This window comes from Hevea brasiliensis, chromosome 4 (assembly GCF_030052815.1).
Source record: "Hevea brasiliensis isolate MT/VB/25A 57/8 chromosome 4, ASM3005281v1, whole genome shotgun sequence".
Classification (NCBI taxonomy): domain Eukaryota; kingdom Viridiplantae; phylum Streptophyta; class Magnoliopsida; order Malpighiales; family Euphorbiaceae; genus Hevea; species Hevea brasiliensis.
The window spans coordinates 23,072,568-23,144,656 of record NC_079496.1 but is presented as its reverse complement, the minus strand read 5'-3'; the positions used below and the strand labels follow the sequence as shown (position 1 = coordinate 23,144,656).

Below are 72,089 nucleotides of genomic sequence, written 5' to 3'. Positions count from 1 at the left end.
GTGATTAATTAATTAATTAATTATGTCCTATAATAACGTAGAAGTAGTATGGTGTACAGGCTTTGAAAGATTAGAAGAGTTAGATATTAGTTATAATTGATTCAATAATAGCATCTTATTGTCATTGAATGCTCTTACATCACTTAAAACTTTGAATCTTAGTGGTATGCCTGGTATCATGGCAAGTTCTTTCCCTATGGAAGATATGTTTGATTCTTGGCATTGTTTTCTTCACATTCATTCTATCAGAACATTCAGCTAACACCACTCAACCATGCACTCCATTCATTGAGTTTCCATTATTTTGATTTTCCTTTTATTATTTTTTTGCTTTTGATTCAGAATTAAGTAATTTGAAGAAATTGGAATTCTTGGATGTAAGTTTCAACGGATTTAATAGCATCCTACCATTTCAAGGTAAAATTCAAATTCCATTCGTAGTTCAAGGTTGGAATGAGCTTCTCTCCACTCAAATCACAACAAATTGCATCAATCAGCTTTTTTTTATTTATTTATTTTTTTATTCAATGAAGGTAAAATAGATTGAATAACAACTGATGAACTACGTAAGCCATCCCCTTTCTCAGCATAAAGCTTAATATTAGAACAAGTGGATGAAAAAACTTCAACTCGAGACTTTCTGAATTAGGCTACCCCCTGATTGGCACAATTAATCAGTTTAAAAATGATTTTGTAATTAATTTGTTGTGAAAAATTACACCCACAAAATAAAGAACTCAAAATTTAACGTGGTTCAGTGTAAACCTACTTCATCAAACAAATCTACTATTAACGAAAATAATTATAATCACTAATTATTTTTCTCACCCTCAAAATCACTCAAACAAAGCTCACGGAATTCAACACTCCTCTTCACTTTGTGGGCTCTCTGCAATATATTCCATATAATAGCCAACTAACTATTTATATATGGGACACTAAAACCTAGTCCTTTTAGGACTCTAATTATTAAACTTCATAATTTAAATTCTACTAAATTTCCTAAATTAATTATACTTTCTAATTCCAATTGGACTTGGACTCTAACAATCTCCACCTCTAAGTCAAATGGAATTACTCTTCACAATTTCTGCAAAAGTCAATTTTTTCTTGGGTACTTCCTTACACTCTTGATTGTTGATGTTGCCTCTTGCTTCCACTTGCATTCTTCCAATCAATGTGCTTCCTTCCAAATTGTAGTTCTTTGTACTAATCTTCTCACCCTTCATAATCATAAGAGCACCTCAGCTAACTCTCATGACTCTGCCATGAATCGAATACCCATAACCCAAAGAATCCAATTTACCCAAGGAAATTAAGTTCCTTTCAAATTTAGGAACATATCTCACTTTATCAAACACTTTTACTTAATCATCATGCAGCTTAATCTTCACTCTTCCAATACCTTCAACTTCCATCTTGTTCCCATTGGCTAGCTTCACTTTTTCTCCTTTCTTTTCTTCAATCACATCAAACCACTCCTCCTTTGAGCAAATATGGAATGGGCAAGCAGAATCCATGAACCACTCATCCTGTAATGGATCTTTTGCCTTTTCCTTATCATCATCCACATTCAAACATTCACTATCAATACCATCATTCATTGCAATTGTAGCAGTTCCTTCTTTTTCTTATCTGTGACTCCTTTTAAATTGTTTAAACTCTATAAGATCTTCCTTTATCTTTATACAATGTTATTGAATGTGGCCCTTCTCATGACAATAGTAGCTTTATCTATCTTTATGGTCTACTTGTGGTCTCAAACTCGATCTACAATTCCGTCTACAATTATTTGCACGTGAATTGCTTCTACCATGATTAAAACCAACAACAAAAGCTTCACCTTCATTGCTACTACCTGTCTTCTTGAACTTCTCATCATCTAAGATAACTGCAGTAACCTCCTCCACCTTCAAAGTCTCCTTCCCAACTATTAGAGCTGTCACCAAACTTTTATAAGAGTGTGGGAGAGAGGTTAAAAGCAAGAGGGCTTTATCTTCTTCATCAACTTTCACACCAACACTAGCCAATTAGGTAATTAATTTATTAAAAATATTAATATGATCCCTCACATCAGTACCTTCATCCATTCTGAGTTGGTATAACTCCTTCTTCAAGTACAAGCGATTTGTGAGTGATTTTAATATGTATAGGCTATCTAATTTCTTCCACAAAACAACAGGAGAGGTCTCCTCCAAGACATTATACTTCACATCTGGGGTTAACGTCAATCTAATCGTACTCACAACCCTTTATTGAAGCTCCTCCCAATCATTATCTTTCATGGTCACTGGTTTCTTCTCGTTTAATGCTTTAATTAATCCTTGTTGCACAAGGACATCCTTCATGGTGCTTTGCCATAAATTGAAATTATTTTTCCCATCGAATGGCTCCACCTCAAATTTTGTGCTCGCTATCTTTGACATCTCAAACCAGGCTCTTATACCACTTTGTTGTACACCACGGAAGCGTGTAAACTGCAAAGAAACAAAGCAAATACACAAAACACTAATATTTACGTGGTTCACCCTCTCAACATAGGGCTTCATCCATTGGCATACCATCTTCCAATATCATTAATAATAAATCATCAATTACAAGCTCATAGCTATATTACCCATCAACCCAATTACACCAAAGACAACCCACATTACATTAAACTACTTATAGTAAATATATTAGTTAGTCTCTCTTAGTCTCTTCTAGACATAACTCAATATATTTATGTTATAACAAACACGCAAATCTAAGGCACACACACAAACTGTACAATCACACAGTATTGAAAAGAGAAGAAGAATACAGGATTTAACGTGGTTCAATTGTAAGGTCTATGTCCACAGGCAAAATAAGAGAAAAAGTTTCACTATGATGAAAAAGAGCAAGATACAATCAATCAGAACTCTCAAACCCTAACCCCAGCGTATTTCTGGAATATCTCACAACTCTACCGCAAAGGGTAAAATATTACAATATTTATACTGGTCCATACCGCGGAGGCGTTGTCCCCGCACTCCCAAGAAGATCAATGATGGGCTTCAAGCCCGAGCCTATCGGCACGTGCCCTCCGCCACCACCACAGATCTCACTTTTTATCCCAATCAGGTCGTAGCGCCAAAACTTTCGGGTCTGATCACAATTCGAGTCCATGAAAAATATATCCAAAATTCAAAGTCACAAATATAACAATTCTTTCCCTTAGCTTGAATTTCCTCTATCATAAAAAAAATAACCACAAAACACTTTGTCTTGCCATATGCCTTCGCAAGGGCATTACTGAGCACTAAAAATACCAACCAAGTTTAGACAATGCCTAAACTTACTGACTGGTACTCCCTTGGTCATCATATCTACAGGATTATCATGTGTAAAGACTTTATGCACAACTATAGTCCCTTGAAATATAATGTCCCGAATGAAGTGATATCTGACATTAATGTGCTTAGTTCGCTCATGGTACATCTGATTCCTTGTGAGATGTATTGCACTCTGGCTATCACAAAACACTGTTGCCTTGTTCTGTATCAACCTAAGATCACCCACCAAACCTTGTAACCATAAAACTTACTTTACTGCCTCTACTAAGGCCATATATTCAGCCTCTGTGGTAGACAAAGTAACTGTAGCTTGCAATGTTGCCTTCCAACTGATAGCACTTCTAAAAAGAGTAAACAAATAACCTGTCAAAGATCTCCTCTTGTCTAAGTCCCCTGCAAAATTTGAATCCACATAGCCAATAACTGAATCACTCATCTTGGCCCTGTCAAATGTCAGACCAACATTTGTAGTACCCTTCAAATACCTCAAATCCATTTCACTGCCTACCAATGCTCTTTCCCAAGACACGCCATGTATCTACTTACAATACTAACTGGATGTGAAATGTCAAATTGGGTGCATATCATAGCATACATGATGCTACCAATAGCAATTGAATAGGAAACACTAGACTTGTGCTCCATCTCCTCATCTGTTTTTGGTGACATATCTGCAGATAACTTGAAATGGGTAGCAAACGGAACAGTCACAGGTGTCGACACCATATTTTGGCTAATCCCCAAAATCAATAAAGTTCAAACTGATCCCCAGCACTAAGTCTCCCTTTGCCAGCCAATCACATTTCCGATCTCTCTTTACCAAACAATCACATTTCCGACCTCTCCTCAAAAGGAATCAAACCAATACTAAGTCCTCATGTCACTTAAAGCCTTACCGATCTCTCAAACCAATTGTCAAATATCTTGAATGGTCAATTACATTCCCGATCTCTCTCGTCAGACGAGACTGAACCAGCACTAGATCTTCATTTTAAAAGTTTAGGAATAATCAAGTCAAGGTTCCAATCCGGTTTAATGGCGATCCTGATCTTAAGTACTCGAGCCAAATTTCAAATTTTAAATTAAGTCCTGTTCAGCGTTGGTTCCCTGCCGATCTCATGCTTATGGTGTTTTCCGACCTCATACACTTAGATTAATAATCAATGTTAGTTGTTTTAATATGCTCAGACAATCAAGTGCTTAAGTAATTTAGAGATTTTTCGATCACATCCATTCACTGAACAAAAGCAAGTTTCATTTCATATTAAAGTTTGTACAAGTCATTCGGCTGGAGGATCACCCCCAGCCTGATCTACATTTTGTTCATCTCCTCTCTCACCCTCAGCCTCCTCCTCGCTATCCTCACCCTCGTCCTGGGGAGCCAAATCTACCATCCAAGTGAAGTCCTCCTCCGGATATCGCTTCCTGAGCTCGGCCAAGAGATCCCTGTGGGCATTCACATAGGCGTCGGCCTCTCTTGTCACTATCTCTTCTTCCTTCGCTTTAAGTTACTCAGTGAGGTGGGCAACTTCATCGGCCCGGAGCGCTTGAACTTCTTCAAGGACACGAGTTCGCTCGACCAGAACATGAGCTTGCTCGGTCAGCTTATCCTCGTAAAACTTCATCTGCCCCTCAATTTCAGATATGTAGTTCTGAGCGGATGAGAGTTGGGATCGGAGGGAAGCCACTTCATAACCCATCTTCTTGACCTCCATACCCAGGAGGTGAGCCTTCTCCCGGACAATATGTTGGTTCACCAAGCACTCCACGTTCAAGCTCATAGATCGGGTCAGGATGTCATCAAGCTCATAGATCGGGTCAGGATGTCACCAAGCACTCCACGTTCAAGCTCGAGGCCCTCGGATCGAAGAAGAAAATGACAAGATCAGCGCCTTTCACTCCTAGCCCTCAGATCGCTCTTGACAAGAAATTTTGGGCCGTCAGATTAGAAGAGAGAAAAGGACAAATACTCCGGAAGGGATCTCAGTCGTCCGTTCTGATTCTCTTTAATCCCCGAGCCCTTAGATCATGTCCTTCAAAATCTTAACCCTCCATCTCCCTCAAAACAGATCCTGACCCTCCATGGGGAGCACCCGGTTCCTATAAATACCTACATGAAAAATTGTTCAAGGGAGGACAAATACTGAAATATAGCGGAAGGACTCTGAAACTTAATTCAGCTCGTCACTCTGTTATTTTGAGCTTTCATAAGAAAAACTTTGAAACCGGTTTTACAAGTATTTTCTTGAAAAGGGATTTTGAATACTGAAACTCTCCATTTTCAGTTCGTTCATTATTCTGTGACACTCCTACTTTCTGTCTTTATTTTCACTCCCGTTGTTAAAACTTAAATTCATTCAAACTCGGGTATTTCGGCAAAAGTGCCCTTCATTTCAAAGCGAACCTTGGTCCTCCGGCTATCAACCTGCAGTCCTATCACGTTTTTTGATTCCGTAGTTAGTTTAGTAGATTTGGCTCCTTACAGGTGAGTGTTTATATTGCTGCTCTATCAAGTGCTCATTTTATTTCCTTTATTTCTGTGTTTATAATTTTCACTAAGTTAAAAAATGCGAAGAAGGTCATTCTCGAGTTTATTTCTTTGTTAATCAGTTCATCCTTTTGTTAATCTTTATTACTTCTTAATACAGGAGTTCCAATCCCGAATAGCGTAGAAGTAGCTAGACAAAATGTAGGTAACTGTATTTTAAGCGTTTCTTTGAAATAATAGAAGGTCTGGATAACAAGTCAGGAAAATAGTAAAGTATTAGGCCAACATAGAAAACGATTGGGAAAACGTCACAAAGCGAAATAAAACTAAATCTTAGCTAAATGAATAGAACAGATCGGGCATCAAAAAGGTATTGGCTAGGCGACCACTCAGAAGGTCGGTAAAATTCAGTTCGGTATCCCCTGTCTAGTTACAAGGTACCAATGAGTTAAAAGAAACTTTATTCCGAGCCCCCTGCATCTTTAAATACCAAAACCCTTAGTTCTAGGATTTCGTGACAGGTAGCTGTAATCAAGTTTCGAGAGATCGGAAAAGTCCTTATCCGACTCCTATTAAAAAAAAGAGATCGGAGGAGAGTTCTTATCTGATTCTCAATCTAAAAATTTTAATAAATATTTAAAAAGAGATCGGAGGAGAGTTCTTATCCGGTTCTCACTTAAAAATTTTAATAAATATTTAAAAAGAGATCGAAGGAGAGTTCTTATCCGGTTCTCACTTAAAAATTTTAACAAATATTTAAAAAGAGATCGGAGGAGAGTTCTTATCCGGTTCTCACTTAAAAATTTTAATAAATATTTAAAAAGAGATCGGAGGAGAGTTCTTATCCGGTTCTCACTTAAAAATTTTTAACAAACATTTAAAAGGAGATCGGAGGAGAGTTCTTATCCAGTTCTCACTTAAAAATTTTAACAAATATTTAAAAAGAGATCAGAGGAGAGTTCTTATCCGGTTCTCACTTAAAAATTTTAACAAATATTTTAAAGAGATCGGAGGAGAGTTCTTATCCAATTTCCAAATTAAATTTTAACAAATACGTAAGATGATCCCCCCCTAAAATAAAACAAATACGCAATTTACTAAGGATGTCTCATTTACTTATGTATCTGAGTAAATCAGATTAGTGAAAAATTAAATATTCCTTTTATCAAAAGGATTAACATTTCCAGTCAAACCCTCCTAACTATAAAGAACGTGAAGTTAAATCTGCTTACCCTCGTTGAGGGACGAGGTGGGGTGCCTAACACCTTCCCCGCCCGTTTACGGACCCCGAACCTAGAATCTCTGCTTTTGAAGTGGTTTCATTTTAATTTACTTTCACAAATGGTTTTCTTTAATTTCCCTCAAAATTAAAGTGGCGACTCCTCACTTTTCCCACTTCGGTGAGTGTTCGTCCAGGCGATCGCAAAACACCTTGCGACAGCTTGGCGACTCCACTGGGGATATTGAAAACTTAACCCCGGTCTAGAGGTCCAAAAGTAGATTTAATTTTGCGATCAAATCATAGTTAGGTGGGCTCACTCCTCAAAATTCTGTATGTCAATTATTGTTATTCCTGCTAACCATTTTGCTTATCTTGCTTGTTTTTCTTTCCACAACGCTCTTCATTTAAAAGAAAAAAAAAAAAAGGAAAAATGAAAATCCCCCTGAATTGGGAAGAGGTGAAGGTGTCCCTTCACACACTGAACACTCACACGACGTCCTCACACACTTCAGCCCTATACCCGGGCTTTCTTACCCTTTTAGGAAAATAGGAGGGAGTCATGTAAGCAGTGCAGTGGGTTTTACCCGTTAGTATCCGTGAAGGCTTCGCTCAAATTGAAACTCGTTCTATTCAGTGATACGTGGAATTTTCCGACAGATGTCGTGGGGATAGAATGGGGCTCACTTCTGATGGGGGCAATTTGGGAACCTGTGACTTTTAGAAAGTAGACCTTGAGCTAAACTATCACGATAGCTGGAAGCCGTAGCAAGCTACCTTGTAAGATAGAACTGTCCGATTAGGTAGCACCCAGCCGGTATTAGGACTTTCTTTTACTTTAGGACAAAAGGGGCATACTTACTCTTACCCTATTCTATTTATTTTATTTTGTTCTTATTTTTAAGGGTAATCTTGAATCATACTGTTAAGAGAACCTACACATTTTCCTACTTTGATAAATGTGCAGGTGTCACTCTACCAATAGTATAATTCAAGATTACCTGAATTTATCCTGCTAATAAGTTTTTCCTGCAGGCATCACCGAAGTAAGGTCTGTAAAAGGATAAGCATCATTTTTAACATGGCATCCTCGAGTCAGTCGGCAGAAGAAGTTCTTTAATCAGAATAAAATGCTAAACCATGGCCCGAATCGTCTCATAGTTCAGTGCCTCTACAAAGGGATATTAGCTCATTACCCCCATTGGACCTGAGCAAGATTGAAGTCAGGATGAACAATCTCGAGGGTCTGGCCAATGGTTGGAAGTCGTTTCCCAATCAGGTCAAAGCACAATTTGAGAAGAAATACGGGAGGATTGTAACCTTGATGCGAGTTAGGGTCTAAGTCCCGGCACTAAAAGCCATGTTGCCAGTTTGGAACCCTAAGTTTAGAGTGTTCTCTTTCAACGACATCGATACTGCACCCACTATGGAAGAATATCAAGCATTGCTAGAAATCCCTTATGTGGCGCAGAATCGGATTTACCTACACCTCGAACATAGGCAGACCTGGAAACGGCTCGCACATATGCTAGGGATCCCACCAGAAGAAGCAAAGGCGAGAGAAACCGTCAAAGGAAACACGCATGGATGGTATTGGACTTACCTCAAGAAAGGGTTGGATCAATGCATCCAAGATCAACAATGGGATCAAGCTTCATTGGTGCTCGCTTTAGCAATTTACGGCTTGATCTTATTTCCTGGACCTTCCGGAATCATAACCTGTGGTGTTGTGGAAATGTTCTGGGCAGTAGAGAAATAGAAAGTCAATCCATTAAGTGTTTCTAGACTTTCTTAACCCTCACTTACTGCAGACAGCAAGGCAAGGGGTCCATTAAGTGTTGTTCTCAGTTATTGCACCTCTGGATCATTAGTCATATGTGTCCTGTGGAGACGAAGGGATTAACTTGGTATCTTGACCAGCCTCTCATCAAGAAAATGACCCGATTGGTAATCAGCTCGAAGGATGAGCCGCAGTGGCAAGAACGGATTTTGAGTTTCAATAGCCATAACTATTATTGGAAGAAATTGTGGACGTCAAGTCAATCCATTCTGATCAGCACGGGGAACAATCAATCAGTATCCCTAATCAGAGTGACTGGATACACAAGTTACACTCCGGCCTTAGTAGTAAGACAATTCGGCTCAACACAGTTCAGAATCAATGCGGAAGAATACCACCAAGGTCATTTCTACCATGAGCTCAAGGAAGAGGAGGGGTTGAAAATAGCTCACAAATCTTGGGAAAACATCACTCTGATGGACAGGTCGCCTAAAGGTCCGAGTGCCATAGGCGATTATCTTAAATGGAGGGCTGACAGGGACCAAGAACACTCATCTGTAGAACTCGAAGACAGCAACCCTCGCCGAAACATCCTATCAGAAGAAGCTAATAATCATTTGGCTAACTCACTACAGAGAGCAAACACTGAAAATTCGCAACTGCAAGAACAAATAAAGCAGTTAGAGGACCAACAGCGGAACCTTAAAAGAAAAGTGAGAAGACTCAGGGAAGAGGCAAGGGCCGAAAAGATGAGCTTCGAAGAGCAGGAGGCACGGTGGGAAGAGAAAAAAGGCTCTTTCCAAGCTGTGGTAAGGGAAGTAGAAGAGCAGAATAGTAAGCTTCAGGAAAAAATGAAATACCAAGAGATACTCGTAGAAGAGTATAAATAAGAGAACAAAAAGAAGAAGCTCGAATTGAAGGAACAGGCATTACTCATCAACGATATTCTGAAAGAATGTGCTAAGGAAAGGAAGGAGAAAGAAAGACAAGCGGCTCTCTATCAAGAGCTAAAAGAGAATGTTGACCAGCTGGAGAGAACGATAGCACAGGGAAAACAAGAACTCCTTCCTGAATCCGAGTATGCTCTGAAAGCATTCGACCCTACCAAACAAGAAGAAAGGTTATACGAGTATCTCAGAAAATGTCATCTCATTATAAAGAGCCTCCTTGAGCCTAGGCCGATGTAAAGAATGCTGTGTATAAATATTCAGTTAATGGAAAACTTTTTGGGCCATTGTTTAGCAAAATTGTGAATGAATAGTATAACTCCCGTAGGAACCCCCTCGCTAGGGTTATGCGAAAAATTGGATATGCCATATGAACAGGTATCATAAACGCGCATTCAATCCGGTCATTCACAGTCAGACTATCGAATGATGCCATGATAAAATTGATGCAACCATCCTTCTGCAGATTTCTTTTTGGCTCCCAAATGCCACTGTATCCTTCGTCCGAACCAAGACCTTTAGTTGTTTTTACGAAATTCAAAATTCACTAAAAGCTTTTATTTATATCCTTACAGAAAATCAACATTGCTTCAAACAAGGCAAGTCTGACCAAGCACACGGTTCAACCCAAGCGAGTGTACTTAACAAGATCTCGAACAAAGAAGATAATGGAAGATCAGGAACAAGTACAGAACTTACAAGGGCAAGTATCCGAGCTGAAAGACCAGGTCTCAGAACTCATGAGACTAATGAGGGAAATGTCCCAAAATAAACCCACTTCAGAACCTAACCTACCACTACCTCCTCCACCACCTACGACAATGGATCCTCATCAGGCTTCAACCTCCTTCACTTTTCAGTCACCTATCCCGGATCCAATCCATCACAACCCTGCCATAAATAATGACCTACCTTTCTCCCATTACCCGATCGTCTCAAATCTTGACCCATACCCTTCAATAGTAATCCCTCCGATTCCTCCACCCCTCATCTCCCAAGCTGGAGGAGCATTTTATGCGATAGGAGGAGAAAGTAAGGCCGTGGAAAGCGAGAAGCTGTCTGCTCTAGAGGAAAGATTGAGAGCAATAGAGGGGCTGAACATGTATGGTTCAGTCGATGTGGCGTCACTGAGATTGGTGCCAGATGTGGTGGTGCCACCCAAATTCAAAGTCCCGGATTTTGACAAGTACACCGGGAACTCAGACCCCCGCATTCACCTGGCAACCTACATCACCAAAATGTCTGCCTTGACAGAAGATGACAGACTTCTCGTCCACTTCTTTCACGAGAGCCTCTCTGGAGCAGCCCTGAGGTGGTGTATTCAGTTGGATAGGAGCAGACTGCGCTCCTGGAAGGATTTAGCAGACGCATTCTTGAAGCAGTACAAATTTAACTATGATGTAGCCCCCACAAGGAGGGACCTACAAAACCTGGTGCAAAGAGACAGGGAAAGCTTCAAGGAATATGCCCAAAGATGGAGGGAAAAGGCTGCAGAAGTATATCCTCCAGTAACTGATAACGAACTACGCTCCCTGTTCATCGAAACATTGAAGGCTCCCTACTTCAATCTGATGATTGGGAATACTTCCAATAGCTTCTTTGACATTATCCAAGCCAGTGAGAGAATAGAGGCTAATTTAAGGATGGGACGGCTGCAGGAATTGATTGAGAATCCTGCAAAGAAGACTGCCAGTTTTGGCAAGAAGAAGGAGGGTGATGTGCATTCCATCACCCGTCAGAATAATTATTCCCCACTTCCCCAAAATAACTACCGGCCATATCCTCCCCCTCATGGCCAAACAGTTGCAAACATTCCACCTCCTTTCCCAAATTATTCACACACACGCCCACAATACCCACCACCTACAAACTACCAGCCTAGACCTCCTCCTCCACCTACTCAACCCAGACCACCGCAGAATAACCCCAGACCACCAAGAAATCCTGATCCACCCCTTCCCCTCCCACTCAGTGAAATATACCGATACCTCATCGATATAAACCAAATAGTACCAGTGCCCCTAGACCCAATTCAGCCACCATACCCCAGGTGGTATGATGCCACTGCCCGTTGTGAATATCATGGAGGGGCACAAGGGCATTCAACTGACAACTGCAGAGCACTCAGAGGGAGAGTGCACGCTTTAATCTGAAACGGGTGGTTGAAGATTGAGGGAAACGGTCCCCTCCCCAATGTTACCTCAAACCCGCTACCTAATCATAATACAGGCAATGGTGTAAACATGATAGAATCAGACGGGGAGAGGTCGACACCAGAGGTAGATGAGCTGATTCCCCACTTTGAGGAGATTTTTGCCATGGCGATGAGGGAAGGTTACCTTTGCCCTCAGGTATCAGGATCAGGAAAGGGTACGGGATGTCCTTACCATGGAGGGGCAGCTGATCATGAGCTGCAAGACTGTGAGGGATTCCGGCAAGAGGTCCAGAACTTGCTGTCCCTCAAAATTTTAAGATGTCAAAGGAGATCAAAAGTGGATACCGCCAGGTTTAGCCAGAATACCTCTACCCCCAATCCTAGATTAACCTTCTCTGTGCCCAATGCCCCAATGCCCTCACCACCAATAACGATTATCCGAGCCCCGCCCCAGCTTCCCGTCACCAATACTCATGCCATACCTTGGAATTATAACTTCTAAGTTTTCACCCAAGGGGCATCAAGCAGTACGTCGGCTCCTAATCTTGCCACACCTCCGGCACCTCCAAAACCGTGCTTCACTCCCCATGACCACTTCAGAATGACTTACGCCGGACCTACCAGCAATACTACTCCCCAACCTAATCCTCAGCCCGTCGCTGCTACAAAATCCTCCCCACCTGAGCAAGAAGTCGAGTTTATAACTCGAAGTGGGAGATGTTATGGGAACGAAGAGAAAGAAAAGAAGAAGGGGAAAGTAAAAGTGGGAGAATTACAGAAGAGTGCAGAAGAGGAGATTGAGACAACGGGGGAAGTAGAGCTCGCCGGGCCTAAAGAAGAGGAGGAGCTGTTGCTCCAAATAATGAAGCAGAGTGAATATGATGTGGTGGAGCAGTTAAGAAAGACACCCGCCATAATTTCACTGTTATCACTGATTTTGAGCTCCGAGGTGCACCGTCAGGCCTTGCAGAAAATCCTGGATCAGGCCTTTGTGAACCCCGACATCACACCGGGGCAGTTCAAGAAGATAGTGGGACAAATCCAGGCATCCAGTTTTGTTACCTTTTCTGAAGAAGAGATAGATCCTGCAGGCTTGACACACACTAAAGCCCTCCATGTGACAGTGAAATGTAAAGGTTGTATAGTGGCCAAGGTCCTTATTGATAATGGATCAGCACTCAACGTACTGCCTAGTGCTACCTTGACTAAACTGCCAGTTGACCAATCAAATATACGTCAGAGTGCTATGGTGGTAAGAGCCTTTGACGGTACAAGAAGAGAAGTATTGGGAGACATTGACCTGCCACTCCAAATTGGCGCATGCACCTTCAACGTCACATTCCAAGTGATGAACATTGAACCGGCCTACACTATGTTGCTGGGGAGGCTGTGGATCCATTCCGCGAATGTCGTTCCTTCAACTTTGCATCAGAAGATAAAGTACATCATGGACGGCAAAATCATCACCGTGAGAGGGGAAAAAGCCATATTGGTCACTAAGCCACAATCACTTCCTTATGTGGAAGCTGCTGAGGAGTCATTGGAAAGCTCTTTCCAGGCCCTTGAATTACAAGAAACCAGAAATGAAGGGGCTATGGCTATGGTTAGGGGTGTGCAGTTTTCGGTTTAAACCGAAAAACCGAACCGAACCGATTAATTCGGTTCAATCGGTTCGGTTTTAAATTTTAATCGGTTCGGTTCGGTTTATAATTTTGATAATTTCGGTTAAATCGGTTCGGTTCGGTTATTTTCATAAAAAAATCAAAAAAACCGAACCGAACCAAAATTATTAATATATATAGGAAATCAAAAAAATCGAATCAAATTGAATCGAATCGAATCGAACCGAATCGAAATCAAAGGAAACCTAACCGAACCTAAAGATTTTTTAGTTTTGATTTCTAATTTTTTTTGTTTTTATGTTTTTATTATTTAGATTTAATGTTAAAAATATGAAATTTTATAAATTTCGGTTTGATCGGTTCGATTCGGTTCGGTTTTCTCCTATCAATCGGTTCGGTTCGGTTTTTAAAATTTTCAATTTTCGGTTTTCGGTTTTATCGGTTCGGTTCGGTTCGGAACCGAACCGACCGTTTGCACACCCCTAGCTATGGTAGCCAAGATAATGTCAAGGAATGGATATGAAGAAGGGAAAGGCCTAGGCGCCACATTACAAGGAATTGTTGAACCTATAATGGCTATCCAGAAGGTGGGCCGTTGCGGTTTGGGATATGAGGAAGATGCCCTCATAGATGGATGATTCTGGATGAGGAACAGACTTCGGGATCAGAGATTTGACCAGAAAGTCGGGAGAATGAAAGTAGTCCCGAGAATCACAGAGGTATTCACTAAACCGGTCATCGAAAATCTGGCAGAGGTCGAAGAATCACCTGATGAACCATCTATTGATGTCATCCACTTGGATTCCTTGTATGAGGCTCTGGTCTCGCCAATAGCTGAGAGGCAAGAGTTGGACAACTGGACGGTAGAGGACCTCCCTGTACTTAATTTCGAGTAAAGCACCTTTGGTTATCTACACTTGATCATTTTGTCCATGATGGCAAGTGTAACATTGTAAATGGACCCTTTTCTTATGTCATAAATTTTTAATGAATTAATAGCGCATTTATTTCCAATTCTCTTTTTCTTTCCACTTGAATTCCATCCTTATAATATATTCTATTTTCGTTCATTCAGGACCATTCATCAATTAACACATAATAATTCAATAGACTCAGAAATTCCTCTGGTTAATTTTGAAATCCCCATAACTGCCATTACTTCAAGTGATTTTGAGGTGGAACTCACAGAGGAAAGGGATGAAAGGGATGAACCTTCCCTAGTGCCTTGTGAAGACGAAACGCGCACCATAAACTTAGGCACGGAAGAAGTAAAAAGGGAACTTAAGGTTGTGGAGAGTGAGGAATTGGGAGATATGATCAGTTTGCTCAAAGAATTCCTGGATGTGTTTTCCTAGAGCTATGATGATATGGCTGGTTTGGACCCCCAGATAGTGACGCACAGAATTCTCCTAATTCCGGGGATAATCCCGGTGAAGCAAAAGCTAAGAAGAATGAATCCGGACACGCTGCTCAAAGTTAGGGATGAGGTCAAGAAATAGTATGATGCTGGGTTCCTAGAAGTAGTCAAATATCCCCAATGGATAGCTAACGTTGTCCCGGTAATGAAGAAGGATGGGAGAGTTAGGGTGTGCGTTGACTACAGGGATCTTAATAAGGCGAGCTTAAAAGATGATTTCCCTCTCCCTCACATTGATGTGTTAGTAGACAATGCTACGAGATTGGGCAGGTGTTCATGTATCGATAGGGCATCGGGATACAATCAAATCCCAATGGACGAGGAAGACAAGGAGAAAACTGCCTTTATCACTCAATGGGGGGTATTTTGCTATCGAGTCATGCCTTTCGGGTTAAAGAATGCTGGAACCACCTACCAACGCGCCATGGTCACATTATTCCACGATATGATGCATAATGAAGTGGAGGTGTACGTGGATGATATGATTATCAAATCTAGGGGAGAAGAGAGTCATGTGCAGGTGATGAGGAAAGTATTCGAGAGACTCAGGAAATATCAGCTGAAACTGAACCCTGCCAAGTGCATATTCGGAGCTAGATCTGGGAAATTGTTGGGATTCATAGTGAGCTAGAAGGGAATAGAAGTTGATCCGGACAAAGTCCGAGCCATTCAAGAGATGCCATCCCCAAAAACAGAAAGGGAGGTACGCAGTTTCTTGGGGAAGTTAAACTACATATCAAGGTTTATCTCCAATCTCACCGCCAAAGCTGAGCCTATGTTTAGAGTACTCCGAAAGAACAACACCACTCAATGGGATTTGGTTTGTCAAGAGGCTTTCGAGAAAATCAAGCAGTACTTGTCAAACCCGCCAGTGTTGGTTCCACCAGTGGCCGAAAGGCCTCTGATTCTGTATATGGCAGTCCAACAAAGCTCAATGGGATGTGTTTTGGGGCAACATGATGATACCGGCCGGAAGGAAAGAGCTATTTATTACCTAAGCAAAAAGTTCAATGATTGTGAGTCAAGGTATTCTTTCCTAGAGAAAACTTGTTGCCCACTAGCTTGGACAGCGAATCGCCTTAAGCACTACATGTTGAATCACAAGACATGGCTCATTTCCAGAATGGATCCTATCAAGTATGTATTCGAAAGCCCATTCGTGTCGGGAAGAATAGCCAAATGGCAGGTCATACTATCTCAATATGACATTATCTATATGACCCGGAAAGCGGTGAAGGGTAGCGTGATCGCTGATCTCTTAGCAGAAAACCCTATCCAGGATTATGGAGCTCTGGATTTTGAGTTCCCCGATGAGCATATTAACGAAGTAGACTGCGGAGAAGAAGAGCCAGCTGATGTATGGGAAATGTATTTCGACGGAGCTGTCAATTTGTCCGGTAATGGAATCGGAGCTGTATTGATATCTCCGGATGGGAGACACTTCCCAATAGCTATCAAGCTGAGATTTGACTGCACCAACAACATTGCAGAATATGAAGCTTGTGTAATGGGTCTACAAGCTGCTATCGAAATGAAAATCAGAAAGTTGGAGGTGTATGGAGACTCAGCTCTGATCATTTATCAAGTCAAGGGAGAATGGCAAACTAAGGATCCGAAGCTAATCCCATATCAGAAGTACTTACTGGAGCTGATTAAGAAATTTGAAGAAATCTCTTTCACTCACCTTAGTCGAGGCAAAAATCAATTTGCAGATGCCTTAGCCACCTTGGCTGTTATGGCTCAAATGGAAGAAGGGCAAACGACTCAGGTGTTAAAGATTAAAGCAAGGAGTGAGCCGGCTTACTGCTTCATGATCGAAGAAGAACCTGATGGTAAACCTTGGTACCATGACATCTTACTCTACATTAGAACCAGAGAATTCCCTCCGGGGGCGAGCAAAAACGAAAAGAGGATGATTCGGAGATTAGCATTGGGATACTTCCCCAGTGGAGAAACCTTATACAAAAGGAGCTCTAACGGTGAATTGTTGAGATGTGTGGATGCAAAAGAGGCAAAGAGAATCCTTTTTGAGACCCATGAGGGAAATTGTGCAACCCATGCCAATGGACACATGATGGCTAAACAAATCATGAGACGAGGATATTTTTGGACTACCATGGAAAAGGATTGTGTCGAGTATTTCCGGAAGTGCCGTAAGTGTCAAATATATGCGGATCCGATAAATGTTCCGCCTCACCAATTGTTCAACCTCGTTTCACCATGGCCTTTCGCAATGTGGGGCATCGATGTGATTGATCCCATCAACCCTAAGGCATCCAATGGGCACAGGTTTATCCTAGTAGCAATCGACTATTTTTCTAAATGGGTCGAAGCGACATCATATGCTCACATTACACAGAACACATTTCTCAAATTCCTCAGAATAATATCATCTGCCGGCACGGCCTCCCCAATGAAATCGTCACTGACAATGCCAAGAACTTGAATGGCCCAAAGATCCAGAAGTTATGTGATCAATACAAGATTCGACATCTCAATTCCTCCCCATACCGTCCCCAGATGAATGGAGCAGTGGAAGCCGCAAATAAAAATCTCAAAAGAATAATTCGAAAAATGACGATCACTTATAGGGATTGGCATAATATGCTCCCTTACGGTCTTCATGCATACCGGACCTCCATAAGAACATCAACTAGAGCAACTCCGTACTCACTGGTCTACGGGATGGAAGCTGTATTGCCTATCGAAGTTGAAATTCCTTCCCTGAGGATTCTGAAGGAATCAGGGATTGATGAGTTGGAATGGATCCAATCAAGGTTGGATCAATTAAACTTGCTGGATGAGAAAAGGCTAGCAGCAGCATGTCATGGGCAGTTGTACCAGAGAAGAATGGCCAGGGGATTTGACAAAAGTGTTCACCCTCGCGAATTTCAACTCGGGGACCTAGTTTTGAAGAAAGTTCTCCCAAATCAAAATGATCCCCGGGGTAAATGGTCGCCAACCTACGAGGGACCCTATGTGGTTAAAAGGGCATTTTCTGGTGAGGCCCTGATCTTAACCCACATGGACGGCGAAGAATTTCCAAGACCTGTGAATACTGACGCCGTCAAGAGATACTTTGCCTAAAAAAAAATAAAATAAAAATAAAAATAAAAATAAAAAAAGAAAAAAGGGGGTTAGGGGTGAAAACCCGAAAGGGTGCTCCTAGCAAAATGTGTGAAAGAAGGCGAAAACCCTCAAAGGGCGCTTTCTGTAAAATAAGTGAAGGATGAAAACCCGAAAGGGCATCCTGAAAGAGCGAGCCAAAAAAAAGAAAAAAAAAATCTAGGGGTAAAAACCCGAAAGGGCATCCCAAGAACCAAAAGGGGAGAAATAAGGAGCAAGGCATGAAATCGAGAAGGGAAATAAACCGTCATGGCACGAGGCTTCAGAGTACTTGAAATAATGGCAGTTAAGGGACTTCAAAGCTGACTACAAGAAACATGTGAGATCTATCCTTGTAACCTTTTCCTTTAAAACTGTATCTTTGTTTCTTAAAGCCTTAATAAAGTCATTCTTCTTCTCCAACCTATCTTCTTCCCATTTCAATTCGTCTTTTTGCTTTATCTTTATACTCACACTATTTTCTCTGCGCTATTAATCATTTAAAATTTTTCCATAAGGTTAGGATTTGAAAATTGACAACCTCACGTACTTTATTATGAGATTTGCAGGAAATGGCCTAAAAAAAAAAAAAAACTAGAGATGAAAACCTGGAAGGGTGCTTCTAGTCAAATGGACAAAAGGAAAGTGAAAACCCACAAGGGCGCTTTTCGCAAAATAAGAAGAAAGCCAAGGGGCATCCGAAGAAATGAGGTCGTAGGCCAAGTCTTGTGACTCGTCCTCCATTAATCATCGGCTTTCGGGATCCTGTTAAGTACACTTCATCGGGGAAGAACTTCTTGTGTCGAGATTAGACTTGCTTTGTAAGTTAATTTTAATTTTCCAGCATTTTAAATTTCCTGTCAATCAACCTCTGGTTCCTTGATCTAAGTTGATTTTAATTTTCCTGCATTCTAAATTTCCTATCAATCAACCTCTGGTTCCTTGATCTAAGTTGATTTTAATTTTCCAGTATTTTAAATTTCCTGTCAATCAACCTCTGGTTCCTTGATCTAAGTTGATTTTAATTTCCTGCGTTTAAATTTCCTGTCAATCAACCTCTGGTTCCTTGATCTAAGTTGATTTTAATTTTCCAGCATTTTAAATTTCCTATCATCAACCTCTGGTTCCTTAATCTAAGTTGATTTTAATTTTCTAGCATTTTAAATTTCCTGTCAATCAACCTCTGGTTCCTTGATCTAAGTTGATTTTAATTTTTCAGCATTTTTAATTTCCTGTCATCAACCTCTGGTTCCTTGATCTAAGTTGATTTTAATTTCCTGCGTTTAAATTTCCTGTCAATCAACCTCTGGTTCCTTGATCTAAGTTGATTTTAATTTTTCAGCATTTTAAATTTCCTATCATCAACCTCTGGTTCCTTGATCTAAGTTGATTTTAATTTTCCAGCATTTCAAATTTCCTGTCAATCAACCTCTGGCTCCTTGATCTAAGTTGATTTTAATTTTCCAGCATTTTAAATTTCCTGTCATCAACCTCTGGTTCCTTGATCTAAGTTGATTTTAATTTCCTGCGTTTAAATTTCCTGTCAATCAACCTCTGGTTCCTTGATCTAAGTTGATTTTAATTTTCCAACATTTTAAATTTCCTGTCAATCAACCTCTGGTTCCTTGATCTAAGTTGATTTTAATTTTCCAGCATTTTAAATTTTCTGTTATCAACCTCTGGTTCCTTGATCTAAGTTGATTTTAATTTTCAGCATTCTTAATTTCCTGTTATCAACCTCTGGTTCCTTGATCTAAGTTGATTTTAACTTTCAGCATTCTAAATTTCTTGTTAATCGACCTCTGGTTCCTTGATCCAAGTTGATTTCAAATCTTTAGCATTTTAACTCCTATTACCAATCTCTAGGTCACTAACTTAAGTAGGCTTTAGCTTCCTAACCTTGAACTCCTAACCGCCCAAAATATGGGTCTGAATCTTTACATAATTCCTACACGGGAAAATTTTTTCCCTTTAATAGAAATTATGTAAAGAGGGGCAGCTGTCGACACCATATTTTGGCCGATCCCCAAAATCAATAAAGTTCGAAACTAATCCCCAGCACTAAGTCTCCCTTTGCCAGCCAATCACATTTCCGATCTCTCTTTACCAAACAATCACATTTCCGACCTCTCCTCAAAAGGAATCAAACCAATACTAAGTCCCCATGTCACTTAAAGCCTTGCCGATCTCTCAAACCAATTGTCAAATATCCTGAATGGTCAATTACATTCCCGATCTCTCTCGTCAGACGAGACTGAACCAGCACTAGATCTTCATTTTAAAAGTTTAGGAATAATCAAGTCAAGGTTCCAATCCAGTTTAATGGCGATCCTGATCTTAAGTACTCGAGCCAAATTTCCAATTTTAAATTAAGTCTTGTTCAGCGTTGGTTCCCTGCCGATCTCATGCTTATGGTGTTTTCCGACCTCATACACTTAGATTAATAATCAACGTTAGTTGTTTTAATATGCTCAGACAATCAAGTGCTTAAGTAATTTAGAGATTTTCCGATCATATCCATTCACTGAATAAAAGCGAGTTTCATTTCATATTAAAGTTTGTACAAGTCATTCGGCTGGAGGATCACCCCCAGCCTGATCTACATTTTGTTCATCTCCTCTCTCACCCTCAGCCTCCTCCTCGCTATCCTCACCCTCGTCCTAGGGAGCCAGATCTACCATCCAAGTGAAGTCCTCCTCGGGATATCGCTTCCTGGGCTCGGCCAAGAGATCCCTGTGGGCATTCACATAGGCGCCGGCCTCTCTTGTCACTATCTCTTCTTCCTTCACTTTAAGTTCCTCAGTGAGGTGGGCAACTTTATCGGCCCGGAGCGCTTGAACTTCTTCAAGGACACGAGTTCGCTCGGCTAGAACATGAGCTTGCTCGGCCAGCTTATCCTCGTAAAACTTCATCCGCCCCTCAATTTCAGATATGTAGTTCTGAGTGGATGAGAGTTGGGATCGGAGGGAAGCCACTTCATGACCCATCTTCTCGACCTCCATACCCAGGCGGTGAGCCTTCTCCGGACAATATGCTGGTTCACCAAGCACTCCACGTTCAAGCTCATAGATCGGGTCAGGATGTCATCAAGTTTGTCTGGGGACAGCTTGTCCCGATCCTCCCGAAGGCAGATAGAAGCCCCCGGGACCTTAGCCAAACTCGGATTCTCCCGAACAGTCCGGTTCTTCTCCACAGAATGGATCAGCACTTGGGCACCGCGGGAGAGAGTCCTAGGGGTAGGCTAGGAAGGACCCCCTTCCGCACTCGAAGCGACTGGAGGAGGCGGAGGTGGCTTTTCTTGGCGAGGAGGAGACCGGATCACTTCTACCTCGGGGATCGGCTGTCCCGAAAGTTGAGATGAGCCCCCATGAATTTCCCCGGGTTCATGACTGGGAGTCTGGAGCAGCTCGGATCGCTTCATTTCCCGCACTTTCTGGGAGATCTCTCTCTTTCGTTTCCGGCTCTCCTTGGAAGCTTCGCCCCTCGCTATACCTGCACAAGGAAGAGGTCAGTGAGATCGCTAAGGTCCAAAAATGTGAAATATAGAAAATACCGATGCCGAGGTCAGAGAGCTGAAGCCCGCGATCTTGGCCGGTGATCAGCTGGATAGTCCAATGGTGCAGCTCAGCCGTCACTGCATCCATGCAAGAGAACTTCTCTCTGGACGCCTGTTCCTTCAACTCCATCACCATTGCACCCTCTTCCCTATTTAGGGCGATGTGCTTCGTAAGCAAGGGACCCTGATGCAGCCAGCTCCGAGGGAAGCCCTTAAAACCATTCGAAATTTTGCTCCTCAAGATAAAGAAGCGGTTCTTCCAATTCTTCAGGGAGGAAAGTAGGTCGGTAAAAAGCCCACAATGGGGTTTCGCCTGGAAGAACCAATACTCGTCGTCCTTTCGATGAGTTAGCCTGTGCAGTTCAGCGAACACCTTAGCTGTAGGTCAGAGCCCCTTAGCTCGGCATAGGCCTCGGAAGGCTACTAAGATCCGCCACGAGTTCGGGTGAACTTGGGCGATGCACACTTGGTGATATTTTAAAACTTCCTTGAAGAAGTCATCCAAGGGGAACCGTAGACCGGCTTTTAATTGCTCTTCGTAGACCATGATCATATCCTCCCCCTCAAAGAAGTGATCGGCATGAAGATCGCCGTGACACCTAATCAGTTCGAATGAATCAGGCTGAATGTTATACTCCTGGCTGAACGACTGCAGATCAGTTTCTTGAAGGACCGATGACAATTCGTCCATGGGAAGATTTTCCCTCCCTGAAGAAGGTACATGCCTTGATGGTGCTGCTTGGCCCCGAAATGAAGCAGAGGCCCTAGGAAGTTCAGATCGCACGCTTGGCCCGACCACCTCTACTTCATCAGAAGACCACGAGAACTGAAGAGAAGGAGGGCTCGTCGCTCTCTGACCCTCGACGCCACTCATTTTCAAAGAAAATAAAGAATTTAAACTAAAAGAAAGATCAAAACCCTTACCGTAGCTTGATCGGTGTCGGAGGAACTTGAGAAAACGAGAGAATTTTTAAGTTGTTCGCTAGAGACTGAAAATGACATAAGGGAGCAACTGGCTAACCCCACCCCTATTTATACTTGTCCGAGCATTTAATGCTCACGATGTTCCAGGTAATGCATCGGATAGCGGGACTCGCCAGCTGTTCTGACACGTCTCACGAATATTCCAAAATTCCATAAGGAGAGACCGGCTAGTTAGGGATCGACTAATTAAGGCAAATGTTTGGAAGTGCGGATCGGATGAGTGCTGTTCAGTTGGAAACTTGATTGGATAAACACACCAGAAATCGGAGAATAATCAATAATAATAAAGTGATAATTGGCAAAATAAATTTTATTTCCAAAAGGTCAAATTACATCATTTGGGCGATCTCTAGAGATCGGATTACATTAAAGGTCTAATTACATTATTTGGGCGATCTCTAAAGATCGGATTACATTAAAGGTCTGATTACATCATAAGGGCGATCTTTAGAGATCGGTGGAACATCCTATCTAAAAGGCCTATGTCAAAGCCTAGTCTCGTGGCTGAGTCAAAAGATGTGTTTGACCAGGAGACCGGTTGGGGGACTATGACTCTCATGAGAATGAGAGAGGTCGTCATCAAAATTACCACTCGAAACCGAGCCGCTGTCAGAACACCCAGAGTGGAGAGGAGCCAGATGAACGCCAAAGAGCAGTCACCACTGTTGAGGGGAATATTAGCAATCTTCTCACCCGAAATCAGTTCGCCGATTATATCGGGCGAATGATTCGAGATCGGCACGATCGAGGTCCTCGATCCAGATTGGTTAATTAGTCCAGTTCTCTCACTGTCATTAGATAAGGTCATCATGATTTTTCGATCACCGGGATCGTAAATTTTCAGGCAAGGAACAAAGAGGGCAACCGGAAAAAGATTAAAAGTGGTCATCTTGCCAGGTATTGTTACCAGAGCAACTAGAACAGGAAAAATGAAGAGAATAGGGGAGAAAGTCAAATGTGGTAGGGCTTCCCGGTTGAGGGTATATATAGGAAAATTTGAGCATTTATTGTAAGCAGAAAATGAAGCGGACGCCTCGAGAATTGAGGGAAATAAATGCTTTGACTGGACCGAACCTGATAAAAGGAAGACCGGTGTGGTAAAGATCGGTAGAAGGGAGACCGGCATGAAAGATTGGAAAAGAGCGTGTTAGGAAGATTGGAAAAGAAAGGAGATCGGATAGCAAAAAGAATAAGACAACTCCTGCTAATTATCGTCATAATCAGGGCCGAGATAGTTAAAGCGTCGCAAACGAAATCTCCACTGCACGCCCCAGAATCGCCCGCATTACTGACATGTGCTAGAATACGTCAGGACAGTGCCATACATCCTAATCTCCACCGTTGATCTTACTTGTAAGGACGAGCTCGGGGCCCTCGGATCGAAGAAGAAAATGACAAGATCAACGCCTTTCACTCCTAGCCCTCAGATCGCTCTTGACAAGAAATTTTGGGCTGTCAAATTAGAAGAGAGAAAAGGACAAATACTCCGGAAGGGATCTCAGTCGTCCGTTCTGATTCTCTTTAATTCTCGAGCCCTTAGATCATGTCCTTCAAAATCTTAACCCTCCATCTCCCTCAAAACAGATCCTGACCCTCCATGGGGAGCACCCGATTCCTATAAATACCTGCATGAAAAACTGTTCAAGGGAGGACAAATACTGAAATATAGCGGAAGGACTCTGAAACTTAATTCAGCTCGTCACTCTGTTATTTTGAGCTTTCATAAGAAAAACTTTGGAAACCAGTTTTCTGAAGTATTTTCTTGAAAAGGGATTTTGAATACTGAAACTCTCCATTTTCAGTTCGTTCATTATTCTGTGACACTCCTACTTTCTGTCTTTATTTTCACTCCCGTTGTTAAAAATTAAATTCATTCAAACTCAGGTATTTCGGCAAAAGTGCCCTTCATTTCAAAGCGAACCTTGGTCCTCCGGCTATCAACCTGTAGTCCTATCACGATTTGTGATTCCGTACTTAGTTACTTTCTGTCTTTATTTTCACTCCCGTTGTTAAAACTTAAATTCATTCAAACTCAGGTATTTCGGCAAAAGTGCCCTTCATTTCAAAGCGAACCTTGGTCCTCCGGCTATCAACCTGTAGTCCTATCACGATTTGTGATTCCGTACTTAGTTTAGTAGATTTGGCTCCTTACAGGTGAGTGTTTATATTGCTGCTCTATCAAGTGCTCGTTTTATTTCCTTTATTTATGTGTTTATAATTTTCACCAAGTTAAAAAAACGCGAAGAAGGTCATTCTCGAGTTTATTTCTTTGTTAATCAGTTCATCCTTTTGTTAATCTTTATTATTTCTTAATACAGGAGTTCCAGTCCCGAATAGCGTAGAAGTAGCCAGACAAAATGTAGGTAACTGTGTTTTAAGCGTTTCTTTGAAATAATAGAAGGTCTGGATAACAAGTCAGGAAAATAGTAAAGTATTAGGCCAACATAGAAAACGATTGGGAAAACGTCACAAAGCGAAATAAAACTAAATCTTAGCTAAATGAATAGAACAGATCGGGTATCAAAAAGGTATTGGCTAGGCGACCACTTAGAAGGTCGGTAAAATTCAGTTCGGTATCCCTTGTCTAGTTACAAGGTACCAATGAGTTAAAAGAAACTTTATTCCGAGCCCCCTGCATCTTTAAATGCCAAAACCCTTAGTTCTAGGATTTCGTGACAGGTAGCTGTAATCAAGTTTCAAGAGATCGGAAAAGTCCTTATCCGACTCCTATTAAAAAAAAGAGATCGGAGGAGAGTTCTTATCCGATTCTCAATCTAAAAATTTTAATAAATATTTAAAAAGAGATCAGAGGAGAGTTCTTATCCGGTTCTCACTTAAAAATTTTAATAAATATTTAAAAAGAGATCGGAGGAGAGTTCTTATCCGGTTCTCACTTAAAAATTTTAACAAATATTTAAAAAGAGATCGGAGGAGAGTTCTTATCCGGTTCTCACTTAAAAATTTTAATAAATATTTAAAAAGAGATCAGAGGAGAGTTCTTATCCGGTTCTCACTTAAAATTTTTTAACAAACATTTAAAAGGAGATCGGAGGAGAGTTCTTATCCGGTTCTCACTTAAAAATTTTAATAAATATTTAAAAATAGATCGGAGGAGAGTTCTTATCCGGTTCTCACTTAAAAATTTTAACAAATATTTTAAAGAGATCGGAGGAGAGTTCTTATCTGATTTCCAAATTAAATTTTAACAAATACGTAAGATGATCCCCCCCTAAAATAAAACAAACACGCAATAGCAACTCATTAAGGTTGTCTCATTTACTTATGTATCTGAGTAATCCGGATTAGTGAAAAATCAAATATTCCTTTTATCAAAAGGATTAACATTTCCAGTCAAACCCTCCTAACTATAAAGAACGTGAAGTTAAATCTGCTTACCCTCATTGAGGGACGAGGTGAGGTGCCTAACACCTTCCCCGCCCGTTTACGGACCCCGAACCTAGAATCTCTGCTTTTGAAATGGTTTCATTTTAATTTACTTTCACAAATGGTTTTCTTTAATTTCTCTCAAAATTAAAGTGGCGACTCCTCACTTTTCCCACTTCGGTGAGTGTTCGTCCAGGCGACCGCAAAACACCTTGCGACAACAGGCTTAGCATTATTCATGTTGAAACACTTAAGTATTTTCTCAACATAGGCCTATTGAGACAAAAAAAGCTTCCCAACACTTCTATCCCTGTGATGTGTCCCTACCGCAAGTGCACAGGTCGTACAAGTAATACAGAAAGATATCGTTCCCACGAGGAGTTGTGTTAATGATTGAATTTTTGATATAAAAAGTTGACTAAATTGAGCTATTTTTGAAATTAAAGTAATGAATTGATGGGTAATGGAGTAGAAATCTATATGTGCAAAATTAATAATCTATTCAACAATGTACTAATTAAACTAAAATTGCATCAATTTGGAATAAGCAAGTTGAAATATGGCAAAATTTAAAATGGCAAGCAATTAAATTTGATTGAAAATTAACAATGGTAAAAAGGCGATTCCGGAGTTCGGGATTTCATATTCGAGCTATTTTGGGATTTTTAAATTGGTTATCCAATCTCGTGGAACTTACGAATTTTAAGGAGATTAATTCTTAAATCCTTTGAATACCCTTTCGAGTGAGACAAAGAGTGCCTTAATCAAACTAATCCTACTTTCGTGGAGTTAGAATTAATTAAGACCCATTAAGTTCTTTAATTAATCTGTGAATCCTCTTAATCCTTAGTCTATTTCTAGATCTAAGTTAATTAAGTCCAATTCCTTGATTATCTATCACAAGGCCTTCTCCTTTCGGTGCCTCAACCATGGATTAAGAACATCACTTAATGGGATCCTACACTAAGCATGTCATTAAGTACACAAGAAATGAATAAAACTCATTAAGACCACAAAATATGGATTACCCAATCAAAATCCACAAAATATCTCAAATATTACAACCCTTACTCCAGAATCAAAGGTAAACTACTCACTACCCATAATGCTTACAAGATATATTGAGTTTAAATGGAAATAAAGCTTTTAATCTAAGCTAAGAAACAAGAAACTAAGCACTAGAAATGTAAGGAAAGAAAGAAATCTGCAAATCTTGGTTGAAAATGGTGTGGAAGGTGAAAATGACTCTTCAAATTCTGCCTCTCCTCTTCCTTTTCTTTTCTGCTCCTTGTCTTCTCCTTTTTGTCCCCCTTTCTAAAATGGGAAATGGGACTATTTATAGCATTTCCTGACATGGAGCCCTAAAATGGTGTGTTTGAGGAGGGATTTTCTGAGGGAATCTTCTGCCAGCTCATTAATGAACTCTTTATGGGACTGCATAAGTGGACTGCATAAGTTATGCAGTCCCTTATGCAGTTTTCGGCTGGTTTCTGGTTCACTTATGCGAAACTGCATGACTTGGTGCATAGGTTATGCACAATTCCGTGAAAGTGCATAAGGGAGGCGTGAATGTGCATAAGCTATGCAGTCTCCCTATGCACATTTCGGCAGGTATTGGAACAGTGATTTTTCTCCTTATGCAGATTCGCATAGCTTATGCAGCAAGTTATGCACAATTTGGTCAATGCATATTTCAGCTTGAAAACTTGTTTTTGACATCTTTGGCTGTAGAAGTCACTCCTCAATGGCAAAATTTCTCTTCAGTCCTTCACAAACACCATTTTTCCTACAAAACAAAGTAAAAATTACAAATTAATGCAAAATTGACAACTATGAAAAACTAACTAAATAACTAATGAAATTAGCTAAAAATGACTAATAATAAAATAAAATGGCTATGAAATTAGACCTAAATGACTATGCAAAATGTATGCATCACCCTGGTAATTTCCATTTCCAATATCTTCTTTGCAGCACCCAAATCCTTCATCTCAAACTCATCACTCAACTACTTTTTCATAATGTTAATTTGTGACATGCTTTTAGCAGCAATATGAAGGAGCGGAAGCATGAAAATTATTAGATTAGAACATTGAATTCAAAATTTTCTTCTAGGGTTTCATGCATCATGCTATATCCATTATGTACCTAATTGATTTCAATGTTCAATTGCATATTAAAACTCTTTTAATATGTATTAGGATTACATTTGCCATTTAAAATTTTTTGAATTAACAAATTAATTCATTAGAACCCTAGATTAATACAAAAATATGTGCACTAACCTTTTGATGCACTGTAGATGCGATTGGTACCTTTAGGAAGCACCTAGGACTCCAAATGTTGTCCCTCTAGCTTATCCACACCAAGATCACCAATGGCAGCCCCTAAACCAGCTTCTCAAGCCTTGCCAACCAATTAGAAATTAGGGATTTGCCTTTAGAGAGGTTGTAGATGTATATAGGACACTAGAAACAATTTTTAGCAATTTTAATTCAAAGAAAACAATTGATTTCTCTTTGAATTGATGAGAAAAGATTAAGAATATGAGAGGAGAGCCTTTTGGGTAGCGGCACACTTTGAGAAAAATCAGAATGTATGTTTTATTTTTCATTCTTTCCCTTTTATAATTAGGTCATCATTTAAAACCCTTGCCACATGTCATCACCTGATTGCATCTTAATTTTAATTAACCTAATCATATTAAGCCAAGTGTCAAAGCTAGATTTAATCTTAACTTTGATTACCTTGCATGATAGGAAGACAAATGGCAAACTTATATATGGTGCCATGTGTTACCATCTCATGGTGCCACATGTCACCCTGTGAAATGACTAAATTACCCTTGTGTTTTAATTTTGAGTTCTCAACCCAAAATAATTATTTCTCCTCTTCTAATCAATTTATATCAAATATAAATAAATTAATTAATTAATCTCTACTAATTAACTTCTCATAATTAAATTTATATTTAAATACTTTAAATATAAATTTAACTTATACTATACATCCAATAACCTAGATTTGATTTCAAGCCATGCTAGGGACTTCGCAATCTTATTGCAAACCAAACCTATTTAATTAATCAATTAAACTCTTTAATTAATAAATTAAATCACATTTAACTTAGTAATTACTTGTGTATATGTGTGACTCACTAGGTTCATCACTAATTGGCAATGAGATATGATATTAACTCTTAATATCATCAAAACTCTTTCTTACCATAAATGATTTCTCTAAATCATTTTAGGCACCTCATAGACCATGGTTAACACCTAGCATAGCATGCCATGGCCACCCAATTAGTAATAAGGAATACCTTAAATGAACCTATAATCATATGTTACCATGTACTAGAATCTCTCTGTTACAAAATCCCAATTCAAGTTGGAGTCATGGTTTATGTCAAACCCCATTTTCTATGAATATTATGTTCTCTTTTAATTTCAATTCTTGATTAAAAAGATTTTCTCATCAGAAACTTTTTTCTGATTAAATCTGTTTGTCCTGGCCAGGAACTTGAAACATCAAGAATAATTAAATGAACATAGGATTTTATCCCTATTTACTTAGGGTAACAGATTCCATCTTGATCAACACTTACCTCCATAAATAACTAGTAGGAGCCAACACATGCCCATATACCCATACACGGTACAAGTATGAAAGCAGTATTAAACTCAAACCACCTATATACAAGATAACTGTGTTATCTCAGGTCTAAAGATTATATGCACTGATATGATTTATGACAATACATTGACAGTAGTAAACTCTATGTGGTTGTCATAAGTGTCACTGGTTTGGCCTACTTATCATGCATAAGTGCCTATCATGTTTGTTATATGACATGAGTCTCACCATTTCATCTTATTTACATCTCATATAAATAACTTGAGAACAAATATGATTACAATATTTCTGGATAAGTCATGTCCTTATTGTGAACCAATTTATGATACTTTATGCTCGAAATACTGTCACTTATATTCTTAACAACTTAAGAATAGAATTTCTAACAAAATATCAATGGACTTTTTCTATTACACATAAATATGTTACGTAAATGAAAAAGTGAAAATTCCTTTTTATTAATAAAACATGTATAAGATACATACTAAATGATATGCTCTAAGGCATACTACTAACACAATAAGCATGTCATCCACATACAATAGCAAATAAACAAAGGAATCATCTGAAAGCTTCTTATGATACACACAACTATCATATGAGCTATGATTAAAGCCATTACGAACCATGAATGTCTCAAATCTTTTATACCACTACCTAGGAGACTGTTTTAGACCATATAAAGATTTCTTCAGCAAGCAAACACAGTTTTCCATACCTGGAATGATAAATTCCTCAGGCTGACTTATATAAATTTGCTCCTCAAACTCACCATGCAAAAATGTTGTCTTCACATTAAGTTGTTCAAGCTCTAGATTATAAAGAGCAACCAAAGCAAGTAAGACTCTAATAGAACTGTGCCTCACAACTGGAGAAAACATTTTATTAAAGTCAATCCCCTCCCTTTGAGTAAAGCCTTTTGCTACCAATTGTGCCTTATATCGAGGTGCTTCAACCCCTGGAATGCCTTCCTTTTTCTTGAACACCCATTTGCAACCTAACACTTTTTGTCCCTTAGGCAATGTTACAAGCTCCCAAATCTGATTCTTATGAAGAAATTCAATTTCTTCACTCATAGCACCAACCCATTGATCTGCATCTGAACAAAAAATAGCTTCTTTATAATTGTTGGGTTCATACACATTAACTGTTTCAGCAACTAAAAAGGCAAACGCAACTAGATCTACATATGCATATCTCTGTGGTGGACTAATCTATCTTCTCTCTCTACCAGTTGCAATGCTATATGGTTCCTATTGCTATTGCTCAGGTGCATTCTCTTGTTGATCAGGATCTTGCACCTCATCCTTTGAATCACTGGACTGAACTGCTGAAGCATTAATATCAAGCTCCACCTATTCTCTGACACCGTGATCTGATTCTGCTATTGACTTCTCCCTCTGACTATCCAATGAAGCAGATTAATTAAATATCACATCCCTGCTGATAATTAATCTTGGAGACTTTGGATCATTGCACCACAACCTGTAGCCTTTCACTCCAGATGCATACCCTAGAAATATGCATTTTCTTGCCATCGGCTCAAGCTTACCATCTCTCACATGAGCATAAGTAGGGCAACCAAATACTCTTAGCTGAGAGTAATCAGCAGGTGAACCGGACCAGATGTTAAAAGGAGTTTTGCACTCAATAACTGTAGATGGAGATCTGTTAACCAAGAAACAGGCTGTATTAATTGCTTTAGCCCAGAAATCCTTTTCTAATCCTGAATGCGAGAGCATGCTTCGTGCTTTGTCACAAAGCGTTCTGTTCATGCATTCTGCAATACCATTCTATTGTGGTGTCCTTATGCAAGTGCGATGTCTCACTATACCTTTATTGCTGTAGAATGCATCGAACTCACGATTGCAAAATTCTAACCCATAATCAGTTCTAAGACACTTAACCTTTTTTTCTGTCTGCTTCTCAATTATCATCTTCCACTTTACAAAGGTTGAAAATGCCTCATCTTTTATTTTTAGAAAATACACCCACACCATCTGAGAGTAATCATCAATCAAGGTCATGAAGTACCTGGCACCACTCTTGGAAGGAATTCTGTTAGGACCCCATCGATCTGAGTGGATATAATCCACCGTTCTTCTGGTCTTACGTGCCCTTTTATCAAACTTCACCCTGGTCTGTTTGCCAAACACACAGTGTTCGCAAAAGTCCATAGATTCTATTTTATGCCCGTCCAATAAATCCCGCTTGCTTAACACAGATAATCCTCTTTCACTCATATGACCAAGATGCATATGCCATAATTGAGTCTGATTCTGATTATTGCTTCCGAATGCTACTGTAGTTTCCCTTGAAACTGTACTGCCCTGAAAAAAATATAATCCTGAAACCAAACTACTCTTCATGAGTACCATAGAGCCCTTGCACACTTTGAGAACTCCATTCTCTTCATGGTATCTGAATCCATGAGAGTTAAGTGTCCCAAGAGAAATCAGGTTCCTCTTTAGTCCTGGAACATGCCAACACTCTATAATTCTGATAACACCATCAAACATCTTCGATCTGATGTTACCAATTCCTTCAACAGATAAAGCACAATCATTGCCCAGAAACACCTTGCCACTCATCTGTTTGTAAGTGACAAACCAGTTTCTGTATGGAGACATGTTATAATTAGCACCAGTATCAAGAATCTAAGAATTTTTTCCATGACATGAACTCATGGATAAAATTTCTCTAGCACTGTCATCACCATCATAATCAATAAAACTATCAACCACATTCGCAGAACTTTCTGGTTGCTTTCCCTTTCTATTTTTCAACTTGGGATAGTCTTTCTTGTAGTGACCTTGCTCCCCGCTCTCAGAATAGTTGGCCTTTTTCATTCTTGACTTAGATCTAGCCTTAGATTTCTTCCTGCTGGAAGAACCTTGAATGTGTTCTTTCCCTGCTCACCAAACATTGCCCCTCAAATCTTTCTCTATTATTTGGAAATTTCTTTTTCAACTCCTTCGATTTTAGAGAATTACTAACATCGTCTAGTGAAATACTATATTTCCCATACAACAGAGTATTAATAAAAGTTTCACAGAAGGGTGGCAAAGAACATAACACAATAAGGGCCTGATCCTCACTGTCAATCTCAATATCAATATTCTTCAGGTCCATAATGATTGAATTGAATTCATCCAGATATTCTTTAATGGGAGTGCCTTCGTTCATTCTCAGATTGTAAAGCCTTTTCTTCTGATACAAGCGGTTGGTCAGCGATTTAGCAGAGTACAACTCCTCTAATTTCTTCCATACCGCAGATGCTGAGATTTCACCATCAATCTCGCATAGGACATTATCAGTTACGCTCATGAAAATCGCACTTAAGGCTCTCTCCTTTAGATCAGCCTTCTCTGCCTCTTTCATACCTTCTAGAAAGTTATCCTCGATTGCCTTCCAAAGACCTTATAGGATCAAGGAAGGTTTAATTTTAATCTTCTACAGACTGAAACTCGATCGACCATCAAACTTCTCCATCTCATATTTTGTTGAAGATGATGCCATCCGTAAACCCTAGGTTTTACGCACAAAGCTCTGATACCAGTTTGTTATAACAAGCACACAAATCCAAGGCACACACACAAATTGCACAATCACACAATATTGAAAAGAGAAGAAGAATAACACAGGATTTAACGTGGTTCAACCATAAGATCTACGTTCACTTGCAAGACAAGAGAAAAAGTTTCACTATGATGAAAAAGAGCAAGATACAATCAATCAGAACTCTCAAACTCTAACCCCAGTGTATTTTCCGAATATCTTATAACTCTACCACAAAGGGTAGAATATTATAATATTTATACGTGTCCAATGCCCTCGCACCCCCAAGCAAATCAGTGATGGGCTTCGGGCTTGGGCTGCCACAAATCTCCCTTTTTATCCCAATTAGGTCGTAACGCGAAAATTTCGAGTCTAATCACAATTCGGGTCCATGAAAAACATATCCAAATTTCAAAACCACAAATATAATGATTTACTATTTTAACTGCTACACCACAAAAGGGTGTCTTCAACTATATAGGCAAGAGCCCTCTCATCAATGGACAAGAATTACTCTCTCTTGAATTCTATGTCCTTTCTCCACCTTAGGCCGAAGCCTCTTTCCCTCATTGGGACTACAATGGGCAGGAGCCCCTCATCAATGAGCAGAGCCAAATCCTCAGCAATTGGCAAAGCCTCTCTCTACAATGTGCGACAGTATCACTCCATGAGCTAAAAGCTAAATAATCCTTTTCCACCATTCTCCTATTTATAGTGTTAATTCTCTCAATCCTAATCTGATTAGGAGTTCCACTCAATTTAGGAATAACACTAAAATAAGAGTTTTATTTTATATAGGAAATATTCTTTTATCCTATTAAGGAATATTTCTCCCACTCAAATTAGGAAAAGGTCTCTCCAAATTCTACTTGGATTTTGAGTCATAATTCTAACATAATTGTTAATTGTCAATTGAAACTAAGCATATAAGATATGACTCGACTAAAACTTAGACCTCCACAGATTCCAAAATTTTCTCAAAACTTAGCAAATTGAAGCACTTGGATTGGTTTGGAAATAGCTTCAACAAAGACGTATTGAGCATCTCAAGCACATTTTCTTCCATTGAGGCACTAGACTCGTCTTAAAATAATTTCGAAGGGTCACATTTATCGAAAGGTATATGATGTTTTTGGTCTTCCACTCTAAATCTTTTTTTTAGTTTCCTATTATTGCAGTAGAATTAGATGCTAGATTCATCTTTTTGGTCGTCAACTCTCACTCTCTTATATACTTGTGGCTTACTTTGATGCAGATCTAGTTAAATTTAAAAATTTGACTGTGCTCAATTTTGCTGAAAATAGATTGAATGGAACTCTAATGATGCAAAGTAAAATAAACTTTTGCATTTCCTTTTTATTCGTTACTTGTGATTTAATTTATTTTCATTTAATTTTCTCTTATTTTTTGTATATGATATAATATTTTATATTATATTTATTTTCAATAGCCAATTAAATTTAATAAGTTATTATTATAATAAATAATCATTATTATATTTTATTACTAATTAAAGTTTATTTGTATTTTTAAATTTTTTACACATTTAATTTCTGTTTTTTTTTTAAATCATCCCCTTTGACTCTACTATTTATATAGTTTAGGATTATTTTTTAATTCTAACATATATATATATATATACCCATTAGAAAAAAAAAAATAAAAAACACAAAAATTTAGTGAAGAAAGAAAAAGAATCACATTATAAATCAAAGTTAATTATCTTGAGTCTTATTACAAGAAAATAGAGAATATAAATGTAAAAACTATCCCTTACTAATATTAAAAAAAAAAAAACTACAACTTTATAATAAATAAAATGTTTATCATTGAATAGGAATAGAATTTTCTATTTGTAGATATAAATACAAATTTTTTATTTCATTAGATAGTTAATATTTAATAATAATTTTATAATTATGTCAATTAAATAGTTTTTAAATTATAATTTCAAAATTTGATATTATAAGTTTGTAAATATTTACAATATTTAAAAATAAATTAGCATAAGTAAGATTCGGTATTTAATATTATTTATTAATTTGACTATAATATAAACTAATTATTTTTTTAATGAATTAATAATACTAATAATAAAGAATTATAATAAGATTTTTAGCATAAGTACAATTACTACTAAAATAATGTTAAAATTTTAATTTATATTAATACAATAATATTTTAATTAAAATTATTTATAGACTTAGCAAAGGATAAGTTATCACTAAAAATTATTAATGATGAATTTGTATGGAATAGCTAATTGTTGAAAGTATTATTAATGGATAATTTGTTATTAAAAATTATTAGTGATAAATTTGTATATGGTTATTTCTCGCTGTTGAAAGTATTAGCGACGAATAAGACACTGCTAAAAGAATTGATAGCTTTTCCTTACTAAAATTATTGGCAATGGATATACTATTGCTAATTAGCGACGATTTTCATCACTAATTCATTATATATTAATAATATTTTTATTTTTTCACTTATTAATTTCTTATTTTAATTATGAATAAGACTAAGAATTTTAAATTTACGTGAACTTTAAAATTAAAAATTTTAAATGTACACAAACTTTAAAATTAATTTAAATAATAAAATATAATTATAATTAATTTAAACAATAAAGGGTATTTTTAACAAGCTCAATGTCCCCTTCCCCTTAGTAGTAGCCTAGCTATATACAATTATTGTATATTTTAATATTTCTAAATATTATTTTCAATGATATCTATAATCTATATTATTATTATTATTATTATTATTTGGAAATAAGATTTCACGAAATATAATAACAATAACATTATTATGACAAATTAAATATCATGCTAAAATTTAGTATCCCATCAACGACCACAAGTTATTTTTTTTTTATCATCATTAATTTTATTGCTGTGAATTGTGATGAAAGTACATTAGCCAATGCTTCTAATTAAATTCAAAAATTCAACAAACTTATAATTGTAAGATTATCTAAATCTATTAACTTTTTTTTTTTTATACAGGCTTTTCGACTTTCAAAAATTTAGAAGTTTTGAATTTGAAGAACAATCTATTAATTGGATGTATTCCTGAATATATGTGGGCAACACGTTCTCTGAAAGCATTATCTTTATCATATGACAAACTCAATGACTCTTTACCAAATCAAAGTAAGTTTACCTAAAAGTTAAATTCCAATTTTGTTATAATCAATTAATATGTTTTTTTTTTGTTATTATTTATATGACTTGAATTTTGGATATGTCTTCATAAACTTGAATTATGACCTAGCTTAAAAAGTTTCACGTTGCAACCTAAATAAAATATTTTTGTGAGGTCTGTAATGGTAGTTCGAGCGTGAGCCAATAGTATTGGTCTCAATTCAGGTCCATATTGAAACTTTTCTCTCGTATCTTGCCCATAAACGTAGCAATTATAGTTGAACTACGTATTTTTATTCTTCTCTCTATACTTTGATTATATATGTGTGCCAATTAAAACATATGTCAATATTACATAATGGAGATGTTAATGTTAATCTTTTAATTTTTCACTATATAGGTTTGTGTGGCTTGAAGCATCTTGAAGCGTTAGATCTCATCTTTAATGAATTTGGGGGCAGTCTTCCTCAATGCCTTGACAATTTGACATCTATCAAATTCTTGGATATGTCTGGAAACCAATTATCCGGGCATATTTCTTCATCTTGGCCAGCTAACCTCAAATATTTTGGTCTTAGCAATAATCTTTTTGAGGGCTTATTCTCTTTCAATTTACTTGCTAATTATTCTAGCTTTGAGGTGGTTATTTAAGTGGCAACAAAATTGCCCTTGATCGAACTGGTTGGATTCCATCATTTCAATTAAAAGTTCTTCAAATGCAAAGTTGTGGTCTCACACTATTCCTGAGTTTCTCTTTCATCAGTTCAAATTAATAGTACTCGACCTGTCTCACAACAAAATGAAAGGAAGGTTTCCTAATTGGTTGCTTAGGAAAAATGGAGGACTTGAGATTCTAAATCTTATGAATAATTCTGTTAATGGGCATCTTCAAGAAATAGGTGTAAAGATGCTTCCCAACATAATACATCTTAATTTAGCTAGAAATTATCTTCAAGGTGACTTTCTTTATTTTGCTGGCGATGACTGTAAATTAATGATTTAGATTTGTCTTATAACAACTTCTCTGGGAAAATACCAGAGAAATTGCTTTCAAGTTGCATTTCCTTGACAAGTTTGAAGCTATCTCATAATAACTTCCAAGGTCAAATAGCGATATTTAACTTGACTTAATTCTTTTTTCTGCAACTAAATGGCAACCAATCCAAGGGAACTTTATCAAGTTTACTCACCAATTTTGGCCATCAAACGTTTGGCCAAGTGATGTTTGATTTGAGCAACAATAGATTGCATGGTGAGATTCCAAGTTGGATAGGTAACTTTACAACTCTGTATTTCCTCATTTTACGTGATAATTTTTTGAAAGGTCAAATTTCATGCGAAATTTTGCCAATTGGTTACCTAGACGTTTCTCATAACTCTTTTTCTGGGTCATTTCCTTCTTGCTTCAATCGAAATTCTTTAGTACAACTAAATTTTGAAGGTAACAGATTCACTGGTTCAATACCTAAAGCTTTGTTCAATATGTCAACACTAAATGCATTAGACTTGAGTGATAATGAGTTGTCAGGCACCATTCCTAATAACTCTGGTGAGTTTCAAATTGGCTTGAGGGTTCTTTTATTGAGAGGAAATCATTTAGTTGGCTTCATTCCAAATTGGTTTTGTTAGTTGAAGGATATCAGCCTACTAAATCTCTCAGGAAACTCCTTTTCTGGGCCATACCCCAATGCTTACATAATCTATCCTTTAAGAGAACTTCATTATGATAATTTCAAAGATGGAGTTTTTCTTAGTTTCCCACAATATATGCTTCCCAGTTGATCTATCACAATGGTTGGAGAATTTCTCTTCTCTGACATGGATTATTTTTATGTTGACTTTGCAGAAGAATGGGAGTTTGTTACAAAAATATAGAGCTAGCACATATAAGAATAAGGCTCTTAACTACATGTTTGGTTTAGATTTATCATCTAATAACATAACAGGTGAAATCCCATATGAGTTAGGAGAGCTATCCCAGATTCATGCATTGAACCTATCACACAATCAATTAACAGAATCCATCCCAGGATCTTTCTCGAATTTATCACAATTAGAAAGCTTAGACCTCTCTTACAACAATTTAAGTGGAGAAATTCCTTCAAAGTTGATAGATCTAAACTTTTTAGAAGTATTTATTGTGGCTTACAATAACTTATCAGGTAGAATTCTAGACATGAAAGGACAGTTTAGTACGTTCAAGAATAATAGCTATGAAGGAAATCCATTACTTTGTGGACCTCAAGTGGGAAAAAATTGCAGTGGTGATGATCATGAAACATCTTCGTCACAAATGGAATCACCACATGAAATAAGTGGGAAATGGTACGAAATTGATCTCAATTTTTCTTTATAAGTTTTTTAGTAACTTTCCTCATGTTCTTTTTGGCCGTCATCACCATTCTTTATGTCAATCCTTATTGGCAACAAAACTTTATCTATTATAGTAGACAATATCTGTTTTTATGTTATTATTTTTTGTATGATACTTTTTTCAAGTTATTTGTCCATCTGTATCATTAATTAATGTAAACGATTCCTAGAACATCTTGAGTTGATAGTGCTTGCAATAAACAAAGTATACCTATGGATTAGTGTATTTAATTTGATTGTAAAATTTGTTCTTGTTAATTTCACTTGTAATTTATGACTAATTTCAACTTATATATGTAAAATTACTTTATTTTGATTTAATTTACTATCACTATAATTAAATTTTTACAGATATTCAGCTAAATACTTTATTCAATTTGTATAAGCAAAGTAAGATGATCTATAAATGCAAAACTGTAGATCTATAACCACTTTTTATCTTCCATGCTAGCCCCGAGGTTGGTGTAGCAATAAATTAAAAGATACATGCCAATTTTTCCTTAAAATGAATAAATTAAAATATGGGTTTGGCTCAATAAATCCAAACCTTTGCAACTTTTGGCGTTTTAATCCAAATCTTTTAATTCTGGATCAATTCACCAGATTTTGAATTTTTGGTTAAATTTTATCCAATTTTGAAATTGGGATTAGGGGGAGTGTGTCCCCTGCTTATGTGGCATCCAATGTGGCTTTCTTATTATAAATGGTTGAAATTAGTTGACACATAGGATTAGAACCATAGTTAGAATGGGCGAGTTAATTAGCTTAACTAAGCTACAGTTGATAAACCCAACTTGAGTTAACACATATAAAACAAACAAAAAAGTTTATTTACTAATCCCCAAATCATGTGTACAAAAAGGAAATGTGAAATCTCTAAATCCCCAACCTTGTTCCTTCTACAAACGAGAAAGAACAAGAGAAATCGAAAGAGAGAGAGAGGGGTAAGGAGCAACGAGAGTAAGTGTGAAGGAATCTACATTGTGTGTTAATAGACACAGTGGACCCAACTAAGCGAAAGGTGGAATAAGGAGTTTGCATCATGAATATTATCTAGAGGTGTCATGTAAGGTGGAAAGTGGTCTTGACTTTTGAAAGGCACAATGACAAAAAATCTTGGTGATTGGAGGGAACTATTGAACAAAAAGAAAAAGAGGTATTTCATTTATTACCTTAACACAAGTACATCTAGCATAATTGAAATTTTATATTGAGTATGACAATTGGTGGCAATATTTGATGAATTTTGTTTGTTATTGATATTGATTTCAATGATATGAATGCAAACGTATATTAGATGGTCACTGTTTGCATGCAAAAGTTATTGTTACTATTGCATTGTTAGGGTTTTTGCTTGTTATAGGCATAATTAAAATTGATATATGTATTAATTGGTTTATGATGCGTAACAGTGATTAGTTTTATATATATATATATATATATATATATATATATATATATATATATATATATATATATATATATCCTGTTGAGGTGCATATAGGTAGGAAATTTACTAAGGATCTAGTTTATACCTATGTTGGTGGGATTGTAGTTTTGGGTGGTTAGAGTGATTGCCATGAGATGGGTTATAGATATTACTAATAAGTGCAAGGATGATGGAAATGGTGAGGTTTGTAAGATAGGATATTTTAAATCTAGGGAGTCATGGGACTTTTAAAGACTTGTTTGTAATGATACTGAAGTTAGAAAGATGTGGTAGGAAGCAAATGAATTTGATTTTCTTAAAATTTTCATTGAGTTCACAGATGACAAAGGGGAGAGTTTAAATACTATTACAAGTTACTTGGAGAGAAATGAAAATGAATTTTATGGCCTGCAGCATGCTTCTGATAGTAGGAAAGTTATCAATCATGGAATTAGAGTAAATGTTAAGCCTTATTGCCAAATGCAAATAGAAATGCCATTAAATGATGCTCCTATGTTCAATGAAAGTAATGATGACTGAGATGATAAGGACTTTCAACCAATAGTTAATAGTGAAGAAGAAAACTCAATTTATAAGAGTTTAGTTAATGAATATGAGACAAAGGATGAGGTATTTCTAATAGCTTTGAAAACTAGGAAGCAATTTAATGAAACACCAGCTTATGATGGAATAAATGTTGAGTCAGTTAATGATGTGTTAGGTAGTTCACATCCTGTTAGTATTAAAAATGTGAATCCTACTAATGACATGTGTGTTGAAATTGAGAATGTCAGTGAGTATGAAGAATCTAATGATAAGGGGTTTGAAACTCCTTATACAAGTGATAAGAATGATTTAGGTGACTTTAGTAAGAAGAAAAAGAAGAGGCAAATTATGTACAATCCAAGCTATGATCACACTTCACTTGAGTTTTTGCTCAAATTATGCTTTTTGAGGATGTGAAGGAAGTTACCCATGGACTTTATATGCTGCTATAAAGATAGGTGAAAGGACCTATCAAGTTAAGAGATATAATGGGGTGGTACATAAGTGTTACAGTAGCTTATCTAATAGGCACGCAACATCAAACTGGATTGCAAAGGAGTTATTGCATAAATTCAGAAGGAACCAAAATTATGGAGTTGATGAAATGGCAAGTGAGTTGCAAGAAAGGTACTCTTTGAGGGTATCCAAATGGGTCTGTCATAGAGCAAGAACCAAAGCAAGGAAAATACTAAGAGGCAGTTTTGAGGAACATTATGCAAAGTTGGGATCTTACAAAGCTGAGTTAGAAAAAGTTGACAGAGAAGGGAAGTTTGAGTTGATTACTAATGTATTTGGGACAAATGGAAAGCCAGTTTTCAAAAGGTTTTATGTAGGATTTAGTTGTCTAAGGAAAGGTTACTTGGAGTGTTGCAGGACTTGTATATGCTTGTATGGTTGTTTTCTGAAGACAGTTATTAGTGGTGCACTACTAAGTGCAATGGCAAGAGATGGAAACAATCACATGTTTCCAATAGCTTGGTGTATTATTGAAGGTGAAAAAAAGAATGGTTGGAGGTGGTTTTTGGAAAGGCTATTTGAGGATTTAAATTTAGATGATGGACTTGGTTTGACACTAGTCAGTGATCAACAGAAGGTAGCTTTTTTTGCTTTACTTATTTTCATTTTAATGGACTTGGTTTAACACTAGTCAATGACCAACAGAATGTAGCTTTTTTTCCTTTACTCATTTTCATTTTATCTTAAAATTTTAATTACTAACATTTTATCAAATATTAAAATGTAAGGACTATCAAAGGCAATTAGAGGCCTGGCACCTAATGCAGGGCATAAGAATTGTGCTAGGCATATCTATGCTAAATGGAAGAAGATTCATAGGGGCCAAGAATTCAAATCAGTCTTTTGGAAGGTTGTCAATGCCACACATGTTCAAGCATTCAATGAACGCATGGAGAAGTTAAAGGAGATATCATCATTTGCATATGAAGATTTTTTGAAACAAGACCTGAAGGTATTTTGCAAAGCATTTATAAACACCTAGCCAAAGTTTGATGTTATTAAAAGTAATTTAGCTAAGACTTTCAATTCTTATATTTGTAAGTCTAGGACCATGCCTTGTATTTCCATGTTAGAGGATATAAGGACTAGTCTTATGGAAAGGCAGCTTGCAAAATATGTTTCAATGTCTATATGTGAAAATTCAATTTACCCTAGGACACGAAAAAAAGATAGAGGTTGCTAGATTAGGGATAAAATATTGCATTGTCAAACCTGCTATAGGCAACAAATTTCAGGTGTCTGTAGGTGAAGATAGATTTGTGATTTGGTTGGATAGTAAATCTTGCAAATATAGAGCATGGGATTTGTCTGGTGTCCCTTGTTCACATGCATTTGCTTGTATTTATTACATGAAGCGTGAGGTAGAAAGATATGTCGATCCTTATTTAAGTAAAGAAATTTACCTTCTACTTTACAATCATTCTATAGAACCATTAAATAGTTCTAACATGTGGCCCGAAATTCAAGACACACCCATTCTGCCTCTTGAATACAGGAGGATGCCTGGTAGACCTAACAAGAATAGAAACTACTAGAGAAGAAGGGTCCTCTCAAGATAAACTAAGTAGAGTTGGACTGCAAAAGACTTGCCGATATTGCATGCAATTTAATACATCATCACTTAATTCAATCGGCTAAAAAATTCAAATCTTTATGTTTGTTGCTATTTTAACTAAACTTTTTAATTTTGAATAATTAAACTAAACTTTTAAAATTTGAAGAAATTTTATGTAAGTCAATTTTGGAGGGCTCATCAATGATGAAACCAACCATTATTTTTAAGGGGGCAACGTAAATTTTAATATTTATTTTCATATATTTATAATTTTTTTCATAAAAAATATATAAGTAAAAAATAAAATTACCAAGCTAGGCCGCCATGTCAAGCCTCAACCCCCTAGCCTTGTACCACATTGGTAAAAGTGATTTCACTATAAATCATATTAAGTTGGAAGAATGATACTGTTATATGGGTCAAAATTATGGTTAGTGAAATTAATAACATTTTATTGCTTTATAAGTAGTATTACACATTAGTTCATGCACTTTCCAATCCAATATAAACAAACCATTCAACCAAAAATTACAAGAAAATTTCATCATAAATTAATACTTTCATCATTTGCAAATAGGCATGGTTGTGATTTTCTGACTGCCCATGGAGGCTACTGGTCCAGTATATATTTTTATTACATGCACTTAATTTGCATACATGCCTATTATCTATATATAGCAGTCATTAAATCATATTGAGCTCACAAGAAGACTATCATCTGTGGTTGAATTGCCATTAACTACTCTGCAATTCAACCTGATCTCCCCATCAGTTCCTGTTAAAACGCTAAGATTTCCCATACTGATCATGGATTCCACAAAGCTTTCAAAGAAAGCACTCTGATTTTCACTAAAATTGTTAACAATGTCAACAGTATCAGCCCCAGCAGTTGAAAAGAGTTCTTGATCGCTCTGGAGAAGGCCTTCGTTGGATAGAAGATTAGAGAAATAGTTATTATCAAATGCATTAGGTGTTGTGAAATCAAGATTGGTTATTACACTCCCATTTCCACCCTGTGGGCATATTTGGCGAAGTGTTTGCAGATACGTTGTGTTCAATGTTGGGTCTGGAAGACCAGTGTTGTTGAAGTCGTATAATCGATTTGAGAAAGTTCGACATTGAGCTCTTCCAAATGTGTGAGCACCTGAAAAAGAGAGAAAACAAGCAGGCCGAAGTGTGACATTATAACAACTCGATCTCACTTCTTGAAGAATAAGAGAAGAAATAAGGATTACCAGAGAGAGCAACCAGATCGGTGTTGTTGTCGAGGCCTACATTGGTAAACTTGAATTTGAGCCCATCAAGAGTGTCAAAGGGACTTGGAATGTTAAGATTTGCTAGAGTTCTGTTTGCTGTTGTGCTGTCTCTTCTTCCTAATAGATTAGTCCATGAGGGACCTTCTGCCTGCACCAAACATATATGCACGAGTCTAAGCTAAAATACACTTGAAAAAAATCATAAATAAATGAAGATTAATCGGTATAATAATTAAGCTTCTTGTTCTTCTCACTTTGCCATTTTCGTATATAAATACAGCCAATTAAAAAAGGTTTCTTAAAAGTCAGTGTGCTATTGGTCCAATGATTCCATGTCTGTCTAGTAGTGTGACATGGAATCATTGGACCAATAGCACACTGAGTGTATATATATATATATATATATATATCCCAGATTGTTTATTACCAAAGAAACAGATTGTTGAGCTGCAATAGTGAGTATATCAGCACAAGAAACAGTGGCAGGACAAATACTCTCCAACTTGGCCTTCATTGTATCAACAACATCAAAACCTCTGGCAGAGTTGTTATTTGCAATAGCTTCTTTTTCACTCTGTATAGTGGGACTATTGTCCAACAAAATTGATCCATCACAGCCCTGAAAACAAAGATGATTTCATAATTCTTAGAATTTATGCACTAAAGTTTTGTGGAAAATTGGAGAGAGAGAGAGAGAGAGAGAGAGAGAGAGAGAGAGAGTTACATTTACAAAGCAGTCATGGAAATGAAGCCTGATGAGACTAGCACCAATCCTGGGATCAGATTCCAAGGCCTGCTTAATGACTTCACGTATAATGCAAGAGGCATATGGGCAGGTTTGGTCATAAAATGTTGAACTCAACTGCCCATTTGCAAACCATCCTCCAATCAATATTCCATAAGCTAAACCAAAAATCACCACTAATGGAGATGGAGAATGCATTCTTTTCTTTCTTTTTATCTTCTCTCTCTTAATTGCATGTGACATATTGTACCTCAAACTCGTATTATATAGAGATGCAAAAGCAGGATTTGGGAAGCTGGGACGCGGTGCTACTTGCATTAATTAATTGTCTTTTTTTATAATTATTATTTTTTTAATTAAATATGAATATGGACTTAATCCATTATATATTATTGAGTATTATAAGTAAATTTGGAGTAAGCCTTCATATTTGACTTTTTGTTGCAAGCAGTTTTTTCTAAATTTTCTAAGATTTGTATAATTAATTAATTTCATCAAATTAATTATCTTTACTTTGAAACAAATAGGAAGTTCATAAAAAAAACTTAAATAATTGAACTTTCTCATAAATTTATTTAATATTAATTATATATAACAAATTATAAAATATATAAATATTTTTATATTTGATTCCATTCGATCAATTATCTATTTTAGATTTTTTTTAATTTTTTTAACTCATATATTTAAAAAAATATTTTTTAACGATAATTTTAATAATAATACTAAAAAAGTTGCATGTATTCTTTTAATTAATTTTAGAAATATAATCTTTACATTAAATAAATAATTTAAAAATATTTTATAATAAAATAAACACTTAATTAATAAAAAATAATTCTTATCCTCTCTAACTAGGGTAATCATATTGATTTCCTATTCATATTCATGAATGTGACATCATTGATGATTGATTGATGATGAATAATATGGCGGCCAATGGGGCATATTTTTTTCATATATTATCAAATATTTTTGTTAGTTAGCAAATAAGCTTCCTTGGATTTTCAATAATTAATTACCTCTGATATGGATTGGACTTTTCATAACATATAAGCTGTAATTGTGGAGCATATGCCATTTGTATCCCTATTCCTTGTGTTTGATTTCAACAAATTTTTATTAATTTATAAGAGGTTAGTTAATTAATCTTTTCTAATTAAGGGTTGAGTTTGGTTAATTTAATTAAATTTGAAATTTAGTGATAATATTGAACGAATTAAAATTTTAAAGCAATAATAAAATAAGATTAATTAGTTATTATCAAATCAAATTAAACCAAAATTGAAATAACTAAATTTAATTAATTAAAATTTTAGTAAAATTATATATACATATATAACAATTATTATATACTTAAAATTATAATTTATTTTATATATATATATATATATATATATATATATATATATATATATATATATATATACACAAATGCGTATAAAAATTTTTCATTTTGCTACAAACGAATGAAAAAAAAAATGGGAAGTACTCTTTAGACATTCTTAAGAGTTATATTGAAAGAATGAAAAAAATGAAAAAAAAAAAATGATACTTTTATTTTAACTGATATATTATTTAATCCATATATTTTTATTTAATTTACTCTTTAGTCGTTTTATCCAATTTAAATTAAATTTTTCTAGTAATCATTGTATTTAAAAGAGAGAAATTATTGTTATGAATATGAATTGGTTTAAAATTTAAAAAATAAAGAAATCATATAATCATGTTGTCAAATTATAGAAACTGAATGAGATTTAAAACTAATAATATTTAAAATAATCGGAGAGATTAAAGAATAAACGAAATAAAAATATATAGACTAACTATTGTATTTTTTTAAAATAAGAGAATCATTTAGTTATCAAATCAATAGTTGGAATTTTTAACTTTTGTAGTTATTGACCAAGAAAAATACAAACAAAAAAAAATCCATTTCATCCTTTTAGATCAAAACAGAATTTGAGTTTAGTAATTATATTTTTAATCAATTAAAGTGGTTTACCTATTTTTTTAGTTGAATTCAAAATTGTTTGAATTGTATATCGTCTTTCTTTTTAAATTACTTTTCTCATGTATATATAAGACCAAATCCATTCGATTTCTAAAAAAAAATTACAAATCTTTAACTTTTTGAGGAATTTTTCATCAATGATTGTGAATGACTGATTTTCTCAATCTTTTCGACCTCTATATAAACATATATAAAAAAATCTTTGAAAAAGTCATTCCTTAACAAGAAAGACTTGCTATCTTTAGAATCTAATATTACACCGCTGCTTAATACTTTATCAATTTTGTTAAATAAATTGATTGCTAACTTTTGTTTCATATTATGACATAAGTTTCATTAAAATAGAGATATTAAATAGTATATATATATAATTAGAGAAAGCTTGTAAGCTTAGAGAAGCAGATAGCTTGTGGTGCTTTTCCATTTTTTTTGTCAAAATGGAAATGTTACATTTTATATGTGATACATGCCATTCATATATATCCGTAGCTATACATATTTAAAGTCGTCATTATTAAAAAAGGAAATTTACTTTGATATCTTGCTATATAAAATCAAAATTTAGTTATGCCATTCTGAGTATTAGTCTGATAATGCCCGATCATGAACATGCATGTATCAGTAGGTTAGAAATTTAAATATATTAAACTTGCATTCAAATGAAAAATATTAAATATAAAATTTGAATTTAGTAAGATTATAAGTAATATAACCCAATCAAAATCGAGTCAAAAAGACAAAATAAGCCAGCATGTCAGTTAAAGAGCCAACGTGTTAGTCAAAAAGTCAAAAGTCTGGTCAGAAGGTCAAACATGGTCAAAAAGTCCTGACAAATAACCAGATTGAGCCTAGCCCAAGCATCAGAAAGGCTCAGCTTGATTAAGACAAGCATCATAGAGCTCAATCCGTCCCGAACCAAGCATCAACTCTTAAGACATCTGAGCAATAGTAAGATAGAGCTCTCGCCCAACATAATCAAGCAACATCCAAACAAGCGTTCACATAGAAAGATAAATAAAAAAGGCATGAATCACAGGATTGGAGCTGAAAATGTCGAAATTCACGTCAATAAATTCAAACAGCTCTCTACAGCTTTCCGTCTATAAATATCAAGGACAAATACTCAAATCAGGCACACTTTCTATACTATCCAAACTCTCTATCAAATTCTACTTTCATAAGCCCTCAAATCAATCTCTAACTTGAGAGTTGGAGTGGCTGGCCATTAGGCCACCGATCTCACGTTTTCTTTGCGTTACAGGCTAACTTGGCACCAAGATTGGTCAAAGAGACTCATGGCAACATTAGTTGGCACCATCTATGGGAAAACAATACCGACTAATATCTCACAAATCATCCATCATTTTCTTTTCTTAATTTTTTTTCATGAGTTTGATTTTCCAATCTCAATTTATTTTCCTTTGTTGCTTTTTGTATTAATGGCTATAGATCCATGCAACATCAGAAAGGGATTGGCCACCAACATTGTTGGGATGAATCCACCAGAAATTAGGACCAACCAAAACACCATTGGACTCAATGCCTCCACTAGTGAATAGATTCCCCCACACAACACTGGAGCACAAGCATGGACTGACCACCAAAACTAGCCTAAAGGGCTCACACTAGAACAGGTCCTTCATCGCATCAAAGAGATAGAGGCCCATATTGCTTTTTCTAAAAGGGCTGATTCCTTATAGTAATGCACTACTAGGTTTCCAAGTGCACCAACTAGATATGCATTTCCAGCATTTCCTACCTTAATCCAAGCAATAACCTCAGAGGTGATCAAGGAAGATCGCTCTACAAATGAAAAACAAAAATAAGATCGAGCAAATCATAACAAAAAAGCAAAAGGAGTCCGATGAAAACCCATGACCAAAGGTAGATTAGCGATTGGTAATGTTGTCCAGAGGTACCAAAAGCAGGCCAAAGAGAAAAACTTTGGAATCGAGAATGCCTCCTCCTATCAAAGGTGATCATGGTTAAGTAGTTCCCACCGAAATTCAAGCTGGCCACCTTTGACAAATATGGAGGAACAATAGACCCCCAAAGTCATGTAGCCGATTTTTGAACAACTATGTTGCTCCATAATGTGAATATTATCATCTCTGCTGGGTATTCCCTACAACACTGATCGGGCTGGCACAGAAGTGGTACCTGCGCCTTATGCCCGGATCAATCCATTCTTTCCACTAGCTTGCCATAGAGTTCAAAAACAAGTTCATATCTTACAGTCCCACCTAAGAAGTTAATCTTGGACCTCTAAAAAGTCAAGTAATAAGAGGGGGAGTCCTTGAGGGATAACATTGCTTGGTTCAATGCCTAAGCATTTCAAGTGGAAAACCTAAACTATGAGGCTATGTGTGAAGCTTTGAAAAAGGGAACAAGGAATGTTAAGTTTGCTAACTCCTTAATCAAGAATTTAGCAGTAGATTATTATCAACTGATGGAGAGGGCTAAGAAATACATTAGGCTAGATGATAAATGACAGGCCTTGAGGGAAAAAAGGAAATCTGGATAAAATAATGATAGAAGGTAGGGCAAAAAGGGCTATAACTTGGACAAAAGGGACTATAGCTTAAGCAAAAATTCTAATAGAAATAAGGAAAGATTCTGAAATTACACACCCCTTAGTGAAGCAAGATCAAAGGTTTGATGTGAATCCAAAAAATGGTGAACAAATAAAATGGCCAAACAAACTCAATTCGAACACCTTGAGTAAAAGGGATAAGAGTAAGTTTTGCAAGTTTCATGAAGACCATGGCCACAGAACTGACGAATGCAAGTAACTAAAAGATGAGATCGAGCAGTTGATATGGGATGGTTGCCTTAAATAGTTCACCAAGGATTTCAAAAATGATCGAGCATCTGACAGGCGAGGAACACCTTCTACAAAGACACAACCATTACAAAGAAGGATAAGCCGATAGTAATAATTATGTCATCGCAGGTGGACCAAACACTAAGAAGGCTAACAACAAAAGGCTAGCCAATGGGGACAAGTAGCCTAGCAATCCTTTTAGTGGAGAATAATGAGCAGAGAAAGGAGCCCATCACATTCTGTTCGGGGGACCACATGGTAACCCAACCCCATTTTAACCCTTTAGTTATGTTTGTGTAGGTGAGCAAGTATACTATCTGTCGAGTCCTCATAGATACAGGAAGCTCGGTCAACCCTATCACTTGAGAAGTTATGGAAAAGCTTAGATACAACTATGAGAACCTGGCAAAAGTCTTAGGCAATAGTCTTTGGTTAAGCTTAGTGACAAGACAATACCTATCCTTAAAATAATAAATTTGGCAATAGTCTTAGGCAATAAGGGATTCAAGTGTGAGGTCTACACCGAGTTTGCAGTAGTGGAAATCCTATTGTCATACAATGTCATCCTTTGTTGCTTGGTGTTGAACAATAATGGGATATTGCTTGGTGTTGCACAATAATGGGATATTGATCAGTATGGAATGGCTATGCATGAAGTTGCCCACCCCTGTGAGGATAGCCATTGTCCAAGGAAGCCAAAAGTCAGCACAGGAGTGTTATAAAAAGTCAAACAAAGTAGTCACTAAGTTAACTTTACTATTTGAGTTATTGGAAAAGCCAAAAAGATAGATTTCACCAAAACCGACTGATCTAGTAATAGAAGTCGAACTGGTTAAAGGTGAAAAGGTACTTCAATTTCATGATCCACTGTTGAACTTGTTCCAATTCAATGAGAGATCTAGAATCAAATTAATATTAGCAGAACAGAGATGCAATCATCTAAACACTTATAAGCAAGATGGCAACTTTTGCATGGTCCCTAGAAGATGTCACTAGCATTGATCCAACCATAATAAAACACGAGCTAAACATAAATCTAGAAGTAAAGCCTATACAATAGAAGAAGAAGCGTTTTGCACCAGAATGCCAAGAAGTAATTACTAATGAAATTAAAAATTTGTTGGATGCAAATTTGAAAAGAGAGATAAAAGACCCCGCTTGGCTATCCAATGTCGTCTTAGTCTAAAAGGCGAATGGGAATCACGGATGTGTGTTGATTATACGCACTTAAATAAGCATGCTCAAAAAACCATTACCTATTAATAATAACTGACAAATTTATAGATGCAACAGTTGCGCATACCATAGTATCTCTGGTGAACATTATTTCAAGATACCATCAGCTCAAAATGGACTCCGACGATGAAGAAAAGATAGCCTTTATAATGGACGCTGGAGTGTTTTGTTATCGAGTAATGCCATTTGAAGTAAAAAATGTAGGAGCGACGTATTAGCAACTGGTTGATAGCATCTTTAGAGAGCTGAAAGGGTGAACTATTGAGGTCAATATTGATGATATGATCATCAAATCCAAAACTATCGAAGACTATGCTCTGGACATCTACAAAGCCTTTGATGTTCTTGACAATGCAGGTATGAAACTCAACCCTGACAAAATGTACTTTTGATGTAAAAACAAGGAAATCCCTCAAGTATATGATATCTGAGCGAGGAATAGAAGCAAATCTAGAGAAAATCCAAGCTATCATGGACATGCAATCACTAAATAGCATTAAGGAAATTCATAGATTGAATGGAAGGATAACAGCACTGGGAAGATTCATGAGTTGCTAGACCTAGAAATGCCTACTATTTTTCTAAGTGTTGAAGGCAAGGAAACAATTAAAATGGGGTGAGGAATGCCAAGTAGCTTTTAATGACTTAAAAAAGTTTTTATCAATCCCACCTTTGCTTGACTCGCTAAAACCAGGCAAGGTATTGTTTTTATATCTTGTAGTGACTCAAGAAATTGTTAGTTCGATTCTACTTTGAGAAGAAGTAGGTGAACAAAGACTAATATATTATACTAGCAAAGTGTTGAAGGATCTAGAGCTTAATTACCTAATTCTTGAGAAGCTTGTCTTATTATCCTATCTATTGCAACAAAGCTCAAGCCGTACTTTAAAGCTCACATAATAGAAGTTTGGACAAACTACCCACTTCACAAATTTCTGCATTGACCAAAAGCATCAAGACAGTTAGCAATATGATTAGTGATCCTTATAGCATATGACATTCGCTATCCCAAGAATAATGCTCAAAGTCCAAGTGTTAGCTGACATTGTAGCAGAACTCACTCCTATCCTTAATATCGAATAAACATCAACACACAAGAATCAAGATAGCCTTCTAAAGGTTGTACAAAGCAAAACTTAAGTATGCAACAAAGCTCACATTCTGACTAACCAATAATGTGGTGGAGAATGAGACTGTTCTAATGGCACTTTGAATCATCAAAGAGCTAAGAGCTTAGAAAGTTAATATCTTCTATAACTTACAATTGATCATTAACTAATTGTAAAGAAATTAATTTAGAGACTGTGTAACACCCCTCACCCATCTACAGTATAGCCGAGCAAGGTGTGCTACATTAGGTGCCGGAACACCCTATTCCGTCTTGTCGTGTACAATATTAATTTAATGTCTATTTAATTTCGTTATCTTACGTGTCGATACCATATTTTGGCCGATCACCAAAGTCAAGGGACTTTAAAATCAACTCTCAGTCGATGTCCTTCGATCACAAATGATTTTTCCGAACACATCGATTGCTCGACCATAAAATAAACTGATCCCACACTTAGTTAATTGTTTTCTGATCTCTTATCAGAGGGGTTCGAATCAATTACAGGTCTCCGGACTATCTAGTCTCGCCTCCGATCTCTCTTTACAAATATTGTGGAAATTCATTTAGCTAGTGTTAAAATCGGGCTTCTCACCTGAATGTCCCAGATATTCCTTAAAATAAAGTTAAGGTTTCTATCTGGTCTAATGATGATCCCGACATCAAGAATTCAAATTAAGTCTTTCCAATTCTAATGTTCTAAAGTTTCACCCGGTGTTTGGTTATGGCTTAGTCCGATCTCATGCTTACGAGTATGTCTTTCCAATCTCTTATACTTAGGTTAATAATTGCTTTAAAGTTTAATGTTCTAATACGTTCAAACAATCAAGTACTCTTACAATTGGGACGTTTTCCGATCTCATCAAGAAATTGAACAAAAGAGAGGGCTTCAATTCATTTCAAAATAAAAATTTACAAGTTATTCGGCAGGAGGGTCTCCCTTAGCCTACTTCCCAGATACATTCTCAATTCTCTCATCCCTTCCCTCTCTCTTGGGCTCCTCCTCGCTCTCTTCTTCATCTCTAGGAGCAAGATCCACCATCTAGGAGAAGTCTTCCCCAAGATAAGGCCTTTTGAGCTCGGCCAGCAGATCGCCATGTGCATTCACATAGGCGCCAGCTTCCCTCGTCACAGCCTCTTCTTCTTTCACTCTGATCTCTTCGGTAAGGCGAGTGACATCGGCAGTTCGGAGGGCTCGAGCTTCTTCTATTCCCCGCTCTAGTTCGGCTATCTTGTCCTCATAGGATTTCATCCGACCCTCAATCTCAGTGATATAGTCCTGAGTGGACGAAAGTTGGGCTTGGGTGGAAGCAGCGTCCTGGACTGCCTTCAGAATTTCCTACCTCAGGAGATGAGCCTTTTCCCTGATTATGTGTTGGTTCACCAGGCTCTCTATGCTCAAGCTCATTTTCTGAGCCAAGAGATTATCAAGGCTATCCAGGGTCAGGCTGTTTCGGTCATCCTGGAGGCATATGGTGGCACCCAAAACTTTGGCCAAGCCCGAATTTCCCCGAATTAATCGGTTCTTCTCTAGAGAATGAATGAGGACCTGGGCACCACGGGAAAGGGTTCTTACAGCAGGTTGAGAAAATCCTCCCTCAGCACTTGAGGGAATAGGCGGAGGTGGCGATTCTTCCTGTCGAGGAGGGGAAGGAGCGATCTCCACCTCTGGGAGCAGTTGTTCCGAAGGATGGGACGAAGAGCCCGACACTTCTCCCGAATCTTGCCTTGGTGTCTGAGATGCCGCGGCGGTCTTCATTTCTCATACCTTCTTAGAGACCTCTCTTTTTCGCTTATGGCTCTCCTTTGCGCCTTTGCCTTCGACCATTCCTGCACGAAAAAAAAATTAGTGAGATCACCTAAGTCAGGAGGCTAAAGATTTAGGTTATACCGATCCTTGGTCCAAGGTCAGAGAGCTGTAGTTCATAGTCCTCATTGACGATCATCTGCATTAGCCACCATCTCAGCTCGACCATTACGGCATATGGGCAAGAATACTTATAGGTGGCCGCCTGCTCCTTTAATTCCTTTACCATGGCCTCATCGTCTCTATTCAAAGTAATCTTTTTTGGAGCCGAGGGGACCAGGTACTGCCAACTGTGTGGAAAACCCTTAAAACCGTTCGGAATCTTGCTCCTCAATATAAAGAACCGGTTCTTTCAGTTCTTCAATGAAGAGGGGAGGTCCATAAAAAGCCCATAGTGCGGCTTGGCTTGGAAGAACCAGTACTCATCATCCTTCCAGCGAGTAAGCCTATGCAACTCAACAAAAACCTTCACTGTAGGCTCAAGCTTTTTGGCTCGGCATAACCCTCTGAAAGCCACCAGGATCCGCCATGAATTAGGGTGCACTTGGGCTACACTTACATGATGAAGCTTCGGAACGGCCTTAAAGAAATCGTCCAAGGGAAACCGAAGTCCGGCCTTTAATTGCTCTTCATACACCATGATCGCATCATTTTCTTCAAACAAGTGATTGGCTCGGAGATCGTTATGGCATCGTATAAGCTCAAAAGAGTCGGTTCGGAGGTTATACTCTTGACTAATGGACTGCAGGTCAGTTTCTTTAAGGACCGATGGCAATTTATCCAGGGAGAGATTTTCTACCCCAAAGTAGAGGCCTGTTTGGATTAAGCCACCTGACCACGGGCTAGGACAGAGGTTGCAGAAGGTTCAGGTCGACCACTTGGCTTAATTACCTCAACTTCATCCGATGTCCATAAGATTTGAACAGAAGGCGGGCTAGCAACTCTGACCCTCGGCGCTGCTCATTTTCAAGGAAAACAAAAGAAATTAACCAAGAAGAGAATCAAAACCCTTACCGGAATGTGATCGGCGCCGAAAAACTTGAGAAAACGACAGAAAACTCTGGGATTGCTAAGAGAGGTTCTGAAAATGACATAAGGAAATGACTGACTCACCTCGCCCCTATTTATACCCGTTTGAGCATTAAATGCTCGCAAAGTCCCAAGCGACGCATTGGTTAGTGGAACCAGCCGCTTTCTCAACACATTGCAAGAAGATTCTAGAAACAGAATAAAAAAAATCGAATAAATAAGATCGGTTAACCGAGGTCTTCAAATTGGACAAACTTCCTAAATCATGGATCGGCTAATGGCGATTCGTTTAGGGATCAGATCAGATATGCATATCAGAGATCGGAAAAGTAACTAACGCAATAATAAAATAAAAATCTTCAAATAAAATATCAGTTCATTTCCAAAAGATCGGATTACATCATCTGGGGGATCTCAAGAAATCGGATTACATCATTGGGGAAATCTTCAAATATCGGGTTACATCATTTGGGCGATCTTTAAAGATCAGCACTACTTCTTACATAATAATGGCCTATGTCAAAGCCTAGTCTTGTGGTTGAATCAAAAAGATGTGTTTGATCAGAAAGCCAGCCACAAGTATTGGATAGATGTGCAGCTCAGATAGGGTGACTACGACTCTCATGATAGTGAGCGGAGTCATCGTCGATGTCATCGACCAGAATTGAGCTGCAGTCGAGACGCCCGATGTGGTAAGGGGCCAAATGAACTGCAAGAGGCAGTCACTGACATTAAGATTGAAATTAGCAGTTCTCTTGCCAGAAATTGGTCCACCCATTACATCAGTAGACCGATTTGAAATCAGCACGTTCATCACTTTTGATCTTGATCGGTAAATTAGTCTAGTTCTCTCATTGTCATTAAATGTTGTCCTCATGGTTCTCCGATCGCCGGGATCATAAATTTTCAGGTGAAGGGCGAAGAAAACAGTCGAAAAAAGATCAAAAGCAGTCATCATAATCAGGATTATTACCGGAGATACTAGAATTAGAGAAATGGAGAAGCTGAAGGAGATGAAGTGAAACGTGAAGGGGATTTCTCATTGGTATATATAGGGCCCGAGCATTTATTGTATGCAGAAACCGAAGCGGATGCATCAGTAACTGAAGAATTAATTGCTTTGACTAAGGCACGTTAGATAAAAAGGAAAAATCTAGAATGGGAGAGATCGGGAAGCGATGGGGGGCCCGATATGAAGAGATCGGAAAAGAAAAAGGTCATAATAGAGAGGTTGGAAGGAATAGAGATCGGAAAGCACGGAGAGGTTTAATAGCTTTCAAATAACTCTCTTCATAATCAGAGCCGAGTTAGTTAAAGTGTTACAGCCATAATCAAATCTTCACCGCACGCCTCATTTGCAGAAATGCCCACCTAGTTGACAGATGCCAAAACAGTTATGGCAGTCCTATACACCTCGATCTCCACCGTTGATCATACTTGTAAGGACGGACCCGGAGCCCTTGGATCAAAAAGTAGACGATAGGATCGGCGCTTTTCATTCCCAGCCCTCGGATCCATCTTGTAAGGCAAGACCCTGAGCCGTTGGATTAAGAGAAGAAAGGATGGATGTTCTGAATGAAATCTCAACCCTCCATTTTGATTCTCTTTAATTCCCAGACGTCGGATTATGTCCTTTTGAATCTAAACCCTCCGTCTCCCCTGATGAGATCCTAACCCTTCATAAGGAGCACCCGTTCCCTATAAATACTTGCATGCAATACTGTAGAAGGGACGGACAAAAAAGGTGGTAGTGATTATAGTGGAAAGGCTCTGAAATTTGATTTAGTCTTGCTACTTTGCCATTCTAAGCTTTCATAGAATCGAGAAACTTCAGAAACCAGTTTTCTTAAGTATCTCCATTGAAGGAGTTCTGGACCCTGAAATTCTTCATTTTCAGTGTCGGTTCATTACTCTGCGAAACCATTTTTTTGTTCAGTTTCGTACTCATCGCCCTAACATCAGCATACAATTCTCCAAGCTTGACTTCATTCCAACCCAGTTACCGTCGCTTCGACTCAACTGCATTCCAACCTAGTTCTCGTTACTTCGAAGTAAGCATTAGTCCTTCGACCATCAGCTTTCAACTCTAAAATATTTGTGGTTCCAGAGTTAATTCAATAGCCTCAACCTCCCACAGGTAAGTGTCTAGACTATCATTTTGCCGAATGCTCGTGTTTTATTTTATCTGTTCTTGTTCCTGAAAATTCTATTATGTTCAGCCGCACTAAAATCCCAACGTAGATTATTCAGGCCGATAGTTATTTCCTGAGTCTATTTCTTCTATTCATTCATAAGCTTTATTTATTTCTTCTTAGTTTTCATTTCCTTCGAAAATAGGTGTTTTGGTTGTGGGCAAATTGTAGGTAACTTAAAATATTGGTAGAAGTATCTTAACGTGAAAGTTTTCGAATAAATAAAAATAACAAAAGGCCGAATAGTAGATCAGAGGAATAAGTTATGAGGTCAGGCTACGAAACAAGCCCAAAAGATAACATAATAGAGCAGGAATCGAGATGAGATCGGGTCCCTAACTAGCAACTAAAAGAGATCGGATATCGCCAGTCAAAGAGCTCTGATAAGGCGATCACATAGGAGATCGACGAGAAGTTCGGTCTTATATCCACCCTCTAGTTATAAGGCATCAGTGGGTTAAGAGAAGCTTTGCGCGGGTTTTTGGCGCCTTCAGGCGCTAGAATCCTTAGTTCAAGGTCCTTATGATATGCGATCCTAACAAATACTTTAAGAGATCGGGGGAGAGTTCTTACCTGATTCTCATTCAAAATTTAAATAAAACACGGAGATCGGAAGAGAGTTCTTATCCGAGATTCTCCATTAAAAAAAAACTTTAAATCAAATACTCTAAGAGATCAGGGGAGAGTTCTTACCTGATTCTCATTCAAAATTTAAATAAAACACGGAAATCGGAGGAGAGTTCTTATCCGAGATCCTCCACTTAAAAAAAAAAAAAAACTTTAAACCAAATACTTTAAGAGATCAGGGGAGAGTTTTTACCTAATTCTCATTCAAAATTAAAAAAAAAAACACAGAGATCGGAGGAGAGTTCTTATCCAAGATCTTCCACTTAAAATACTTTAGACTGAATACTTTAAGAGAGCAGAGGAGAGTTCTGACCCGATTCTCAGCTAAAACCTTAATAAAATATGTGGAGATCGGAGGAGAGTTCTTATCCGGAATCTCCCACTTAAAACTCTTAATAAAACATATCTAGAGATCGGGAGAAGCTTCTCACCTGAGCTCTCTTAACAAAAACCCAAATTAAAATAACACAATACACAAAATAACTCTACACAACACCTACTCACTAAGGGTCATCTCATGCACTCATGTTCTTGGGCAGCCCTGAATAGTGAAATATCAAACATTCCTTTTATCCATACAAAGGATTAACATTGTCATCCCGACCCCCTAATTATCAATTTTAATCTATAAAGAGCATAATATTAAATCTGCTTACCCTCATTAAGGGATGAGGTGGGGTGCCTAACACCTTTCTCACCCATATACGGACCACGAACTTAGAATATCTATTTTCGAAGTGGTTTCCTTTTTTAAATTTTATTACAAATGGTTTTCTTTAATTTCCCTCAAAATTAAAGTGGCGACTCCTCACTTTTCCCACTTCAGTGAGTGCTCGTCCAGGCGACCGCAAAAACCCTTGCGACATTACATGTAGATTTTTTTTTGTCACATCTTATTTTTATAGAGACCCAGATAGAGTCTCCTCTGTTTTATTAGTGCATGGCGAGTTTCCTTATTTACCTATTAAATAGTCCATATTCATTTCATATTTTCTATAAACCATGTCATGTCATCATAATACTCATAATCATTTCAAGTAAATAAAATACTTTATTTCATTCATATAAATTTAAGTACAATATTTATAATTTTATTAATAAATGTAAATAAAGTATTTAAGAGAAAATATACCTCTGCTAACATATGCTGGATCTGGCTCCTCCCGAACCATAGCATATACATACCAAACTCACACTAATCACTTTATCCATCATCTATACTCATCAATAACATAAATAAACAATTTAATTTCATCAAAAACCAACAATTCTCAAGCTTTCTCATGGATGCCAAAATTTAGAGGTTCTATTTACTCATGGTTTTCTTTTGATTCATGTAATTTTTAGTTGATTTAGCATGCTTACAAAGATTAAAAAAGGAAAAGAACTTATTTAGTGTAGTAACCTTATTTGATGGAATTCTCAACTTGATAAACCTCCAATTCTCCTCTTCTTTTTGCTATTAGACACTTTAGCAAGGTCTTAAGACAATTTTTAATGTTGGGAACTATAGGTTTTGTGGTAAAAATCTAAGGAAATTTCAGCTTAAATTCAATAAAAATGGAGGAGAGGAAAAGGGAAAGAAATTCGGCCAAGATGATGGGAGAAGAAGAAGAAGACTTCTCTTTTGGCTTTTTGTGACTTTGTCTTATTTTTATGTATTTATCCACAATTTAATTAAATTAAATTCTTAATTAGGTCACCATGACCTTATGCTTATGTCATTATTTGAGTTTTAATTTCATTTTCTTTTTCCTTCTTTTCTCCTCATTTTTAATTAAATTTCCATCAATATTTATTCACATTTTATTTCATATAATTTACTTACTTAAATGGACAAGTTGGTCAAAAATTATCTCTGAAGGTGAAAGATCAAAATACCCTTCGTTTTGCTTACCGAGCTAAAATTATTTGTACCGATTGATTTAATTTTCTTTGTGTTTTATTAGCAATTTATTGCCATCGAAACCTCAATAATCCTTCCATGGAGTCCTAAAAATTATTCCACAGGGTTTCTCTATGGGTCTATGGTCAGCAACTGTCTTTACAGTCGCTTCCCATTAAGTCACCAATCGCCAGAACCTCGGCTCATTTAACTGAGTTGTACTTCACTTCTTTTATTTTTCTTTAATTTTTACTCAGTCTGTATTTAGTCAATTTATATTTTCTCACTCAAGTTTGAGTGTAGTTCCAGAGATTCTGACTGTCCGAATAGACATTAGTCATTGGAACAGTAGAATGTACGGACTACCTAAAGTGAGGGCGTTACAGACCGGTACTTGGGCAATTATGAGATTCAGATATAAAGCTTGCTCACTCAAATTCGAGCAAACAGTAGAGAAATAAACATTCTCCAAGTACCAAGAGAAGAGAACTAAGAAGTAGATTCCCTAGCAAAAATGGTAGCAGCAGGTGAACAACACCTAACTCATCTAATTCTGTTTAAAGAGATCAATACATAGATAGTGGATGAAAAAGAAGCATTTCCCATCAACTTTGGAGAAATATGGATGACCCCAAGCTTCAGCTATTTGAAGCAAGGTACCTTACTAGATGATCAATTTGAAGTAAAAAAAGTGATTCAAAAATTAGCAAAGTACAGCATCATCAATTGTTGGTTATACAAAAGCTCTTTTCTCCAACCATGGCTCAAATGCATTCGCAAAGAGGATGGCTTGGTCGTCCTTCTCAAGATTCATGAGGGATTGTGTGGCAACCATGAAGGAGCAAGAACAATCGCCAAAAAAGCATTCAGGCAAGGTTACTTTTGGCTAAGCACGGCTCAAGATGCCAAAAACCTAGTTCAAAAATGTAGGAAATGTTAGGAACACAGCTACATTCGTTGCCTTCTAAAAGAAAAGCTTACCGCCATTAACAGTCCTTTGCCCTTCTTCTAGTGGGGTATTGATATACTTGGGCCATTTCCAAAAGCATCAGGGTCTAGGAAGTATGTCATTGTCACCATCAACCACTTCACAAAATATGCCAAAGCCAAAGCAACACAGTTCTTCATCGAATTGTTTCATTGAGAATCGAAAAAATTAATCATAAGCCACGTGTTACAATGAAACTCGGGCACCACAATCGACCAGATGCAAATGTAATGATTCGAAGGATTCCGTCGGGGGGTGGGGGGGTGGGGGGGAGAGTAATGATATAAACTACCCAAAACCAATAGACAACCAACCTAAGCATCAAAAAGGCTCGATCTACTTAGGACGAGAGTCATAGAGCTCAGTCAGTCCTGAACCAAGCATCAACTCTCAAAACATCTAAGCAATAAAAGGGCAACACATTCGCCCAACATATCCAAGAAATATCCAAACAAGCGTTGACATAGAAAGATAACCATGAAGCTGAAATTACAGACGTGAATCACAGGATAGGAGCGAACATGCCTAGATTCATGCCAATAAATTCAAACGACTCTCTACAACCTTAAGTTTATAAATTTCAATGACAAATACTCAAATCATGTACACTATCTATACTGCTAAAACTCTCTATCAAATTCCACTTTCATAAGCTCTTAAAACAATCTCTAACTTAAGTATCGGAGTAGTTGGTCATTAGGCCACCAACCTCACATTTTTCTTATGTTACAAGTAGACATGACACCAAGACTAGTCAAAGAGACTCATGACAATATCAATAAGTTTTCTTTAATTGATTAAAGTTATGAATTTATATTAACGTACTCATGTGGCCAACATTTTTTTTAAAAATAAATTTAAAATAATTTATAAAAATAGTATTATTTAAAATTCACTTTAAAAAAGTTCTTAATAAATAAAATGATATTAAAAAATCCAAATTTTAATTAAAAAATAAATATAATTGATTTAATAGAAGGTGATGTGGAAATTAAACATTGTGAATATGATGTAGGAGAATTCAAGGCCTGCTTAATGACTTCACATATAATGCAAGAAGCACATGGGTAAGATTAGTAATAAAATGTTGGATTTAGCTGCCAATTTGCAAACCATCCTCCAATCAATATTTTGACTAATCTTAGCCATGTGCTTCTTGCATTCGTTTCCCTCTTTCCGTCTTCTCTCTCTTAATTAAAAGTAACATATTGGACCTTAAACTTCTATTATATAGAGGTGCAGAAGCAGGATATGGGAAAGTGGGACACGATGCATGTGTACATTAATTAATAGCCTTTTTTTAATTATTATTTTTAAATTAATTGTGAATATGGATTTAATCCATTATATAGATTGAGCATTATAAGTAAATTTGGAATAAGTCTTCATATTTGACTTTCTTTTTTTGCAAGCATTTTCTTTTTATTTTTCTAAGATTAGTATAATTAATTAAGGAAAAAAGTCAAATTCGTCCCTAAATTTTGAGGTGAAGGTTAAATTTGCTCAAAGTCACCTTTTGAACCAAATCAGTTCAACACTTTCAATTAAAGGCTAATTAAGGCCTAGCACCTTTTTAATATAATATTATTTTTTTATTTTTTTTTATCTTTTTTTTGCATTAAAAAATTATTTATAAATTATTTTTGCACGAAAAAATTATTTTTGGGCTTTTTACAATATTCTTAATTTTACTAACGAAATATTTTTTTATGTTTAATGTAGGACTAAAATTGAGTTTCAAAGGGATCTTCTTAAAAATAATATTTTATTCTTTTTTCTTCAAATGACATGAAAAAATAGCTAATTACTAAAAAATTTTGGAAAAATTATTTGTAGGCATTTTCTATATTATTAATTTTTCTAACATGAAAATTTTTCATATTTGATGCAAAGAAATTTTACCATATTATTATTGTTTTTAATTTTACACAATTAGTTTTTCTTTTTAATTATTCTGGGTGCACCTGTATTTCACATGCTGGAAATCTAACAAGAGAAAACTAATTTGGCCTTAAAATGAAAGTTACGGGCTGATATGCATTGAAATTTAAATTTGGATAAATTTGATGCTCGCCTAAAATTTTAAAGGTGAGTTTGACATTTTTTCTAATTTTTTAATTACTGCTACTTTACGTTTATTTCACACGCTAAAATTTTGATAGTAGAGGATTAATTTGGCCTTAAAATTGAAGATATGGGCTAATATGGATGGAAACTTCAATTTAGGCAAATTTAACCCTGGTCTCAAAGTTCAAGGGCGAATTTGACTTTTTTTCCTATTAATTAATCTCATCAAATTAATTATCTTTACTTTGAAACAAATAGGAAGCAAAAAAAACTTGAATAATTGAAATTTCTTAAAAAAAATTATTTAAAAAAGATACTCATATATAACAAATTATAAAATTGTAAATATTTTTATTTGATTCCATTCGATTAATCATTTATTTATTAAATGAAAATCATAACTGAGTTGATTGAATTAATAATTTTTTATACTGTTTTATGATCAATTGTTGAAATATTTTTTTTATGTAGAGATTTTCAAAATAGAATTTATTTAGAGATTTATTCAATTTTTTTTCTTTAAGAGATATTATCATGCTTTTTTCAAAATCCTTTTTCTTATTTAAAGAATATTTTAAAGATTATTTCGAATTAATTACTCACATAATTTGTTGATTAGAATTCAATTGTTATAATGGGCACTAATGAGGAAGTAATTCCTTTTTTTTCATCTGAATTCAACTCCATGACGTTCAACTCCATGACGTTCAACTCCATGACGTTGCTGTGAGTTTCATTGACTAGTTCTAGTGTCATATTAGCCTATAACACAAAGAAAATATGAGGTCAGTAGTCTAACGGAGAGCCACTCCGACCCTTAAGTCAGAGATTGATTTGAGAAGTAGTGAACGTATAATTCAATGGAGAATTTTAGTAGCATCGAAAGTGTACTTGATTTGAGTTTTTGTCTTTAATATTTATAGATTGAAGGCACTAAAGAGCCATTTGAATTTATTGGCATGAATCTCAACATATTCAGCTCTTATGCCATTATTCATGTCTACAATTCTACCTTCATGGTTGTCTTTTTATGTCAACGCTTGTTTGGATGTTGCTCGGATATGTTAGGCAAGTGTGTTATCCTACTACTACTCAGATGTCTTGAGAGTTGATGCTTAGCTCGAGACTAACTGAGCTCTATGTTGCTCGTACTAACTAAGCCGAGCCTTTTTAATGCTCAGGCTAGTTATCGATGAGGACTTTTTTACCTTGTTTGACATTCTGATCAAATTTTTGACTTTTTGACTGTCATGTTAGTTATACGTTGGTTTTACTGACGTTTTGATTCAGTTTTAACTTGTTTATATCACTCAGTTATGCCATTCTAAGTACTAATTTAAATTTATTAACCTTGGATTCAAATGAAAATTTTTAAACATAAAATTTTCATTTAACAAAATTTTAAGTTTTCTTTAATTGATTAGGGCTATGAATTTATATTAGAGTACTCATGCAGAGAACATTTTATTTAAAAATAAATTTAAAATAATTTATAAAGACTATTATTTACAATTACTTAAAAAAAAGTTCTTAATAAGTATAATGATATTAAAAAAAGATAAAATTTTCAATTAAAAAGTAAATATAATTGAGTTAATAGAAGGTGATGTGGAAAATAAACATTGTGAATATGATGTAGGAGAAATAAAATTTAATAAATTGGAAAAAAAATATATATATATATATATATGCTAATAAATAAAATTAAACCAATAAAGAATAGATAGTAGCATTTTTGTTACATGCACTTAATTTGCATACAAGCTTATTATCTATATATAGCAGTAACTAAATCATATTGAGCTCATAAGAAGACTATCCTCTGTAGTCGAATTGCCATTAACTACTATGCAATTCAACCTGATCTCCCCATCAGTTCTTGTTAAAACACTAGGATTTCCCATGTTGATCATGGATTCCACAAAGTTTTCAAAGAAAGCACTCTGATTAGCACTAAAATTGTTAACAATGTCAACAATATTAGCCCCAGTAGTTGGGAAGAGTTTTTTATCACTTTGGAGAAGGCCTTCGTTGGATAAAAGATTAGAGAAATAGTTATTATCAAATGCTTCAAGAGTTGTAAAATAAAGATTGGTTGTGACAGTCCCATTTCCCCCTTGTGGGCATATTTGGTGAAGTGTTTGCAAATGCATTGTGTTCAATGTTGGGTCTGGAAAACTAGTAAAACAAGAAACTATTAGCTCAATTTTTGTTCAAGAAGAAACAAGCGAACAAAGACCAATATATTTTACCAAGTGTTAAAGGGTTCAGAGCTGAATTACCTAATTCTCAATAAGCTTGCCTTTGCTATCCTATCCATTGCAACAAAGTTCAAGCCTTAGTTTGAAGCTTACACAATAGAAGTTCCGACAAACTACCAACTCTACAAAATTCTTCATCTACCAGAAGCATCTGGACAATTAGCAATATGGTTAGTGATCCTTAGATCATACGACATCCGCTGTCCCAAGAACGAAGCTCAAAGCCCAAATGTTAGCTGACTTCATAACAAAATTCACTCCGGTCTCTAATGTCAAAAAAATGTCAACAAAGGAGCAGTGGAATGTATGGTCAGATGGGACCATAAGTTCATCGGGTACAAGAATCGAGATATCCCTCAAAGGGTCGTACAAAGCAAAACTCTAGTATGTAGCGAAGCTCACATTCTGAGCAACCAACAATGTGGTTGAGTATGAGGCTATTCTAATGGCACTTCAAATCATCAGAGAGGTAAGAGCTTAGAAAGTTTATATCTTCTGTGATTCACAATTGGTCGTTAACCAATTATAGAGAAATTAAGTTAAATATGGGAACTTGGGCAAGTATGAGATCCGAATCCAAAGCTCACTCACGCAAATTTGAGCAAACAACAAAGAAGTAAACAATCTCCAAGTACCAAAAAGAGATTCAAGAAGCAAATTCCCTATCAAAAATGGTAACAACAGATAAACAATACCCAACTCATCTAATTCTGTTTGAAGAGATCAGTACACTGACAGTGAACAAAGAATAAGCATTGCCCATCAATTTTAGAGAAACATAGATGACTCTAATCTTCAACTATTTGGAGCAAGGCACCCTACTAGATGATCAACTTGAAGTAAAGAAAGTTATTCAAAAATCAGCAAAGCACAACTTCATCAACGACTGGTTATATGGAAGATCTTTTCTCCAACCATGGCTCAAATGCATTAGCATAGAGGATTACTTGCTCGTCCTTCTTGAGATTCACGAGGGATCATGCAACAACTATGAAGGACCAAGAATGATCGCCAAGAAAGCATTCAGGCAAGGTTGCTTTTGGCCAAGTGCAATTCAAGATGCCAATGGCCTAGTTCAATTATGCAGGAAATGTCAAGAACACAGCAACATCCCTCACCTTCCAATAAAGAAGCTTACCACCATTGGCAGTCTTAGCCCTTCTTCTAATGGTGCCTTGACATACTTGGGCCATTTCCAAAAGCATCAAGGTCTAGGCAGTATGTCATTGTTACCATTGACCATTTCACAAAATGGGTAAAAACTGAAGCAACGCAATTCGTCAAAGTGCTATTTCAACTAGCCCCAAAAAAAGTAATCACAAGCCATGTGTTGCAATGACGCTTTGGGCATTGCAACCGAGCAGATGCGAGCCTAATGACTCGAAGGATTCGAGGGGACTAATGATATAAACTAGCCAAAACGAAGTTAAAAATTTAGTAGTAGTCAGCGTGTCAGTCAGAGAACCAGCATGGTAGTCAAAAGTCAAAAGCTTGGTCAGAATATCAAACATGGTAAAAAAGTCCTCACAGACAACCAACTTGAGCATCAAAAAGGTTCGGCCTATTTATGAAGAGCATTATAGAGCTCAATCAGTCCCCAACCAAGCATCAACTCTTAAGACATCCGAGCAATAGTAGGACAGCACACTCGCCCAACATACCTGAGCAACATCCAAACCAACGTTGACATAGAAAGACAACCATGAAGGCAAAATTGTAGGCGTGAATCACTGGATAGGAGCTAAACATGTCGAGATTCATGCTAATAAATTCAAACGACTCTCTACAGCCTTTAATTTATAAATATCAAGGATAAATACTCAAATCAAGTACACTTTCTACGCTGCTAAAACTCTCTATCAAATTCTACTTTCATATGCTCTCAAATCAATCTATAACTTGAGCGTTAATGTGGCTGGCCATTAAGCCACTGACCTTATGTTTTCTTTGTGTTACAGGCTTACTTGGCATTGAAACTAATCAAAGAGACTCAAGGCAACATCAATAAGCTTTCTTTAATTGATTAGACTATGAATTTATGTTAAAGTATTTAAAAATGAATTTAATTTATAAAATGTATTATTTAAAATTCACTTCAAAAAGGTTCTTAATAAGTAAAATGATATTAAAAAAAATATAAATTTCAATTAAAAGTTAAATATAATTGAGTTAATAAAAGGTGATATAGAAATTAAACATTGTGAATATGATATAGGAGAAATAAAATTTAATAAATTGGAAAATATATAAATATAAATATAATAAAGATGATATATATTTCAAGGCCTGCTTAATGACTCACGTATAATGCAAGAAGCATATGGGCGAGATTGGTCATAAAATGTTGGACTCAGCTGCCCGTTTGCAAACCATCCTCCAATCAATATTCCATAAGCTAAACCAAAAACAAACTCTAACGGAGATGGAGAATGCATTCTTTTCTTTCTTTTTGTCTTCTTTTTCTTAATTACAATTAACAGATTGGACCTTAAACTTCTATTATATAGAGGTGCAGAAGCAGGACATGGGAAACCGGTACACGGTGCATACCTGCATTAATTAATCATCCTTTTTTTTAATTATTATTTTTTAATTAATTGTGAATATGGATTTGATCCATCATGGAGATTGAGTATTATAAGTAAACTAACATAACGTCATGTTATGCATGGATAATTTATAATTTTTATTTTTTAATTTAATTTTTATTTATATTTTAAATAAAATAAATTATTATTAAATTAATTTTAAATTAAAATTTTCCTTTTATTTAATTTATTTTTAATAAATTTTTGTCCGTTATAATTATAAATTTTAATTAATTTATAATGTAATTAATTAAAATATCTATTTAATTTTTTAAAACATATTTTAATAATATTTTCTATGATTATTTTATTTAAAATGTAATAAAAATATTTTATTCAAAAAATAATTTAAATTTCATTAAATTTTTATATTTTATCTTATAATTTATGTAAATTGATATTTTTTTTTGAAAATGGCAGAAAATATATTAAATTAATGAAAAAATAATATTATACAAATATAATATTTTTTGTTATTAATATAAAAAAAATAAATTACTAATAATGAATCAAATTATTTAAATTTAATAATAATGAAAATATATAACATTATCATTGATTAAAAATATCATTCTATTATATTATTTTTTTTAAAATACTATATTTAAATGTAAATTTTTTTTCATTAATCTGATATATTTTTATAAAACAATTCTTTGATAAAAATGGTTGTCACTTTACATAAATTTATAATATAAAATAAATATACTTCATAAAAATTAAAATTTTAAAATATCATCATTATCTATTAATGTAAGAAATATTAAAAATATATATTATTTTTCAAAAGCCAAATTTCAAAATTTTAATGCTGTAACTTTAATTGTTTTTAATCATCTTTATTTGTAGTTAAATTTTCGATACAATTATATTTATAATTTATTTTTAAAATTCTACTTCTATATAAAAATATAGTTGAGACATAATTTACGCATAAAAATATAGATATTTAACTAAAATTTAAAAATTATTCTGATGATAATAAAATATGGATAATAAAAATATTAGTTATCATTGCATTCGATATGTAATTATAATAAAATAAAATATTCAAAAATTTAGGAAATATTAAATAAGAAATTTATAAAAAAAATTAATAATTAAATAAATATTAATTAAATATATTTAAATAAATAAATTTTGAGAATGATAACTAATAACTTTTGAAAGAAATAATAAAAAAAATAGTGCAAATCAAAAAAAGATGTAAGTGCATTTAGGTGAAATAAAAATAATTGGTAAGAGGAGAGTGCTTGATGTATATCAAATGTCTCATATGACATACTATACATAGACAAACAAATAAAAACTATTTAAATAAAAAAATTAATTTATAATTAAATATTATTTAATTAAGAACAGAAATAAAAGTATTCAAATTCAATTTTTATAACAATAAATTCTTTTCTATTCACTTGATCGTTTCAATTAAATAATAATAATAATAATAATAATAATAATAATAATAATAATAATAATAATAAGTATTAATTGATCTTAGGAAAGTGAAATAAAAAGAATATTAAATTATTAACATGAAAAATACATATTAATTATAAATAAATTAAATCTCTATATTTTATTTTTATAACATTTTATGTAGACTATACTTTTTGTCTCTCAAATTTTTTAACAAAGATTTCATAATAAAAATAATAAAAAATATAACAATGAAATAAAAATATTTATTAAATATATGAAATAATTTAAAGTTAATTAAATTATATGATAATTGATTATAATATCATAAATTAATGGTTAATTTTTTTTAAACTAATAGCCATTAATGACATATTATTATTATTATTATTATTATTATTATTATTATTATTATTATTATTATTATTATTATTATTATTATTATTATTATTATTATTATTATTATTATTATTATTGAGGGTAACATGTGGCAAACAATATTTTTGCAGAAATGAATTTATAAAAAAAATAATATAAATAATTTTTAAATATTACATTTAATCATAAAAAGGCATAATTTTAAAAAATTAAATTTTAAAGAAAATAATAATTTAAATCATAAATGTTAAGGTAATATTGTAAATAATAATAATAAAATTAAAAGAGAAATAAAAATAATAATAATTAGTATTTATAAAATAATATAAATAATTTTTAAATATTACATTTAATTACAAGAAGTCTTAATTTTTAAAAATTAAATTTGAAAGAAAATAATAATTTAAATAATAAATGTTAACGTAGTATTGTAAATAACAATGATAATTAAAAGATAAATAAAAAAATTAAATGATAATTAGTGTAAAGGAGAATATTTATGATTAATTATGATATTATAAATTAATGGTTAATTTTTTTTAAATTAATGACCAATAATAACCTTATTATATGTAACAAATAATATTTTTATATAAATGAATTTATAAAAAAATAATTTAAATAATTTTTAAATATTACATTAAATCATAAAAGGTCATAATTTTTAAAAATCAAATTTTAAAGAAAATAATAGTTTAAATAATAAATATTAAGATAATATTATAAATAATAATGATAATTAAAAGAGAAATAAAAAATTGAATAATAATTAGTATTTATAAAATAATATAAATAATTTTTAAATATTACATTTAATTACAAAATGTATTAACTTTTAAAAATTAAATTTTCAAAAATAATAAAAATTTAAATCATAAGTGTTAAGGTAGTATTGTAAATAATAATAATTAAAAAAGAAATAAAAAAATAACAAATTAGTATTTATAAAATAATATAAATAATTTTTAAATATTGTATTTAATTATAAAAGTTCTTAATTTTTAAAAAATTAAATTTTAAAGAAAATAATAATTTAAATCATAAATATTAAGATAGTATTATAAATAATAATGATAATTAAAAGAAAAATAAAAAAATTAAATAATAATTAGTATAAAGAAGAGTATTTATGAAAGGTGACATATGATAAACTTTTAAAAGAAAATGACACGTATCATTTCCTTGGGAATCTCACTCTGTTATATATATTCAACAAATAAAATGGATAATTACCATTTTTATGTGTAGAATAGAAACGTGTTTCGTTTTTAATTATCCTCATCTTGCATACATAATGATAATTGTAGGCCCCATAAGCTATAATGAGCTTGGTTTTGATGATAACAAAACTTAATAAAATATACATTAACCCTTTGTACAAAAGTATTTGAAGTGATTTTATAGGTCATGATATGCAAAGATATTGATGGAAGGACTATTCTATTGAAATAGCTGATACAAAAGGAGATTATTATTTTGTATAACACAAGACGATCAAAATCCATGAAGAAATAGGATAGAAATTGAGTTCTTAGGTCCATTGTACAAAATTGGAGAGATTATGTCATTTAAGACCTAAAATCAATTTTGTTTTTAGATTCAAGAGTTTAGAAAGTGTTTTTATATCATTTCTAAGGTTTTTGAATGGTCAAAATAATTTTTACAACCTTCCTTCAAAAACTCAAATTTTCAAAATTTAAGTTAGACAGTAGCAAAATTAGTTAACCTATCGCGAAAATTAGTTAACTAGTTTTATTGTCTAAAATTTTCTGTCTTAAGAAACTAGTTAACCATTGAAAATTTTAGTTAACTATTTTCATACTCTGACCTGAAACAACTCTGCTGCACGATTTTCAAAGAAGCAATGGCTAGTTTTTTGAAAATTAAAGAGTCGTTAGACACACTCTCCAGCAGATGTTTTTAGCAATGAAAAGCACTTATAAAAGACATCATTTACTATAATTCTAACTAATGAAAGTGCTCCTATTCATTGAGAATTTATTGTGCTATTTTTAAAGCTTTCATTCAAATACTCTTGAGTTTGAGTGGCAAATCTTCTCTCTCAATCTTTTAGCATTAAATTTTGTATCTGAGAGTTATTGAGAATGATTTCTTCTACACCAAAACCTATTTAAGGTTGTTTAAGTGTGAGGACACACTTGTGGAAGGTTTTCAAGCACCTTGTGAAGCTTATGGGAGGTTTTCAAGCACCTTGTGAAGCTTGTGGTCCTTTGTGAGAACCAAAGACATTATAAAGGTTCTCAAACACCTGGGAAGCTTGCTGAGATTGTAAAGGCTTTGAATCTTGAAAAAGATCAAATAGTGGAGTGACTCTCAAAATGGGACTTTGGGAAGAGTGGATGTAGGCTAAGAGAGCCGAACTATTATAAACCTTGTGTTTGATTCTCTTCTTCTCTTAACTCTTTAATTTTCAGCACTTTATTTCTGTGATTATATATTGAATGTGTTGAGAATTTATTTTATTGAGTTAATACTGAGCTTGAACAATTAAACTTGTAAATTCTGATTTATATGTGAAAAGATACACTCGATATTAAGTAATTATTTTGTGTATGAGCTGCTAATTATGCATAACTTGTTTAATCACTTAAATCACATCTTAAAAACAGAGTTATACATATATAGAAGTGCAAAGCCATAATTTTTCATTAAGTCTTGAGCAAGGACTGAAAAATTGCCTAAAGTATCCAATTCACCCCCCCTCTTGGTCACTTTCTTTGGGACAACAAATTGGTATCAAAGCTTGTCTCTCTTGCTTGAGGTCTAAACACCTTAGAGAGATCCTACAATGGTTGGCACATCTAACACAATTGGTATCTCTGCACCTTTAACTGAAGGACACTCTATCACTAGACCACATTTGTTTAATGGTTCTAATTATTCTTTCTGGAAAGTTAGGATGAGAAAC

The 72,089-nt window shown here is 35.5% G+C and overlaps 3 protein-coding genes and 1 pseudogene across 3 annotated transcripts in view; 2 read left to right on the top strand and 2 right to left on the bottom strand.

Moving 5' to 3' along the window:
* Positions 1-36,250: 36,250 nt before the first annotated feature.
* LOC110645568 (receptor-like protein 9a) lies at positions 36,251-42,267 on the top strand (annotated as a pseudogene).
* Positions 42,268-43,272: 1,005 nt separating this feature from the next.
* Positions 43,273-44,981, bottom strand: LOC110645570 (peroxidase 15-like). Its single transcript, XM_021798775.2, has 4 exons — positions 44,714-44,981; positions 44,417-44,608; positions 43,969-44,137; positions 43,273-43,877 (listed from the first exon to the last, which is right to left on the bottom strand). Exons 1-4 carry the CDS (start codon positions 44,975-44,977, stop codon positions 43,423-43,425), a joined length of 1,080 nt encoding a protein of 359 aa, XP_021654467.2. The 5' UTR covers positions 44,978-44,981; the 3' UTR covers positions 43,273-43,422.
* A 19,326-nt stretch (positions 44,982-64,307) lies between these two features.
* Positions 64,308-66,524, bottom strand: LOC131179432 (uncharacterized). Its single transcript, XM_058146278.1, has 5 exons — positions 66,437-66,524; positions 66,241-66,336; positions 65,367-65,485; positions 64,869-64,926; positions 64,308-64,684 (listed from the first exon to the last, which is right to left on the bottom strand). The coding sequence occupies exons 1-5, from the start codon at positions 66,522-66,524 to the stop codon at positions 64,308-64,310; spliced, it is 738 nt and encodes a 245-aa protein (XP_058002261.1).
* A 5,445-nt stretch (positions 66,525-71,969) lies between these two features.
* The window catches only part of LOC110673155 (spindle assembly checkpoint component MAD1-like), a 1,506-nt gene continuing 1,386 nt past the window's right edge, over positions 71,970-72,089 (top strand). The window contains exon 1 of the mRNA XM_021836200.2: positions 71,970-72,089. This exon is cut by the window's right edge and continues 1,386 nt beyond it. Coding sequence (XP_021691892.2) covers positions 71,970-72,089 — 120 coding nt within the window.

Coding starts and splice junctions, on each gene's coding strand:
- LOC110645570 (XM_021798775.2), bottom strand. CDS start 44,977: ATGTCACATGCAATTAAGAGAGAGAAGATAAAAAGAAAGAAAAGAATG. Junction 44,609..44,713: donor TCCATGACTGCTTTGTAAAT/GTAACTCTCTCT, acceptor CTTTGTTTTCAG/GGCTGTGATGGATCAATTTT. Junction 44,138..44,416: donor CTCAACAATCTGTTTCTTTG/GTAATAAACAAT, acceptor TGTTTGGTGCAG/GCAGAAGGTCCCTCATGGAC.
- LOC131179432 (XM_058146278.1), bottom strand. CDS start 66,524: ATGTTTAGCTCCTATCCAGTGATTCACGCCTACAATTTTGCCTTCATG. Junction 65,486..66,240: donor GACTTTTGACTACCATGCTG/GTTCTCTGACTG, acceptor CTCTTCAAACAG/AATTAGATGAGTTGGGTATT. Junction 64,927..65,366: donor TGTTGTTTGCTCAAATTTGC/GTGAGTGAGCTT, acceptor CTAATTGTCCAG/ATGCTTCTGGTAGATGAAGA.